This window comes from Crassostrea angulata, chromosome 9 (genome assembly GCF_025612915.1).
Source record: "Crassostrea angulata isolate pt1a10 chromosome 9, ASM2561291v2, whole genome shotgun sequence".
Taxonomy (NCBI): domain Eukaryota; kingdom Metazoa; phylum Mollusca; class Bivalvia; order Ostreida; family Ostreidae; genus Magallana; species Magallana angulata.
In genome coordinates, this window is record NC_069119.1 from 6,032,242 (window position 1) to 6,093,304 (window position 61,063).

Consider the following 61,063-nt stretch of genomic DNA (forward strand, 5'->3'; position numbering starts at 1 on the left):
AGAGAGAGAGAATTTATAGTCATATGTCATTTCCAACTCAATGAGTTGTTATACCTTTTATCATGGTAATGTTTTGACCCATGTCTGAAATACTGCATTTGCCCATAAAAAAGTGTAATCTGAGACACACCCTGTTGTTTTGATAATGACAGCATTTAACTTAATAATAGTCGTGTATCTTTTTTCTTCTAATCTACAGGTTTACATGGGGCCTACTGGCACTGTACCAGTTATTGGCTATAATTTTACGTTTTCTTTTCGTGTTTCCTTATTTCTTGATATATTTGAATAAAATTTGACATATTTTAAATAGTAAACTCCTAATTTATCAGTCTGTTAGATTATATCATCATTTAGAACTCAAACATTTTGTTTTTGTGCTATTTAGCAATCTCCGAATTTGCCGATTTTTTACGATTTACTGTACCAGTTATCGGCTTTGTGATAATAACACAGTAAAATCCCTTTACATGTTGATTCTATATTCTGCAAAGTTTAAATTGAATTATGTCCCTTGCGGGGTCAGCCTATAGGTCATAGGGGTTACTATACATAAACAAAACTCATAAAATTATCCGTTTATCATCACAAGGTAATACATAAAAACGTATGCTGTTCAATACATAATTGTGCAATCAGGCGTTCAACTGCACCATGTATCTCTCAGAATTTAGTGAATTTCTTTTGTTTAGAAATTTTATATGTATTGATATTATATGTCAAATCAAAGAAGGGATATAATAACGTATCACAAACAGGTTATATTCTATTTTTAACTTAATACGTCACTTTCCCCATAGCTGAAAGTGCAAAGATGTAAATCAGCGGTAAACAATGATCGTTAAAGCTCATGTTTAAAACATATTCAAGAAAGTTTTCAAGCAAACTTACTTTTCTTTATTCGAAACAGACGCCTGAATACACCGTTCCATAGCCGAAGCATAAGCTCCGCCCACCGTAGATACGTCATAGCAACGAGGCAGCCTCGGACAAAAGAGTAAACAATGGCGGCTACTACAAACGCTCTGAATATTATTTCACCCGATATTCCGATTGAATTCTTCAAAAATGTTACATTGTCGTCTCGTGCGAAGGAAAGGGGGTACAATTTTTTCATCAACGGTTATGTTCATGCTGTAAAAATATACAGCACCACTGACAAAACCGTAGAAATTACGGCAAAATGTTACCGATCTATGAAAAAGAGCGAAGACCCACACAAAGTAAACATAACCATAGATTGTAATAAATGTGCTATTGACGATAGCCATTGCTCTTGTCAAGCAGGGTGAGTTAAAATTGTTTTATTGGTGACAAATAATTGATTTTTGTACAGTTGATTGATTAAAATGCGATCAGTATCACTACCATCATTTCCGTAAATTGTGGCGAACTCGAACAAAGATGTCAACTTTGTTATTCAATTAAAATGGATTAAATGTGCATAATTAAAGTGATCTATGTTAATAAATGATCATTATTCGTATCTTTAGCTACATGCTACTGTATATTAATCATGCTGGCATGAGAAATGGGTAGTTATTACTACATGTAGTTAAACAATATCTTTGTTCACGAGTAGACTTTCTGGGACTTGTGCTCATGCCACAGCGCTGGTGTACACTGTACAGCATTATAAACGCCTTGGATTGAATGAGGTCCCTGCTGAACTTCCATGTACAAGTTTGCCTCAACAGTGGCATAAACCAAGAGGCTCAAAAATTCAGCCTGAGCCAGTTTCAACCATGGTTTTTTCAAAGCCTAAACCTACACCAAGAAAGAAGAAACCAGTTATTGTTCACAAACCAAATCAAATGTATACAACAATTTCTTTAATTATCAATTTGATTTATTAGATTCAAAATCACAAATTTACATTCACAACAATATACAACATTTGAAAAGAAAAAATCTGGTAACAAAATTGCTCTTTAATTTACATAGAATTCCTGATGTGTACCCTGAGGATGTTAAAAGGCTTAAAGCTGATCCACAACTGCCTTTATCATATTTGCTGCAGGAGGATATTAGTTTACAACAGTCTATTTGTGGAAATATTCAAGAGGGATCCATGCTTAAATACCATGTATGTCCTAAATACATATTGGATTCTTAAAAATTACTTATTCTGAAAATATACATGTATATAAATGTGCATACAAACACAATTGAACATTTAAACAGAATGCTACACATTAAACAATTTAACTTCATTCATCCATTACTAACATAACAAAAAAAAATCTATTTTATTTCCCAATATTGTGTCACCAAGATGACTAATCAAAAGTTGCTATGATCAAATTAGTACACCTAAGACATTGTTCAACTTGTATAAATGACTTAATTAATCATGATAATTCTTAATGGAAAGATTTGAGCTATAAAACATTCTTCAGTATATAAACAGTCACGCTCAATTATGAAAATAATACTTCTACCAGTATAATTCAGTCATGCTTACATCAAATTTAGTTTCATGCATTCATGCCCAAAAGTTTTGATAATAATTAATAACAAATCAGAATTGTTTGACCCAGTTATTAAGGTCTTCCGTTTCCAACGGAAGACCTTGTACTGATTCTGATGGTTCTTCTTCATTATTATTTTTCTTCTTCTAGACGTTTTTAAATCCTCAATAACTTATTTGTTTGTCATCCGATTTCGTTCAAATTTTTACGGTATATTGTAAATTAAATAAGGTTGCTAGAGCACAAAAAGAATTGGAATTGCAACTTCCGGTTTTGAGTTATTTCCCTTTTTCTAAAATTTTAGGGGCATTAGTTTCCAGACAAAGGCTCCGAAATGGTCCGTAGCAAATAATTTACAGTTAAAAATCTTTATTATTGACACTTTGAATATTGTCCTCTGATTTTTGTATTTTAGTTTTTTCCAATTATTCCACTCGAATTAATCAATCGAAATCTATGTTTTAAAAATAGCAAAAATTTTCTCATGTTTTAGCTTCGTATTTTTTTAGTTTGAAATATTTCCCAAATACATATAGAACAAAAATGGTGCAAAATGTTAAGGGCTTTTATTTGACACCAATGAAAAAGGGCTGGACCCTGAAATTAAGGGCCAGTAGCCCTTAAAAGATTTGGCTGAATAACTCAAAAACGGTTAGGATTTCGATATGGCTGTCGCTGGAAAAGTTATTTGTTGGGATCTTATAAAGGTCGTTACAATGTTATTTTGTAAGTGATTTGTGTAGTATGAGTGTAAAAAGCTTTACAAGTTAACATGTACCTGTTTTCATTTGGCAACTTAACGAAAGTCTTTGTGCTTAAAACTTGCATGAAGTGACCACAGAAAGTACTGGTTTATACAGGAGGCTTTAATTCATGCACAGGACGAAAAACCACCTTTAAGCATGTCCTTAAAGGTGGCTTAAAGGTGACTTAAAGGAGCTTAAAGGCTATACGACCTTTAAGCCGCCTTTAAGTCACCTTTAAGCAAGTGCTTATAGGTCCTTAATGTCCAAACTTCTTTAAGCCACCTTTAAGCCACCTTTAAGCATCTTTAAGTGGCATTTACGCTCTCTTTACACTGCCTTTACACTGTCTTTAAGTGGCCTTTAAGTCAATATTGATCAAGCTGAACAATAAACACATATATTAAATGCAAAAGCTCTTTTATAGAGATGGAAGGGGGTCATCTGAGTGATAATATAATTTCCAAGGAAGGGGGGGGGGTGTTCCAGGCGGTTTTAATCGTCGCTCCATTAAACACAGATCGCTATCATCAGCACCGCTCCGATGGACACAGATTGCCGTTATAAAATTCTTTATAATTTTTTGGGGGTTTCAAAATTATTGTAGGGATGAGCACAGTCTCTGTATCTTAATATGTGCATAAAACTAATTAAAGTATGTTTGTTTCCTATTATAAATTAATCGGTGAAAAAAATATCTCTCTCTCTCTCTCTCTCTCTCTCTCTCTCTCTCTCTCTCTCTCTCTCTCAGTTCATCCGGTTATTAAAAAAAATAAAGATAATGAACCAAAAATGCATGATTTAATTTGTTAATCGGTTTAAGGTTTGTATTTTTTTTTTCAATTTTCATTATTTCTAACTCTAGATCTGCTAGATACATGTTAAAGATGAAAAGACTCTCAACTGCCTTTGTTATATCGGGCAGGATAATACTGCTTTGTTTGTCTAGACATAGTTTTGTTCGTTTGTGTATATCTAATTAGAGTCTATTGTTTGTACAACTTAAGAAAACCCCTGGAACTAACACAGAATATACAAGATATACACAACAGTTGTGTCGTGTGCCCAGGTGCATGTTTGTGTATACCTAATTAAAGTCTATTGTTTGTCCAACTTAAGAAAACCCCTGGAACTAACACAGAATATACAAGATATACACAACAGGTGTGTCGTGTGCCCAGGTGCACGCCAGGGTGTCTAAAGGCGTTGAATTTTAGTATGTACGAGTATACGATTCGTCTAGTGAATAAAAGTTAATTTACATTTGTAATTCATTTTCAAAGTATTATTTCCTAGCTCTGGGTTTCAAAGATGTTACGTCTACAAATTAACGATACATGTATGTAAGAGTAAAATCTTGAGGCTAATTAATTAATGTACCGGTGATCATAAATAGGGGTTGATTATTTAAATATATGTATAAGGGTAAATATGTCAAATATACCCGGCCTGGCACATCATACAATTGTATGTACAAGTCATTTGCAATTGCCACATGCAGTAAATACGTCACCGGTAATTGGTAATTTTGTTTGTTATAAAATTGATAGTTTATAAATCATGTACATACAATTACATGTAAATATTTAAACATATTGGAACGGCGCCGCGATCATGAAAACCTGGAAATTGCGGGAAATTGAACAAATACCCTAATAGTATCAATGCATTTAATAAAAGAAATGATTTCATTTTCTTTCTTACATTTTTATAGCTATAAATAAGATGAACGTATATCTACTCGGTTTAAATTTATTAACTACATGTCAGAAAGCCTACTTTAGTGAACCTAACGGTTTCCATTTAGGTATAATATATTTTTGTTCACTGAAGACCAAGTTCCGTATTTCATTCTAAATACATGCATGCATGTAATTTATAAATTAGATATAATTGATTGTTACAAACTGAATGGTTTGTCAAAATCTTTTCAAGTAAACACATTCAATACAGTGATTCAATATCCACTGATATATAGGATATAAAAACGCTTATGTATATGTAAGTTGCCGTGGCGCAGAGGATGTGTGGTGATGCTAGTAAACTTAAGGTCCCGGGTTCAATTCTCGCCGTGGCCGGTTTTTTTTTGTGTTTTTTTTTTCATTTTTCTTTCTAGAACAAAAACCGTTTTAATACCTTTTCTTCCATGAAGTTAATACATTTTGTTGGAAATTAAGCACAACATTGAATTAATTTTTTTTTAATGGCTTAAAGGTGGCTTAAAGGTAGCTTAAAGGTGGCTTAAAGGTGGCTTAAAGAAGTTTGGACATTAAGGACCTATAAGTTGTCCTTAAAGGTGGCTTAAAGGTGACTTAAAGATAGTCTTTAAGCTTCCTTTAAGCCATCTTTACGCTTTCTTTAAGCTACCTTTAAGCAATGCATATAGCTTAAAGGTAGCTTAAAGGTGGCTTAAAGATCGTCTTTAAGCTACCTTTAAACACCTTTAAGCTATCTTTAAGGAGGACTTAAAGATGGTCATTCATCCTGTGATGAGAAAAAAAATTAGAACACGTGCTGTTTTTTATTTTCTTTTTAAAGAATTCCAAAGTTTAAGTCCTTGTTGCTTATTTCTTATGGTGCACAGTCCTTAAAGAAAGACGAGAATCGGAAAACAAAACATTCTTTTTCTTTTCTAGTAAAATACAAAATACGTATTGAAAAAAATACTATGCATTACATTTTAGTTATCATACTACATGCATTTAAAATCCACCTGGAATCAGAGCTGTGTGCGTATTATTACGTAAGCTATCCCTCGCCCGCGGCCGAGAAAATCGGTCACCATGGTCGCGGCTGGACTACCTAGCGGTCAGCCGTTATCCAATACACGAGCGTTGCGTCTCTCATATATGAGTTAATTTAGCTTCGAACTGAAGAATTGTTTCAGTTTTGATTACGTACACATAAAGGTTTATTCTTCAATTGAATTAAACGATAGGGTGTCAATTAAAAAATCGTTCAGTTAATTATTAAAAGCAATGCCATTCTCAATCTAATGCAATATCAGACATATAGATCAATTGTGGGTTTAAAGTAAAACAAAAGTTTCTATTTGATAGATTTTAGTCATTAAATTGCAAACTTTTCAAATCTTCCTAGGTTCTGAGCTGTGCGTGTGTATGCGTTCAATCGATCTTTACGTAATCAATCGTTCGCCCGCGGCCGAGGAAATCATCCGCGGCTACACTACCTAGCGGTAAACAGTTATCTAATTAAATACACAAGATTCGCACCCGCACACTTAAATGAATATGAACTTGTTTGAGTTTATATAGCCGTAAATACACTGTACACTGTTTTAATTATATGTTATAAAAGTTTGTTCATTTTGTATCTGTTTAAATTAAACATTGGAGAGTAAATTAAAAAGTCGTTCTGAAAATTAATAAAAGCGATATTACTCCGAATCGGAAATACTCGTCAGACATATTTGAATGGTTCGTTTGAAAGTCTTAAATGTTTTAAAAACTGTACAAATAATGTTTTCAATCAAAAAAAAAAAAAAAAAAAAAAAAAAAAAACCACACACAAATATTAAAACCTTTAAATAATGATCATCCCTCGCACATGGCCGAGGAGATCCCGCGCAAGTGACATCTTCTACATTTACAACTCCATCACGCGTGCATGTTTGGTATTTTGTATGAACGCAACTATTTTTATTATGTTTTCAACTATTATATTGGTTTAAGGTAAACAGATGAATTTATGTTACTCGTACAGTTGATATAGCATTGATTTATACGACAGCGTACAAGGTAATTTAAAAATCAAATCAAATTATGATCAAAGTTCCATGTTACATGTTTGCAGTAGGTGCTGGCACGATAAAAGAATGCCCTAAATTGAGGCATTCGGTGATTATTTTAAAGAATATTCACTTAATTGAGTTTTGAAACAAGTTTTGTTTAGATTCTATCGGTCACATATCAATAACTTCTGTAGTGTTCCTACATGGTCGTTCAAACATTTCATTGTGAAAACGAACTTATTTCTGTGTTGCCCTCCCACCGCCCCGCTGCCAAGTGCTCTTTTTTTTAAAAATCCAGATCTGTCGAAAATCATTTGATAGTGACTTCTTATGTTTAACATTTTCTCCTGAACGTGTTTCTCTTTCCCACCCGTTTTTTTATTCGGTCAGTCTTTGTAAATTTCAACTTTCTTTATTGCGTAAATTCAATCGCCACGTGCTACCGAAAATCTTGTGTCGCTTCAGCGCACACAGCTCAGAACATATATAACCCCAGGTTATTTATGGCTGCAAATCATCAATTGTTATCTAATTAATCAACAGTTCGCAGGGTGCTTTCTTCAAAGTGGTCAATTATCAAACAATAAGACTTTCATTTTCACATTAAAGGTGCGAGTTCATAATCTGAGAATGTGGCTATAATAAATTGACCTGTTGAACACGCTAAACTTCTATTATATATAGTTATGAACAGAATTATATACATTATAATAAAACGTTTTAAGTCAAAGGTAATTTGTTCTTTGGATTAGATGTTATGAAATACGACTACATTATGCTATGCAGGCGGTCGCCATAGAAATCATCAAAGTATTGCAAGTGTGGACAGATTAGTTCACTTGACTTACAGACTATAATATAGTGACATACATGCATCTGCATCCAAAAAATATATGCGCTTCTCAAAGTTACACATCAGTGAGATGGACATGTGTTCTTGGGGATTTTCTTTATTGCTAATTATATGAAAATTGATTAAAAAAAAGTTTTATTGAAGTTGTGTGGTATGAGGTTGTCATGCAACTTAATTTACTTACAAGGTTAGCTACAGCCAGTGGAATACTATAATTTTAGGTCAACAATGAATACACAATCTATTAAAATACCAGAGAAATAGAGAAAGCAAATATTGCTTGTGACGTACGAAATTTTTTATATATATCTTTATGATAAAACAGAGAAAAGCAAAAAACAAAAACAAACAAAAAAAACCACAAAAAACAAACAGGGAACTTGCATAAAAATTTACTTCATGTACATGTTGCCCCCAAATTCCGACCGAATATGCCCCTTTGTCACATTTAATTTACGTGACTGAAAATAAAAACCGTAACAACTAAATTTTTCGCTTATTTTTATTGAAGTTTACCGGGTTTTTTTCAAAATACATACGTAACTTTCTCCGAGAGAATTACTTATGATCCGATAAAGGAGAAAAAACTGACTTAAAAATAGGTATTTTGCATATTATTGCATCGTCGAGAGAAGTAATATTCATTTCTGTAAATAATGTCATTTAATTTTAAGTTACATTTCAATTCGGTGTCTCTATCATCTTCGCTAGCCAAGGGTTTTCGGTCCACTTTGCTCCCCATAAACCCTTGGCGGATTTCATTACGAAAACTCGGTGACAAGCTCCGTTTTATGATTGGCTGCAGCTGCGAGTAGCTGATCCAATCGCAGTGCTTGATAATATAAACTTTAAAAGAAAACACATGTGTGATCTTTGGTAAAACATTCGGTGCTTTTAACAAGTTGAGACTCAAGTATTCGAGTACAGTGCCTCCCCAACGATGGTCTAACCAGATCGCTTTAAAAACCTATATATTTTACTGGGATTGACCATAGTTCTACAAACTTGTCAAGGCTCGCGTGATAGCATGGGAAGTAAACATGGCGAATGTAGAAGTTGCCTATCCCGTTAGTATATACGTTCCTGCTTATGGTTATTGCTTTTAAAGGTTCAGTTAGCTCTGTTTTATTTAATTTCTTTGGTCCGCAATATTCACGACAACGATACCTGATTTTATGGCATGAAAGCTTTCATATTAATAAATCGGCGACTTTTTCACTCCCGGTACAGGTCCTTACAAAACACTATGAATAAAACATTCCGTGCTTTCCCTAGGTTATACATGTAACTTAAGTCGTATTTAATAGCATCGTTAATTATTGTCCGATATTCGGTAGTGAACATGTTTTCAAGTTGTATTAATCCCGTAGTGTGTATATAACCTGTTGTTAAATTCGATTAAAATGAAAATATGCAAGCGGCGCAACTCAAGTTGCTCGCTAGATAGCGCCATCACATCACCGAGTTTTCGTAATGAAATCCGCCAAGGGTTTATGGGGAACAAAGTGGACCGAAAACCCTTGGCTAGCGAAGATGTGTCTCTATATCAGATGTAAAATTTAGACGTTCACTTATGCATAAACTCTCCCGATGATCTTTCATAGCTGATTATTATTTTAAATGTTCAAGTCTACTCGTATTATCAAATAATATCAGCCCTGAACAAATTTTCAGAGATGCCATCAATTTTGGCTGTTTACCAAATTTTGACAGCACGCAACAATTTCAATCTTGCACATAATCTTCAAAAAATAAGAAAGATTTAATTACAGAAGTTACGTGTTTTGTATGCACGTTTTTGCGTGCATTTCCTTACACGAATCATTAATACATGTATATATAACAATCCTTGCTACCCTTAAAGATTTAACTTGCCATTAAACTTCTCATTGTTTAAACCCCTGTCACACTGGAGCTGCGTCCTCACGGCGATCCCGCTGCGTCATTGAATAATATAAAACGCAATGGTAAACGAACTAGAGTCTCCTACAGCGCCGTGACAATGCAACGGCATCTTCGTTCGCCGCGGTGGGATATCCTAGAACATTTTAGAACGCCGTGACAGCGCATGTGCACGCAGGGCACGCTGTGGACGTGTGGTAAAAACTCCTAGCACGTCATGAGCACTCGGCGGATACCCAGCGAGAGCGCAGTCAATCGCTAAGTAGAACTCTGTGAAAACGTAGTTGGGAGCTCTGTAAGGACGCCTCAGTCGCCATCAGGATGCCGTGACATTTTCAATTGTAAATGTTACGTTATCTACGAATTCCATGAATTTTACAATGCCGTGAACACGCCCTGGGAACGCAACTTGGTGTGACAGGGCTTTAAAGAGTTTTCAAAACAATTACACAAACTGTGTTCGACAAATAGTTTTCCTAAAACATTTTCTTCCTGTCTTTATACAGGCTTTCAATCACAGCACGTTTTTATAACAAAAGCAGAAGTGAAATTTTAGTCATTAGTCATTATAATCGTTTGACACCAAATCATATAAATTTTCAACTCGCAGCAACAACGGAAGACCTACTCGTGGCTTTGCCACGAGCTCTGCTCTAGTTTCCTATGTTTTTCAATTTAGATAAAAAGCACAGTACACTGATACCCTTACAAAGCCTGATATACATCAGCCAGTTTCAAAAGCACAACTTTCAAATTAACAATACATACAGATACTTGCTATGGCTGTTTCACAAGAGGATCTTGAAAGTTTGTAAGAAGAGAAGCACAAACCCAATATTCATTAATAGTGTGCAATAGACTGACAGGGATTTTTCTACTGAAAAGTTTGAAACATTTAATTTGGTTAATTGCCCTCTCCACATGTATCCTGTGAGCTGCAATCTTCCTTGTTAGAGTCACATTAGCTGCACTCATCGAATGGGCACTAGTCGCAAATGGAGGAATATTTAGCTTAAGTCCCATTTCAGCTAGTTTGTCCTCGATTCGGAAACCTTTGTCTGCCATTATAGAGTCTCCTGGATGTAAATATCCTCGCTGCTTCAGAGATTCTAGATACTCATAAAATCCACTTTTGACACAAATATCGTTGTCTGAAATAGATCCACAGTATAAATCTGACACAAATAAGATTGACCCTCTTGGATCACACACTACAAGAGATTTTAAAGTGTTTGCTGATTTATATTCACTGTAACATTGACTTTGGCATAACAATGATGATGGCTTTTGAATCTTAATTTCAGTACAATCAATAATAGCAACACAATTAGGAAACTCTTCCTTATATACAGAAGGCATGTTTTGAATAAATACACTTCTATGTGGCCAGTAACTAAGTGATCCAAGACGTAAATACATATACTTGGAGATACCTTTAAGAATTGTTGATACTCTTTGAATCTTTATATTAAATCTACAAGCCAGATCTTTTACTTGAAGTCCATTTCTTATTCTACATAAAAACAAAAACACTTGCTGATCAACAGGCAGTCTCTTAACCTCTTCTCTATTAGAGTCATAAGTAACAGGGTTCACATTTGAGAGAGTTCCATTTGGGAACAAAAATGAAATCAACATCAAAAATCGCAAATATGTTATTCCTGTGTAGTACTGGAACAGGTTTTTGATTTTAGAATTAGACACAGATTCAACATTGAAATGTTCAACATATACATCAGTTTGAGTACAAGTGCTACAATGCTTTTTGTTATTTGACTGCAAGGCTGTTAAAGTTTCATGGAGTTCCCGATTCTCCTGTTCTAACTGGTGTATCCTTGCATCCATTGACGAAAATGCTGTAAAATAAAATATTAGCATAAACAACCTACATTGTCATTTGTTCTAAAAAATCTTAAAATATTTAGTGTTACACTTCTGAGATCTCTGACATTATTTACATTCCTTATGATATTAAAGCTATAAATTCATAGAAATTAACCAGTGAGATTATGATTTAGTTTCAGCATTTCAAGGATCATCCTAGTAAGGTCGATGCAGGGAAATGTGGGGACACAGTATTTCCAAAAATAGTGAAAAACATAGCGGTAATTGAAAAGTATGGCAGCATAGTAGAGATGTTTACAACATCTCTGCAAGATGCAGAGAAAATTGAAAAGGAGACTGTAGATCAAGCTAATTGTGAATTGTGGTTCAAAGAAAGGAGAGATCGTCTAACAGCATCACAGTTCGGGAAAATTTGCAAACGAAAAAAAAGTAAATGAAATCTTTTTAAGGAACATTTTCCCATCTTCTAACAATACTTTCTCTACTAGTGCAACTTCTTATGGTAAAGGGAATGAAAATTCTGCCAAAAGAAAATATCTTGAATCATTCCAGGAGAGGCATATTCATGACTGTGGATTAGTTATAAACCCCGATTTCCCATTTTTAGCTGCAACACCTGATGGCAAGGTATGTTTTGAGGGCAAGACAGGTGTACTTGAAATTAAATGTCCCTTCTCTGCTAGAGATTTGACAATTCCAGAGGCCGTTCAACAAGTTTCACAGTTTTGCCTTACACAAAATGCTGATGGAAATATTGAATTAAAGAGGACACATGAATATTTTTTTCAAATACAGGGACAAATGATGGTCTCCGGTGCTTCTTTTTGTGAATTTGTTGTCTATACAAAAAAGGATATTTTTGTTCAGAACATTAAAGAGGATCTGATGTTCCAAAATGAAATGTTTCATAAGCTAGCCAATTTCTATTAGCAACATGGTGCTAACTATGTTAAATCGCTGAGAAAATAAGAAATTAATTACCGTAGAGAGGACATTGATGATAACTTCAAAATGAATCAATCAAATTAAAACGTAGAAATATATTGTCTTTTGTCTGACTATTTTGAAGTACATGCGATTTCTGTCCATCACAAGAAACAATTAAATATATATATTTACATTTGCAAATATGTTTCCTTATATGAACTTATAGAATAACGAAAACGTTCAATTCTGTATGAACTTTTTGACATCACAACGGTCATAGTACGTGCTTATCGCTCATCGCTTGGATTATTATAAACTTAAAATCTCGGTATTATTAACACTTCTGGACAATTTGTCTTTTTCAAACTTAAATATAAGTTATAAACAGCAATGTTCAAAAGTTCACCAGGCTATGAAGTTGGTTGGTACGTGATCAAATCTACCTAGAAGCCCTTAGGGCTTCGCAGGATTTGATCATGTGACCAACCAACTTCATATCCTGGTGAACTTTTTAAATTGCTGTTTATTTCTTTAATCTAAAGTAAACAATTATAATGATTGTAATGGTCAAACTTACACTGTTCACTTGTTTGACAGGCAATTTCACACTGATGAGCATCACTCTCTGTTGGACCAGTATCCATATCTTCATTGATATTGCTACAACATTAACAATTAATTATAACAACCTTTTTATTAATATTATGAGAATGTTACATTAATTGCATCCAGTCTTCATTGATTGATATTTAAATGCGGACTTAAATGTTGTGGCTACATTATTTTTCTTTTAAATACACAAACATGTATATCAATTGTCTAAATTGCCACGATACATATGTACCTGCATATTGGAGCATTGTAAACAAGGTATATGGCAGGAGGGGGATATACACTTCGTGTATACCTGGTTTGACTTTATAATCACACATGGGGAGTGTTGTATTAAATGGTCTATATATCTTAGCCATCATTTACAAATTATTGTAACTATAAACAGACAGCATATCTTTTTTTAATGGTTTAAAGCTTAATCACTTGTAATGCACTTGAAATATTAATTTATAATATTAATATAATAATATATAATATAATTAATATAATATAATAATAATTAATAATATAAAGTAGCGATGCATTTTCGTAAATTTCTCTTAATTTTCTGGCAAGTATGTTTCTTCGTGTATTCAAGCACAATAAACCAACTTACCCTTGTACATATATACGTATCTTTTGTTATTTTGTTGATATTTAGCTGGTCTTGAGGTCTGTGACACAAGGCAATCCATCGCATGCACTTCTGTTAATTTGTCTTTGATTTGGGAAATGGTATGAATTTGGCTCCATTCAGTTTGTCAGGATACCGACTATCTGACTTGCAGGTTCCAAACGAACAATGTTTTACCATGTTTCTGTCATATGGACAGACACACTTATATTATTTACGCTTACTTGCTAGACACGTCCTTGTTTCCGTCTTAAAAACAATGACCGATGTCCGAGGTTTGTCCGAGGCGCGAACTTGTGGGCGGAGCTTATTTTTCAATTTATTTCATTGGTCAAAATATGAGGTCACGAACTTTTATGGATCGGTGTATTAAAAAAATCTCGGATATAAACCCGAACCCTCAGTTTAGCCGATAATTGGTCTTAGCCGATAACTGGTACAGTACCAGTACAGATTATCTGAAGATCAGGAATATAGAAAATATTGTCAATTTGATATTGCTTTTTTGTATTTGATAATGACTCAGTCAAGTCTGTTGAGGCCCAGAAGGTATTTCTTTGTCATTTGATAAATTTACAACTTGTCATCCTTATGGAGATATATTTGGTTTTAGCTGATTAAAAGCCAAGCAATGTCATCTAAATAGCTATAATGTCTTGTGCAAAAGGGAAAGGTTTGTATGGGCATCTTGTTGCAACACTGCATGATTATCGGTATTTGAAGTAGTGGGAACCTCTGAAAGGAATACTAGATATTAAAATACTTTGAACACTTTTCTGAATTTATTTATCTTAATAAGATATGCACGTTTTCAAGAGTTTTCTCTCTTGAGGACAACAATGAATGCTCCCCAGGATTCATGACCCTGTATATTGAGTAGGTTGTGAGTTGTGTGTGGGAGTGGGTCGTCCGCATGGTGTTTGAAACTTTCAAAATAAACAAAATAAAAACGTAGTGAGGTTTTAATCAATTTCCGGAAAATCGCAAGGTTAACGCCGGGGTAAAAACACGGACAAGACTACCACTTAGGCTAATATGTTTTACCAAAAACTTGTGAGTTTATACTAGCCTTAGCAATACCTTTGTCCATCTACAGTAAGTGAAGTTAAGAAATATACGTTATCGACAATTCCATGTCAAATGATTCAACGGTGAAGACCAGCGTGTATTGATACGACTTTATAAGAAAGCTGAGTGGTCAACAAATTTACCATCAAATATTCCTTAAGTATATCGATATGATTTCGTAGCTATAAATTATTAGTGAATCAAGAAAACATCCATTAATTTTAGATTTCAAATTTGAATATTTGTTCTATATATTAAAACGGAAATCTTTTCAATAAGATTAGTATAGTGTAAAAATGACCTCAACCATCTAACCCTCTAAATAAGTGATGACAGTAATAGTACACAGGAGCTACCCAGATAGCAAGCTTACGTTGGCCCAACGTTGGGCCTCTATCAAATTGATTTCGGTGGGTGCGAATACACTGCACCGATGTCGGGCCGACGGACTAAAATGTGTGTTTTGAATTTTTATATAAATGATTATTTTACAGATGAACAAAGTATATAATTTTAAAACTGGCGTGTCTTTGAAAAAACTATTGACTTAAAGTCTTTTATAATTAAAAAACTTTAGATTAATTTAGATTGATATTTTATTGAATACATTATGAATATATAATGGTTACTATAAATATAAATTATGTATTTAAATTATTTTCAGATTTAGAATTTTAGTTGTTTATTTTTTTTTAAATGTACATGACTATTTTATGTGTGTCCATCATGAAGCATTTTACTTGTCTACACTTTGAATGAAATGCAGTATCAATGCATAGTAACTTTTCTGCACTCGTGAATGAAACATTACCGCCAAAAGAACTGTGATGTCATTTTTGACAAATCCATCAGAGTAACTTGATCTTATGCTATCATCATGGCTGCCTGCAGGAGTAATGTAAGTATGTAGATGTTCTTTTACAGATTCTTGTTATATATGGGTGATTATTATACAATAATGTTCTCAAAACTTTGAAATGAAAATTTGAAAGCAAATTTAAGGCAATTCCCTTGTACTACAGACATCCTCCTGCTGATGTTCAAACTCTGTGACATGGCTGTCTCCTATATAATTTGTGAAGATGAATAGAACCATGCAGTTTATCGGCTTAAGTTAAGGAACATCTAAGGTAACTGAATTTAATATTATGATAATATTCAATATTTAGGGTAGGAATTAAAGACACAATTTTTTATCATTGATGTGAGATGATCAGAATATGTTAGGGCAAACTGATATAATTGTCCTCAATGTAGCTTTAATAAATACATCTGTCGTTTGTTTGTATGATAAATCATCGGCATGATATATGCTGATAATATTAGATCAAAAGCTGTGGGTCTTGCACGGATCTAACGAAGGTCAGATATAAACAGACCCCCCCCCCCCCTGGCCTCCTCCCCGGAAAATTCAAATTGACACTTATTCACAATAAAAAAGCAGTTATATTGCAAAGAAATTCTGATACACATATTAAAACTGTGCACAGTAAAATAGGCCCCCTTCCCGCAAACAAATTTATTGTTGGATTGAAAACTAAATTTAATAAGACACAATAATAATGTATTACATTTTTTAAAATCATTATATATTGAGGATTTTTTCTGCATTATTATTTTTATAATGTAAATGCAATTCTATTAAGTACTTATACGATTATTAATTATCAATTCATTTTTTACATTTTATATGATTATTTTTTTTAATTTACAGCAGCATTTTGCGAAAACGGGCTTTTAAAGTTATCAACGACGTCAGAACTAGATCTAGAGAACTAAACTGGAACTGAACTAAAGATAGTGACCAAACGCATTTATTGTGATTCGTTCTTCATCTGAGTGGGAAAGGGGATGAATATAGGAGTAAAGAAAACAAATGAAGAAGATTGAAGGGATGTGGAAGTATATAGATCGACTCTAAAAAAAAAAAAATTGAAAATTTGAATATTGATTATATTTCTGTGAGAAAACAATAAAGATTAGAGTTACTGTTAATCTTTGTGAGATTGTTTTATAAGGACAAAGTTTGGGGAATATTGGTTGGATTAAATCGTTGCCCCAACATTGGGCCAACGTTAAAACTGTCAGTCTACTAATACTGACAATGGGCCAACGTCACACCAGCGTGTTGGTGCAATGTTGCGCCGATGAGCAAAATTACATTGGGCCGATGTTATTTTCCAACATTGGGCCCACATAAATGATAACATCGGGCCAACGCTGGGCCAATATAAGCTTGCTATCTGGGTAGACGCATCCACAGCAACAAAAAGTTTAAAAGGGTGATTCTTTAGGACGGGGGAAATTTTGTAGCTTAGTCTAAACAATACAACATATTTGGTGCCCTCAAGGGGCAACAAGATAGTTGTACAGTTATGTAAATAAACGATTTCCACAATAAACACATACACAAGAGGGAAAGAGTTGTGTGTTTGAAAGAAGATAGACAATAACATTTGTATATGCATACATGTTCATTCAGTATTAATGATTCATATCATCGGAATCAGGGGGTCCGGAACCTCCTGGAAAGACGACATGTTTATATGACAATCATATCTATATATGTCAACATACAAATTTTTAATGATTTAACACAATAAAGAAACACTGTAATATTTGAAATATAAATTGGTTAATAAGCATTGGCTTTGTCAAAAATTTTCAGGTGAAATTTGTTATTCTTTTAAACAGTATTAAGTCCAGAACTAATTTTTGTTTATCTTGCAAATTAGTAAACTGTATAACTTTAGAGATCAAATTATGTAACAAGCTTAGCTATAGAGGATGCAGAAGAAGAAGATGTGAGTCGTAAAATTAAAATCTAATTATTATTTTATACAGAAGTCATCTCTAATCAGAGAGACATTTTAATTAAAGGTCGATATTAAATCCTTATGGAACTATTCAAACACCAAAAACTTTCTTTGGTGAGTCACGTGGGATATGAAGATGGTGGGTTATGCATTTTTTCTGCAATGATCGTTAACTTCATGATATATATGTATTTGTTGTTGGTAAATCCCCTCTTCCCGTACTTGTTTTTTTTTTTTAAATTTCTTTGTCATGCCGTAAAACTCATTGTGTCACACCATGTCAGTTAACAAAATGAACAAAATGCTTACAGTTTCGTATACATCATTTTAATTGTAATATGAGATTGCAAATTTAAACCGGTTTACCAGGCACTAAATGATAACAGCATCATAGTGTTGTTATCCCTTGAAATAAATATGTTCCTGGAAATAAAATTGTACAATATAACTGAGACATAAATGAATAAAATGACAACACTTCATTTTATTAATTTAGTTTATGTCGTGCTAAACTCTTATAATACCACCTTTTTGTATTTTAGATGGACCTATGCCCTTGAATGTCCTTTCCCCAAAAAATAAATGGATGATTTTTTCAACAGAAGACACACTACTTTTAAGTATTTCAAGTTTGTTTTTGTTTTGCATAAAGTTAAACTATGATAGAAGAAAACATTTGATACTACATGTACACGTCACAACTGACCAATATCTATGGTAAAAGGTAAAAATACTCTTTTTTAACTGGATAAGGTGACAATTTGCTTACTCTACATTTTCTGAAAAAACTATGCAAACTCAATTTAATTTTTTTTAAACAAAAGAGTGATTAGTTTGCTTTTCTTATTGTATAAATGAAAGACTCTTTTTCGTGCGTGGTGTTAGTTTTATTGCATGTATATTTTCGGTGATCCTAACAAGAAAAATCTACAAATAACATTTTTGTAGAAAAAAATATAAATATACACTATTTTGTTTCTGATTATCAGTCAGAACAAGTCATTTTTTGTAATGTCTTTGAAATTTCACTTAATATTTCTGTTTTGTGTTCCATAGACGAGGTAGTTCTTACATGGACAGTAAAAAACCCTACGATTGTAGATAGGTACTAAATTTTGTGGTTTCATATCGAAATTTAAATAATCATCAAACATTGACTTCATCTGGGATTTGAGTAACAATTATTGCTGACAATCTTGATTGTGACTTCAGTAAATTCGTTTACAATCACTTTAACTTATAGACACGGTGAAAAAAGAAGTGTGTACTGTTATTTTTTCTTATATATAAATAAATGATATAATGAACACTTTTAATAGTTGATTTAATCAATAATAATTGAAAAAGATCTTAAACGTCATTATTATTTTTCGGATAAGCCACAAAGTAGATCAGGTGAAAAATGCAAAAGAAATGCATATAATGATATATAATTACACATCATTTCAATATGTTTTCACACTATTCCAAAGCATCCTAACATGGAAAATATACTATTATATGATTTTAAAATAAGAGTAATGTATTTATCTATAATGAAATATAATATTATATAAATAGTGCCTGTTTGGGAGGGTAACAGTTGAAATTGACACCCCTCAAAAACCATTGTCAACCGACGCGAATATTATATTGAATGTCTTAATTTTTAAGAAAACTTTACTGCTTTTATAAAGGAATAACGTGAAATCTACAGCGAACCGTACGCGCATAATTTTCGCGCATGTAACAATTTGTAATGTTACCCGTTGCTTAGTGCGTTGCTAACGCTGAGGGTAATAGAACGGATTATGAACCACGTCTTAACCAATCAGATTTCAGCATTTAACATGAAAGTATAACAAAACATATTATTCAGTGTCATAATATCGAAGCAAGATCTTTAACCATTTATTCATTTTTGGCTTTTTCTATTGACCTGATAGATCAATTAACAATTATGTTAATAATAGTTTTTATTAAAAAATACAAATCTCGGTTTTAGTGATTCACTTCATATCCATCATGCTAAGAAATTTCAATAGTTAAAATTCTACTTTTGATTATCTTTTTAAAGTTATATAATTTCATTAATTTAAAGTTATTAGAAACATCAGATGCAGTCCCTCACTTAAGTAGTCTCCTTGGAGTTCTATAAATGACCTGTTTTGGTCAGTTGATTTATATAATCATCTGGAAGGTCTGTCAACGACGTGAAAAGAAAGGTATTTAGTTCCATTTCAATTCATATTATAAAATTCTCACACCGAAAATCTATACAACTGTGATTTGTTTTCCTACTTGTTATACATTTTTATTGTTTTCAGAAAACTGTATACCGGGGGACTCTGGGTATTTAAAAGAAACATTCATAATCGTAAAAAAAAATCTATAACAAACCAAGAATCCCAAAATTTTAAAGTTTTACAAACTTCAAGGTCTTGCAAAATATCAACAAGATAAAAGATCCTCAGTATTAATTAATGCATAGCACTAGACCAGAAAACTATAGCTAATCTTCAAAATAGTTTTTTTCAGTGTTTCTTTCTGAGTATTTATTGCAGATATATTCAAGCGCATGGATGATTGTAACTGAAAGACATATTCAAGAGAACTTACTACCAAATTAAAATACCTTATATATTACATTCTAAAAGTATCGACTATTTCAAGTTTTGCTTAAAAATTTGCATAAAAAAACCAACAACAATCACAACAAATACGAAACAAATGATGCCAATACTGTAGTTTCTTATATTATGTTATATTATATAAATTATTATATTATATAAAAAACGATAGAAAAACACAAGTACTGGTTTTCTTAATATCAAGGAAATTAATCACCTTTCATGTGCACACTGCACAGAATATCCACTAGAATTTAAATGATCAAAACACGCAAAAGAAAACTCTGTCAAAATGACAATTACCTACTGCACCAATTATCCACTCATTTGGAAGTGATTGATCAGCGTCGTTCTTTTGTATAAAATTGGACCGGAAACAAAGCTCTTAAAATCAAAAATCCAGTTTCACATCAGTTTAATCCAGTTTCACATCAGTTTAATCCCGTTTCAAATCATCATTTACCGTTGTTTGTTAAAAAAAGAAAAAATGATGAATATATCAGGATTTTGAAATAAACTCATCTTTGAGCGTACTTTTTCATAACGCAATTTTGACTAAAAGAACCTATACTTAAAACTTTTTTTCTGTCAAGATTTATAGTCTAGAACGAGGCTCTGAGGTGGAATATCACAATCGCCCACGAGTATAAGATTAATTACCATTTTGTTGCCATTATTTTACATTATAAAAAATGTCTGATAACTTTTATTATAAGACGATTTTTGCAAGAAATTTATTATAAACTGTAATCAATTAAGCAAAACAATTATAATTGGATTAGCTTATCATTTATCATGTCTGTACAGCAGAAGACGTTAACGTTTTACGGCGGCGTAGTAATACACACTGTATGACAGAAATATCTCTCTGGTGTCTAACACTGGACATACCAATCTCACACCAATTGTAATGCAAGAAAGGCCTATCAACTATATATGGAAAGGTTATTAATATCTTACATAGAGTTATATAAAACTTTCTGTATACTAAATGAGACGAAAGTTGAAGCGCGGCAAATCGGCTTCCTGACTATCCTTGTTATTCTGTTCTGAATGTCTGTACCAGGTTTTGTTGCGTTGAATCGATGGGATGCTGGTTTTATCTATGTTTTATAGATCTGAAAGACCTTTACTTTAGCATAGGTTTGAACCTCACCATAATTTGTATTTCTCTCCACTACCCAAACTTTGTTTTCAGAATCAAAACAAATGCCCCAAGGTTGAGATATTGGGCTAATTGACGACAAGACGTGAGTCACAAACATTCCATCACTTTTTAACAAGTGAATAACATCATTATCAAGATTTGCTACTAAAATGTTTCCTTGTTCACCACACGCAATTCCCCGTGGATTAAAAGGTGATCTGCATACACTGTACAGTGGGCTGAACGCCTTTGTAATTGAAACGAACATCACCAGAAAAAGTTAAGTCGATGACTTTATAGTCTATGTCTGATACACATATATTCTGATTTAATCTGTTTTCACAAACATTAACTGGTCTAGAGAATAGTGATTCACCTTTTTCGTTGTTCGTATACTCGTGTTCAAGTATCCCATCTTTGCTTATTCTTATAACTGAGGCATTTTGGTGCTCTCGATTATCTGGAATTGTGCAAACCAAATACTTTCCAGATGATGTGTAATGTATACCCCAGATATCATAACCCTTTTTTTTGAAAAGGATTCGAGCATTTTTTCCAAGTTTAATTGGCATTTCATTTCCTTTCTTGTTGGTGATATGTTGTCCTTTCTCAATCACGCCGTTGTGACTCTCAGAATACACAAGTCTGTTTTTATAAGCTATTGCAAGCTATTGCAAGCCCTTGTTCATTCTCTACAATAAATGTTTTATATTTAGAGTCTATACTGCAAATTCCAAAATCATTGTGGTATGTATATATTTTAGGGCCGTGTCCACTGATGAACAAAGGTGATAATTGTCTTTCATATGTAATGTGAAATAGAAAATTATTAGAGCTTTTGAACTCTTTAAAAAGCAAGGGAATTTCAAGTTTCCCATTTCATGACGTATCGTGTTCTCTGTGCTTTGAAAAGTTGCAGAGTTATGCCGGTTACGAATTTTCCTCTCTGTTTATGATACTTCTTGGTGATTAGTTGGGGAGTTTGCCTTAAGCCAAGGCTCCGAAACACGCAATTTTGGCACAGCTGTTTTGGGTCGTCTTTATTTTCCCAAGATAAGTTCCTTCTAAGGAAAGTCTCCAAAATAAACACTCAATTTCAGAAGAATCAAAAACCTTTGGCTCAAAGTGTACAAATTTAGGTCCCTGGATTTCATGTGGTTGAAGTAGATAGTTCGAATCAGGATTTCCATTAAAAGAAAATTTTAAATCGATTAGATCAAGGTTCCTGAGATCGCTGTTAATTGTTTTTCTTGTTCCTTTAATGATTTTTGCAAGTTCACCCATATAGCTTTCAACACATCTTTGGTAGTTATTTTCATGTTTTTCGATTTTTTTAATTGTTATTATTAAGAAGTAATCAATAAAGGTTTTCATCTCCTTCGCTCTGTCTTGGAGACATTTATTGACCTGTTTGAAATCTTGAGAGCGACGAAACGCTTCACTATTAGTCATACAGTTTTTTACTTCTCTCTCCTTGGTTTGCATAGCTGTAAGACCTTTCTGAAGTTTTGCTTTTGCTTTCTTATAAACTATAGAGATATCTGTCGATATATGTTTGAAATAATCCTTTAATTTGCACTCTGGACAGATTGGAATACCGCAAGTTTCACATCCTTGACTATAAATGTGAGTAGGATGAAATCTACAGCGTATTCCAGCCGTTTCCCATTCAAGGTATGGAACAATAATATGATTTGAATAGTGCTGATATCCTTTACGTGAATGTGAGCATGTTTGACATAGCTCATCCCTGCAATTCCTACAATGAAACTCAGCAGGGTAATGTTGACAGTATTAGCACCATACCACATCCTGTGCTTGATTTGATGTTGCCATTGTGTATATACAATTCTTTATTTAAAATTGTCTAAACTGTTGTCGAAATCTTTAAAAAAAAGTACGAATTAAAAAAAGTATACCAAAATAGTATTACATGGTTACAAACATATAAAAAAACATTATATGTAAAAACGTGTCGATTAAAAAGAAAAAAAAAGATTATATACTTAATATATACAACACATTCTAGATTTCTTCCTAGGTTTGCAATAAAATAAATGTGAAGTGACTGCGAACTAACCCTCTACAGGAGACCTGGTTTGAGAACAATTATTTTTAGTTTGTGCTTCATTTGATGTTTCCATTGTGACTTACACGCTTCTCGAAATACTTAAGTCACATTTATGTACACTGCTTGTGAGACCTGAAAATGATAGTTTGAAATTTATAAAACAATATCATATTTATATAGCAAAATTAAGAGCAAATAAAAAGTTTAGAATGTAAAAGAAGATATTTGATAATTAATAAAAAAAAAAAAGCAAATCAGATAGCTTGCATACTTACCACATGTTCTTATGGCTTTTCTCTAAAAAAGTATTAGCGTTATCAATGCAGACTTTCATATGATCTCTTAAAGATGACTAAAATGAAGAACACCTTATTCAATAGCTTGTTCTTCAGTGAATGATATTTATTTAAAGATATCTGTCAACATACGTTTACAAGAAAGTAGTAAAAAAACTGGTTTTGCCAGGCTACATGGTTTATAGATGAACACCGAATACATACTTTATAATGCCAATGATTCATAAATCCAAATTTATTGTACATTAAAAAACACCCATCGAAATAAAGGTAGATGCATTAACTTTTAACGGCAAGCCAATATAAACACGAACTTAAGTTTTTCTATGTAGAATATTAGTCGATTTCAAATGGTTTTCTTTATCAGACCTTTATTAGTATTTGAATTGTAATATTATAGAATGTAAAGAATTAAGATGATTTGCATCTGCAATGGTTCAGGTTTTTTGCTGACCGTCAGTTTGCGGTACCTGGGGGTGTTAAGGAAGCATGTTGGGCAATTTAGCGTCCTATTCTAACTGTTATATTTAAAATCGTGAGATTGAATGACTGAGTTGAAACATATCAAAAACTAAATAATAAAATTGAAATAGATATCAATGCAATAAAATCGGTAGTACATCACTGCCACGTTGGTGCATTATCACGTGACAGTTATAAATAGCTGACGCATATTTCTTAACATAAAATGAAATAGAACAAAACTACCCTGCGGTTTCCATAAAACAATAATCTTGTCAAATTAAGGCAAAACATCTCAGTTTTATCAAAACCGCCCCTGGAATCCTTTTTTCTCCTTAACTGAATTGTTATTCATTCGGTTCTCAAAAAACTTCCCAAAGTTTATTCAGTTTGCAAGGAAAACGGTATGTTGCATCAAAATAACACATAACATGGGATTCTAGCAGCACTTTTCAATTCAAGCATTGATCAAACGAACGATACGTATAAAATTTCAAGTTCAATCAACGGGGTAGTGTTGTTCTAGTCGGATTTTTATATCGTAAACAACAACAGAGGAAAGCGTGGCAGAGAAATAAAAACAAATTTACATACTTGTTAGGAAATAATTGATAAAATTAACATGTCCCCAAGTATTCTTGTTTTCAATTCTCAATAATCACACGATAATACTTTATTAGAGTTCTTAGATAACCTACATTTTGAATTTGTTTATGATGCTTTCCGATCAAATTTACACGATATTCAACTTTCAGTCATGACGTCATCAGTGTGTAAATCTACTTAATACAATCTAATTTGTAGAATAAATTGTCTTCAGTATTTTAAATTTGTTTTTGGTCTACGTTTCGTTGCTTAAACATTTGAACATGTACATAACAACCAAGATTTGTGATTTCACGACATTTAGCTCAGATTCCATATGCTTCCTTAACACCCCGGCTTATTCCAGGTCTTTCATTGGCTATTTGAGGATTCAGGTATTTAACTTTCAACAGCAAGGCAATACAAATACGAACTTTAGTATATGAAAACACAAGAACGAATTGTAAATAAGAGCTTTCATTTTGTTTAGATATTTTACAACACTAATGCAGTGAAGTATCTGAATGACGTTATATTTTCCCGTTTTATGGCAATCGATATGAAATGGTTTTCTTTATCAGACTTTGATAGTATTTGAATAGTAATATAATGAGATTTTTAAAAATTGAATTATTTGCATCTGCAATGGTTCAGGTTTCTCGCTGACTGTCAGTTTGCGGTATTCCAGTTCTTTCGTAGGCTGTTTGAGGATTCGGGTATTGCACGGTGTTTTCCGTTGCCATAATATGTAGTTTTTCGCAATCTCAAAATCTAAATTGTTTTCCGCCTTATTGAACTGGTGCTCTTGTCTTGACAAGTGCAGCATCTCAAATCTTTTTGTTTTGGGGATTTTTTTTTTAAATAAGGATTTGCTGAGAACTCATGGATCATATTATAGCTTTTATTTATTTTTCTTTTCTTAAAAATTCATGTCTACAAAAATATTTCGTCATTTTTACCAGTTCTCAAGACGTCGTTGAGGTGACACACAATTGCTTCGTTATCATTTAACGGCAAAAGAAAGTATTTGTCAATCATTATCTTTTTTAATCCCATTATTGTTGGCCTTCATCAAAGTGACGTTCATTAACATTGCGATTTAAATAGCAAACATATATTTTTTTATTTAAGGAATGGATTCAATATTTATTAGTTTTATAAGATATAAAATGGGCAGTTTACGCTTTATAAACTGCAAAGCAGTATATGAAGAAGCGAAAATTGTTCCAAGCCATTTTATATCGTATAAAAGTAATCAATATTGAATTCATTTCTTAGAATTTAAGTTTTTTTTTTGGCTATCAATTGTTTATAAAAACAGTCATTTGATCTAAAAAATGACATCAAATTGTACAAAATTCAAATGTAACGTCAGGCGGATTGATACGTTTTTGACGTTAGTCTAACTAACGAAGACAAAATTCTTTATACGATATAATTTTTTTAACCAATCAGAAAGCCTGTTACAACCAGAATTTAATTATTCTATCTTAAAGTCTTGTAGGGAAGAGATTACAATACACAATAATGAACTGGTCCAGCATAATGTAGATTTTATTTAATGCGAGTACATAATTACCCAATTTCAACGTTTTGCATTAAAATGCAAGAGCATGAAGTTGCAAACGCCGAATTAAGCATTGATTCATTATTTCCTTTAAAGATACAGTCTCATAAATTCTGCAGTTTGTGTATACAAAATGAGTAACATGCGTTAGCGCGTTATGAAAATTTGTATGCACACATCGCTGAAGATATGAATATGTGTCTTTCAAAAAATAATGAATTAATGCTTATATCTAAATTTCAAAAAGTTTTACCTTGTCTGCAAATGCGATTAATACCTTAAAATTCCTTTTTCATCCTAAGGGTAATTCATATTTATGAAAGAGCCACTGAAACAGCCACAAGCATGAACTTTGATTTTGATTGTGACGTTGCAGTTTACAGTCCATCAAGGATTTTTAATCCTAATTAAGGTGTGATGATTAAAACAAATACATACTGTTATTTATGAAAAAAATATTATTCAGGTAAAAAATAACAATTCAGAATGGTCCACATTTGGATTTATTATTCCTTTTAAAAGTTTCATATGTGAAAGAATAACGTGATGCATGCAATTTTAACTCGGTCCAGCAAAGTTTATCATATTCAAGACGTGTAGAATCAAAAGAAATATGCCTGTCTTGCTGTGATCAAAATGGCGATTCAAGAATGCAAAAAGCCAAATTTCATTAAAAAAAATTGATTACGACACAAACAATCACATTTCGGTCTAGCAAAATTTTTATTCATCATAAAGGCATGCTCTATCTGAAAAACTATGCTGACCTTTAGAAATAGCATTATTTGGTTACAAAGGCGATTCAAAATATCCAAAAGCCAGATTTCACAGTTTCTGTAAAAAAAAAAAATGTGTTAGTGAACAACTACAATAACAAACTGTCAACCATCTCAAATATACATAAAACGAAATACAAAATCAAGGCAGAGCAACACGGGCCTCTAAAAAGATAGAGGTAGGATTAGGTGCCTTGGAGGAGTGAGTATCGGGAAAAACAGAATAGTCCGTTGACAATTACATGATTAACTATAATGTAACAATTGGTGTAACAATTGGTAGGAAATATAATATAATATACAAATATGCATCTGACAAATCTAAATTGGAATATATCAACAAAAAAGAAATGTATAGTTCGGCCTCTTTACTTAAAATGTAAAGTATTTGTTCTAATTCCGTTTGTTTCGATGTGTCGTAGATATTGATATGAAGTCGTAACACAATATGTCTGTTCGGGAAATGCAATCAAAAGCTTACAATATTCAAAATCGAGGAACATTTTCTCTACAACAATATTCAAATTGTTTTTAGAAGATTTAAAAGCCTATGTTAATATTAAAGTAGAATGTTAAAATTTCCAGTGAAAAAGCTAATAAGCTAATAAGCTAATTTAAGCAAATATGATAGAAAAAGTAAAATCAAATACTTAGGGACAGTTTACGACATTAAGAACCGTTCAAGTGTGTGTTTCAAGCCATTAGAGGAAATTAATTTTACAAATCTATCACCATATGCCTCGTAAAAGCATATGCTTCAAAATGTGTTTTAATAATATTAAATTTGCGCAAGATGTTTGTGAAGTCCTTATTGAAATAAATGAAAAAGAGTGGCATGAACAGTTATATATTCATAAAAATAGTCTAGGCATATATCATTATGCTGAAAAAGTGTATTGTAGAAACAAGTTTGTAGAAACAAGAGAACTATGCTATCAAACTTTCGCAATGGTTTATTACCTATAGATCGTCTGACCTATCGATAAAGTTGGGACTTCGTTAAAGAGGCATATTGAAAAAAGAAGAATAGAAATAAACACGTAGCCAACATACAAATATTTAGCTTTTCTTTCCGTTTCATAGTCACGCAAGTGCACGGGAATACAAATACTGCAGCGTGGCATATATATCATGATGCAGCTGCCTTTTAGTGAAACATAAGGTCTTCGAAAACTATATAGTCATTAAGGTGACCTTCCTGTAAATGCATAATTATAACAACAGACATCGAATAACTTCAAATTCTAATTCTGTTCTCAGTGTGTTAATTCCAGTATTACTATATTTAGACAGCAATCGCAATCATATGACTATCAAATCAATGTTCAAAACAAATCACTTTGTGTACATTTGGAATTTTAAGTTGAGTATTAACGACTTCTTAACTGATGCATTGTAAGAAATGGCTTACAATGAGTGAAAAATTTACACAATTGAATTTGCTTTATTCATAAAATGAAAGAGTCCGAGAATATGCCCAAATTCTGATATGTGTTATCTTACCTTACCTACCAATTCCAAACTAATGACATAACCTTATACAAAAAAAAATCCAAAATCTGATTCCAACAGTTTCACTACATGTACCGCATGACTGTGACAGAACTTTCGCAGAAAGTGGTCTTTTGGGTAGAAATAACAGTATGGAGATTAAATGTAAACATTGGGATCTTATTGTGAAACAAACGATGAGTCATGACGAATAATTCATGTTTTCAATTTGTTTGTAATTAAAGCGTTTAAAACATAGGGGCAAGGAAACGCATTACAATGATGTTGCGATGAATTAGGATAACATTTCACATTATCACATTATTTAACGTTATCCTGGATTAGCTTTCGATGAATTTTGTTTTCCCAAAGGAGCAAGAGTAAATGGGTCAATTATTTCTGAACAGCCATCTTAAACCTATTTTTTACCTACCCATGTGTAATAAACTCTAGAGTGTGTAATAAAATTTATTTCACACTCATTACCGGCAATCTTTGGTTGTTATTACACATTTCATTTCGGTAAAAATCGGCTAATATGAAGTTCAAATCTGTATGCGTCGGTCAATTCCGATACCGAGTATTACACATGTACGTCAAATAATAACTGCAGCTTGGCGCAAACTAACAGTTAATATTAACAAGAATTAGCGTTCAAACAAGCGTGACTTAACAAAACTATTTAGAGGAAGCATGCATGCATCAATTAGGCTATCTTATTAGAAAGGGGTTTTAATTCTTGCTGCTGTACATGTTGATCACTTAATATTGTTTTTTTTATTAATTCAAATTGTTTAACAAATATACATATAATATATATATATATATATATATAGGTAAATCCAGAAAAAATTCACAGTGGTCGGATAAGATATAGAAAACTTAAATGAATAAAAACACAAAGTCCGAGTAAAACATAAGTGCTTTCATTTTCATCTTCAGATGCTGTAAAACATCTGAAGATGAAAATGAAAGCTTACAACATCTGAAGATGAAAATGAAAGCGCTTATCAAATAGTTGCATGTAAGCTTAAAAACGGAAGATAAAACAGTAAAAAATTTAATTTGTATTTGTTATATCAAGATTCAAAATCAAGTGAAATGACATTTTTTACAAAACAAAGAAATACCTTCACAAACATCTGACATTACGTCAAGACGTCCTTTAAAAATCGTTAAATAAATAACGCGTCGTTTTTATCACGCATAAATGTTAAGCTCTTTTTTATAATTAAATTTTAACATTATTTTTAATAAACTATTTTCATACTCTAAATGTATTTGGAAACAAATTTGTTTGAATTTTTCTATGTTTTTCCGGATTTTAACTTGTTCCAAATTGGCTTTAATTTGGACAAGTTTTATCAAAATATTTGCCTTTATTTTTAGGTGTCTTTTACACCTTTTGTTTTACAACATATAGATGATAACAAATTTACAGTAAAAATAAAAAAATAAAAACCATTAAATCATTTTTCAGACCACATCATCGTTACACTACTGGCTCTAAAAAGTACTGAAAGTGCCATTTTTTACTGATAGTTTCTGATATTTACTGATATTGTACTGTTAGTGCTGAGAATTGCTGATATTTACTGATAATTTTACTGCTGTTACTGATAATTGCTGTTGGTTCTGATATTTACTGATATGTACTGATGCTTTTGCTGTGAGCTCTGATAATTACTGATATTTACTGAGATTTACTGTTGGTACTGAGAATTGCTGATAATTACTGAGAATTACAGGCAGGGGATTTATAAGAGATTAATTTTGATTACTGTAACATGCAAATCATATTTATTTAAAATTATCGGTAAACAAATACCGGGCATTTTTTAAAAAGAAATATGTAAGATCTAACTAAAGTTTTATCAACAGTAACTTCTTTTTTTACAACCACAAAAATTAGATTTGATTCTTCTTCTTATAATCTGCTTATTTATTTCAATGCATATTTTTTCTGTTTGTTCTTGTTTTCTAAGTTTTATTTTAGCTGATTAACACAATTCAGCACATAAATAAATGAATGTAGAAATTGCAGAATTGCTATATATCCCATTCCCGTGCGCCAATCCACTCGATACTACAGTGTTACATTGTATATATAGAACAATCCATAGTAAAAAAAACATTATAAAGATTTTAACCACTTTATGTAATTGATAAACATCTATTTAATGATTCTAAATTTTGAGCGGTCAACTCTTTAATTGAACCGTGTTAAATATTTATAATTATAAACTTAAGATGTTTTTATCCCGGCCATAATCACTAATTTTGTTTTCAAAATAAAATCAAACACTTTTGTTTCACATTGTATTTCCCGGCCATTTATATTTGTTTATTCTGAGGCTGCAAGACATATACACAGGTGGTCAATTTTCACACCTTGCCAAGGTCACTCTGTCGTGTATATATTCTGAGCGCTGTCTGTTAGTTCTGAGGGTTTTTTTGATCCCAGACATACAAAAGAATCTTTTCAGCGACTGCCAGACATATACACAGGTAATCAATTTTCACACCTTGCCGTGGTCACCCTGTCGTGTGTATAGTCTGAGTGCTCTCTGTTAGTTCTGAGGTTATTCTTAATCCCAGACATACAAAATATTTTTTTCTGCTTGCTTTTAGGCGTGGAAATTAAATATCTAAGCGTTCATAGATTAAGAAAATCAGTTAAATTGTGTGTCTTATTTTCAAAATTATATAGCCGCTGGTCATATAACCGCACACAAGTGAATAAAGTATTAATGAGAGAGAGAGAGAGAGAGAGAGAGAGAGAGAGAGAGGGGGGTTTCAATCAAATCGCTGTTGCAATCGGTGTATGATACTGTAATGGGACATAATCATGCTTATGCCTTTCTGCATTGACGCCTCAAAATACGTTATAATAGATTATCTGAGAGAGAGAGAGAGAGAGAGAGAGAGAGAGAGAGAGAGAGAGAATTTAAGCATGATAAGCCGTAACACTTTTTCACTATATTAAGCTCTTCTTTGTACAATGTTCTTTGTAGTCTTAGAAAAGTTTACACTCGAAATCTGTGTTTGAAATGGCGGTTGTGATGCTGAAATAGAACTTTATCGTGCTAATGCCGTTATGCCATTTTGACTCGGAAACTCAAATTTTAGGACTAGATAATATATGCGAGCAAGAGAGAGAGAGAGACAGAGAGAGAGAGAGAGCAGGTTGGGCAGATTTACAATAATAGAACTAGATCATGACAACATTACTTAGCCGTGCAACAGAAGATATATTACATATGTATTAAAAGAGAAAGAGTGAAAGGTCGGACAATAAAAATTATTCTTCGCCGATTGTTACCTATTTTGATTTCAGCAAATGGTAGGAGAGAGAGAGAGAGAGAGAGAGAGAGAGAGAGAGAGAGAGAGAGAGAGAGAGAGAGAGATTATATTGTTGTCAATAAAAATAATACTTTTCTCTTTGAATAAATATTCTCAAGATCATGGATTCCTGTATACGGATATTACGTAATGTCATACACAAGGTGCCAGACTGACAATTTACAAAGTTGAATTGCGACATTCAAACCTCTTGATCTGCTGAAAGTATGTATACTATACACAGATACTGCCTCGCTAATCTTTCTGTGAAGTAAAACCTCAAAGACATTATAAAGTCCTGACCGGGTATCTCTCTATTTTGAAAAGAAAAATAATCATGTTTAAAATTATGGGGTTTTTCATTGTTGAAAAAAAATGTCCACCGCATTTAGAAATTAAAATTTTTGTGGAGTCTGCCTTAAGTTTAAGTACCAATTTTTGACCGGCTTTCTAATATTGTCTAAAATGTGATCTGTGAGTTTCCGAAGTTCAAAAGAAGCTAAATATCAAATAAATAAAACTTAAGAATATATAATTAAATAAATTGTGTTAAATCTGAAATATGTGTTATTTAATAATTAAAAGACAATGTTTTGGGCCTTAAAATTTCTCAGTAATTATTAGCAATTCTCAGTACCAACAGTAAATCTCAGTAAATATCAGTAATTATCAAAGCTCACAGCAAAAGCATCAGTAAATATCAGTAAATATCAGAACCAACAGCAATTATCAGTAACAGCAGTAAAATTATCAGTAAATATCAGCAATTCTCAGCACTAACAGTACAATATCAGTAAATATCAGAAATTATCAGTAAAAAATGGCACTTTCAGTACTTTTTAGAACCAGTAGTGTTAGTGGATTAAAACAAACAAAACTTTGACCAAAAAAAAACAACAACACGTGTATCATGTTTATTTAGCAAAGACCATTGCCATTATTGTTCTAACGATAAAGATAAAGACGTACATGTAAAGTATGCTGCATGAACATGAATAATAGACTTATTTTCCTAAATCATTTTCTGATAGTTTACTAAAAATGCAGTGACTAAAACATATTTTATTTAAAAAAAAGCTGAAAAGAACACAGTAATTATAAACTCTCATATTTACTATACTTCAAAATAAGAGAGACGAAAGTCTGCATTTCTGCAGACATTTCACCGATCCGTGAAATATATTCCCTATGTTTCATTTGTCCTAAATTATATATATATATATATATATATATATATATATATATATATATATATATATATATATATATATATATATATATATATATAATATTTATATATCAGGATAAACTATCTTTTTTACGCAAATTACATTCTTTAGTGATTAATGTGGTATATGGAAGTGGCTACACTGCAACAACAACAAAATACATAACTTTTGTAAGCGGGTTATTTATTTTTTTCTACAATGTTCGTTACCTTTATAAACCACATTAATAAAAAAAATCATTCTATTGTTAATATTTCTTTCTTTTAAAAATATTAAGGATTGATCGTTAAGAGTAAGTAAAATTATAAATTCATTTTTAATGTATATTAGTATCTTAAATAAAAGCAAAAGCTAATCGCCTGAAATGGGAAGTTGAGTCTGACATCATTATGACTAATTCGTGCAGTCCATGATTTTTGAAAGGTCGATGAATTGTTCGACCAATAGATTAAAAATAAACGGGGCGTGTTGATTCATGTCCAAAAAAAATTGACAATATTTGCAATGAAAATATTATAAATTGTAATCAATTACTTTAAAAAACTATAATTGGATACGCGGATTCTATCATTTATTATGTCTGCACAGCAGAAGACGTTGTTTACGTCTTCCGTCTTACGGCGGCGTAGAATTGCATAATGTATGTCAGAAAATTACCCCTGTTATGTCTTACACTGGACATACCGATCTAACACCAATTATAATGCGGGATTTATCTATTATTTAAGGAAAGGTTATTTCTATCTTTTATAGAGTTTTAAAAACATTTTTGTACACTAGATAAGGCGAAAGTGAAAGAGAAGCACATCTGCTGCGAGGATATCCTTGTTATTCTTTTCTGAACGTTTGTACCAGTATTTATTTCTTTGAATCGATGAGATTTTGGTTTTGATCTGTTTCATAGATGAGAAAGACCTTTACTTTAGCACGGGTTTGAACATCACCACTATTTCTATTTCTCTCTACTACCCATACTTTGTTCTGAGAATCAACACAAATGCCCCACGGTTGAGATATTGGGCTAATTGACGACAAGACGTGAGTCACAAACATTCCATCACTTTTTAACAAGTGAATAACATCATTATCAACATCTGCTACTAAAATGTTTCCTTGTTCATCACACGCAATTCCCCGTGGATTAAAAGGTGATCTGCATACAGTGGGCTGAACGCCTTCGTAATTGAAACGAACATCACCAGAAAAAGTTAAGACGATGACTTTACAGTCTATGTCTGATACACAAATATTCTGATTTAATCTGTTTTCACAAACATTAACTGGTCTAGAGAATAGTGATTCACCTTTTTCGTTGTTCGTATACTCGTGTTCAAGTATCCCATCTTTGCTTATTCTTATAACTGAGGCATTTTGGTGCTCTCCATTATATGGAATTGTGCAAACCAAATACTCTCCGGATGATGTGTAATGTATACCCCAGAAATTATAACCATCTTTATTGAAAAGGATTCGAGCATTTCTTCCAATCCTGGTCGTCATTTCATTTTGGTTTTCGTTGATGATGTTTTGTCCTATTTCAACAACGCCGTTCTGACTGTCAGAATAAATAAGTCTTTTATTAAAACCTATTGCAAGTCCTTGTGGTTCATTTTCAACATTAAGTGTTTCATATTTAGATTCTATATTGCCAATTCCAAAAACATTGTGGTATGTATATATTTTAAGGTTGTACCCACTAATGAACAAACGTGATAATTGTCTGTCATATGCAATGTGATACAGAAAATTAACAGGGCTTTTAAACTCTTTTAGAGGAAATGGAATTTCACGTATTCCAATTGCATGACGATAATTGTTATCACTGCTTTGGAAACTTTGTCGTCTATAAATTTCCCTTTCTGTTCTTGATACTTCTTGGTGACGAGTTAGTGAATTTGCCCTTAAACGTAATCTAGGCACAGCTGTTTTGGGTCGTTTTGTATGAGTATTCTGAAATATGCTTCCAACAGTAGTGTCTTCGAAAGATAGGGTTCCAAATAATTTTTCAATTTCCGACTTATTAAAAGCTTTTGACTCCAACCGCACAATTTGTAATCCTTTGATGTCATGTCGTTGATTAACATAGTTCCAATCAGGATTTTCCTTCACGTAAAATGGTAAGTCGATGGCTTCAAGTTTCTCTAAATTGTTTTCACATGTTTTTCTTTTGTTTGTCAAAGTGGTCGAAAGTTCAGTAATAAAGTTTTCAACACTTCTCTGGTAATAATGTTCTTTTTGTTCGACCTGTTCTATTGATCTAGATAAAAAATTGTCAATGCAAATTTTCATTTCTTTCGCTCTGTCTTGGAGAGTTTTCTTGACTTGTATGAAATTTTGACAACGGCTATACCCTAGTCCCTTAGTTAAATAGCTATCCACATCCCTCTGCTTGTTTTGCATATCTGTTAGACCATTTTGAATTTTCGTTCTTGCTTTCTTACAAACAGTTGGGATATTAGTATCTTTATGATTTAAATGAGACTGTATTTTACATTCGGGACATATTGGAATACCGCAATTTTTACACCCCTGGATGTAAAACTGAGTAGGATGATCTTTGCAGTGCGTTCCAGCCATTTCTCGTTCAAGGTATGGAACAATAACATGGTTTAAGAAGTGCGGGTGTCCTTTATGTGAATCTTGGCATGTTTGACATAACTCATCTCTGCATTGTTTACAATAGTATTCAGCAACATAGTGTTGACAGTATTTACACCTTACCACATCCTGCGCTTGATTTGATGTTGCCATGGTAATATACACAGTACTCATCTAATTCATAATTATTTATACTGTAGAAAACTGAAAATTAAGGATTGGATTTAAAAACAAAAAGTGTCAAACTTTTGTTATATAACGTGATCGATTGGAAAGAAATAATCAAGATTATTAAATTGGTATACATACCACCCACTCTTGATGCGTCGTAGGTTTGCATTGAAAAGAAAATTTGAAGTCACTGCGAAATAACCTCACGGAGACGACCTGATTTAGAAACACTTTATTCAACTTTTGTTCTTCTATTGAATGTTTTGCCTTTTAAACTTATTTCGTGAATGAATGCAATTGTGAAAGGATTTTAAAACTGGTTTCGTTGCTGCACGGGAGTTGGTATGTTTGCAAGTTACCCGAGCAATGAATAAAGACCTTGTAATGGAAAGGAACTCATATTGCATTGCTTCATTTAGAACGTAAAAATAGATGCGTTACCTTTGAATACAAGTATACGGTAAATGGATAAATACCAGGAACAAAGTTTAGTTCTTGCAAATATTTCAATTAAGAGAATTACAATTCTTGACATATCAATATAACTAAAAAAACTGGGAGAGAACAAAAATATCCTCTCTCACGGAAAACAGTGACTGAAGGGGATGTTAGCAAAGCTTCAATACACAGGGTTTTTGGCTAATATTACAAACGTCTCGCGGGATTGTTGTAACGCAAGGAAACAAACAGAATGATTATTTTTTTCAATGTAAAATTTGATTCCAGTGTTCCTTTTTAAAGAAACGATTGCGATAAAGTAAACACTCTAGTAAAAAATATGGGTCAACCAAGTTAATACCATATTAAGTAAGGTCTGGAAAATAACAAGCAAAGTACCAGTTCCAATTTTTAGAAAAAAAGGTGGACACAAAAGAGGCGAAAAATGGGACGCATTTTAAAATTTGAAGAGAGCCAAAATAATTTAGGAAAATCAAAAACTATGAATATTTCACAAAATTAATTTACTTCGATGATGATTAAATCAGTTTTTTTCACTCTGATATAAAATTCACCTTATCATAATGGTCAGACAAAGTAGAATTTTAAAAAGATACGAAGGAATTTTGCCAAAACTAAGTGTGTAATAATTTTAAATCACCGAGAGGACCAGCTTTACTTTTTAATGGAATAGGACCTGGTTTTAAACCACGATTTAACGACCAAAGGCGCAAAGAAGTATCTAACTAATATCTTTTCGATTCACTGAATTTAAAATCAAATATACGATATCAAACAGACCATTTATTAACAAAAGCAATTTAAGTGAAGGAGATAAATTTTCAACATGTTTTTAAAGTACATCTTTTTAAATGAAATAATCGATAAAAACGCTTACAAATCAAAAGTCGTGGTAATAATTGTCAGATCTATCTTGGTAGGCCAGTCTGATATGTGAGATCGGGTGTGTTGATACATGTACCAATAGTCTACAAACATATGCATCATTTTCATAAAATATTTGAACATGATATTAAAAAACAAAATTGTCTTAATTTGCAATCTGAGAAAATATAATAAAAATGTATTTTATACATTTTGATACAAAAATAAGCGGTGATTTCACTTTAAGTGCCTAGAACAATGGAAACCCGACAAAAATGGTCTTTATAAAAGCTACATTACCAGCTACAGTCTATTTTCATTTTTACATTTCTGAATTGACTCAAACAATACCGACAATGCGTTAATTTGTTATATAATATAGGTATTAGAATATTTAAAAGATTATTTTATATTATCAAGACAAATTTTGTCAATTCAATATGACTGCTTTTGAACTGAGAAATGATGATGGTAATATTTTACTGTTGCCAATAACATAAAACACACACACACACACACATACACACACAAAGTATTACATCATTTTACCCGCGGTTAGTGCTAACATAAATAATAGTTTAAAGGTTACGGAATTGAAACTTCAATTTCCAAGCGATTACTGTGCATTATTATCAAAATTCACTGATATAACTCGTTTACGTTTCATGATTCTAGATTGGTACGTATATTTCCACGTGGATCTGTAACGATATACATAAATATTTGAAACTCATTTTAAGTGATTTTATTATTATCTTCTTTTAAATATTTTTCTCAATTTCGACATACAAATGCATAAAGTAAAAACGTTTATAATCTTTTCCGAAATGTTTTAGCGAATAAATGGTTTACGTATATATTATTGTGTTAAATCTGATTATCTTTTCAAGCAATTGTAGCTTTTTTTCTTAGAATTTTTAAAATAAATTTAGGCTTAAATTTAATTGATTTTTGGACTATACCTCACCCATAAACTTGAACAAACATAGATTCCTTTTACAACAATATTTGTTTTTTAAGTTTTGTGCCATGACCGGTAAATATAAGACCATCTATGAACTTTTGCCGCCCTTCTTAACCCTGTCATATAAAATGAAAGTTCAGTTTTTAGTTTAAGATTCTTAAAAAATCATTAAAAGCTAAAGTAAACAAATAATGATACAAGAGAATATAGCCTGTTAAACCTAATAATATATAACTCTTGTAATCTTTTATCAGATATTTAACATCATATCACATGAGAATTTTGCAAATTTAATTAAGAATATATCCTAGAATTATTAAAACTACATGTATCAGATTATTTTTTCAACAAAATACAGTATGTTTATTGTTAACACAGTAAATATTGATTACATTAAATGTTCTCATAATATATAAAATTATAAAGATTTTCTACATAATGTAAGACAAATCACAGCTAAGATTACTTTCTTTTTAAATTGAAGAAAACCTTTTATTCAGTCATAACTCCCCTCCCCGTGTACGACCTCCCCCTTTTTGATGATATATGTAAATATTTATGCTTTGCCTGATAATTATATGTGTTGCATATATGTGTATTTGTGTGTTTTGAAATAATTCTTATATGAGGGAAATAAAGCAGAATGTATAAAATAATGGATGAATGAATGAACTGTTAACGTTATGCAGTGTCATTGCCTGTGATAACACTACGTATTTATTTTGTACAATACAGTTCAATAAATTCAAAAGACGTATCATTGGAAAAGAAGCGGGGTTTGCTTATTTATATTAAAAAAAATTATTTGTACAAGTGCCGACAACTATATAAATATATTAAATATAAGTAATTAGAAATCATTCTTTGAATTTTATGAGTTAATAGTTTCGGTCGGGACGTGAGCAAATCTATCATAACTCCATTCGAGCTTCATTGGGTCTGATCGCGACCCGACCAAAATTATGTAATGGATAAATAACGAGATAGTATGAATAGTTTAGAGAAAACATTCCCTCCGAGGGCTGAAGGCCCGAGGAGGGGATGTTTTCTCTAAACTATACAACATTATCTCGTTATTTATCTTACTTAAAAAAAATCCCCCATTGAACCTCAAAGAAGCATTGACCCATTCATATATCCAACTGTGCTGTAATACAAAAGAATCTAGCTCATTTATGATTCCAATAGTACCATACACAATAGCCTAACCAAACACACCTTTTATTCATAGACGAGTGAACAGGTGTGCATGTTATAGTAAACCATCCCACTGTACTGAGCAGACTTAAATTTAAATGATGATTTTTTTTAAACACAAAGTACATTAAATGTATATAGAGGTCTACACTACCGGGAAAGACACGAATGCCATTTGAATGATATTTTAGACTTGCAAGGAGAAAGGACAAATCGAAAATTTGACGAAAATTAACAGACGATGATTTGTTAAAAATTTTGATAGGAGTTTATGAAGTCGTAGTGCGACTTTATTCCCTATATTGTTAAAACTAAGGAAAGGGGTTGATATGGTTCAAGGTTCAAAGAGGAAGTCTGAAAGTGTTTATGGAAGTGATTTATATGTGATCCCAAATCTATCAAAATTAAGAAAAGGAGATATATCTGCCGAAATTTCATTCGTAGCTTATCGGATATATACATTTATGGATTTTAATATTTTATATGTTATAAATTTGGATTTATGTTGGAAATACACGTTTCAACAATTTGTCATTTTTATTTGTTTTATGCACTGTTGGATATTTGAATATCTAACTGATGGGCGGTTGGATATTAAAAATATCGAACTGCCCATCAGTTGGATATTTATAAATCCAACAACTGTTGATTGAATAGTGAAAATAAACATTGGCTTAATACAATTGGTGACGTCAAAGAATGATTCCTTATTTCTAAAGTAAAATATGCCCTTTAAACTGTATCAGCTAGATGTAGCCATGAAAAAAACCCACATAAACCATATCCTTATGACGATGACCTGTATATGATTGATAATTTAATTCGAATTTCTTCTGAGAGAGTTTCATTCCTATACCATAAATAAATCATAAAGGATATGTTGACGAAAGTTATATTTTGTTAAGCCAAATTATGATGAGTCTGGAGAGAGGGGCCTTTGTCCGCTACCTAGAGTTTTCATGTTAGGAAATGCATAACTTTTTGGTGTTGTATAATCAAAAATAACTTTTCTTAAAAAGCGAAATTACGATTGCTAAAAGGACGCTGAATTTGTTTTTGTAAGACAACATTTCATTACCAACGCATTCACAAAGCAAGCATTATGAATACAAGGAAATTAGTTCTCATTTTATCCTCAGATTGTCTCAGAGATAATCAGATTTATCCCTTACAGATAAATACAGTTAATGAGAATAAATTAGGTAATTTAAATTTAACAAGATTAAAAATAGGTAATTTTTCAGGAATTTTTTTTTCTATACATCATGACTGTTACTTTATTTATTCCTGAGCATGCGCTCTTGGCCTTTTCATTTCAATCCTCGGCCGAGTGAACACGAAAATTGAGCAGCGGAAAAAAATCAAATTCTATCATTGAGGTAAAGTACCCATCTGATTTAATTTAAGAGTCGAAATTGAAAAAAGGACACATCAATTACATTTCTTCAATGTATTTTCATTTTATTGGCTAAAAATTGTAGACGTGCACGCAGATTAATATTCAGTTATAGATTAACAAATCGAGATATTCGTAAGTTAAGTCTTGACAGTTTTCTTGTTTATTTGCAAGAGAATGAGCACTGGAATGTTGAGAGTGGGATCGTCTCGCCGATTGAAAACAAAGTCCCCTTACGCGAGACCTGCACGATCAACACGATCCATGCCGGCCACGGACCAAGCACGTGGCCCCGCACTGGCCACAGACCAAGCACGTGCTACAGACCCCACCCTGCCCACAGACCAAGCTACGACGTCAAGTCTCCAAAACATCCCCCAAATTCCAAGCAGTGTCCCTTATGCCTGTGGAATGTATAGCTCACCGCCTGCGCAGATGTCAACTATGCCTGTGTTAGAGCCTCAACACAGTCAACCGCAAGGAACCAGTATGTCTACTGTAGCAACACCTCTGATGGCTCAACACGGTACGCATATTAATCCGCTTGTTAGCATTACATCTGATCTTGGTGCTAATGTTTTACTGTCAACACAGGAAAAAATTTGGAATAATGAATACATTGATCTAGCAAAGTTATTGCATTCAGACCCTGCAGCTGAAAATCAACAGCTTCTTGTATTAGAAGATGGGCAAATTAAGATTACAAACAAATCAAAAGATAAGAAAATAGCTTCCATTTCTGAATGGACAGATGCAATTTTAATTTATGCTGCTATATATCTGAAAAGGTTTCCCCAGCATGTCCAGGGTATAATCAAGTATATACGTTCAATAAGACTAGGGGCATCACGCTCCACAACAATGGGGTGGAGGGACTATGACATACAGTTTCGGTTGAGAAGGGCAAAGAACCATTTGATTAATTGGGAAAACATTGATGCAGAATTGTGGTTGTTATATATGGGTCAGGGATCTGTGCCTGAACGGAAGCCTGCTTATAGCTAGCACCAGCACAAGTACTAGTGCTGTTATGATTTCAATTTGAAGGGTTCCTGTCTCAAAAGAGATTGTAGATTTTCACATAAATGTCTTAAATGTGGTCAAAACCACCCCTCCATTACCTGTTCCAATATTCAAACCACCCATAATACTAGTATGTCCAAAAAGGTTTCCCACAGTGTAGGTCAACAAGGCAATGCCAATTTTCATGCGACTAGATTTCCGAGGCCATTTCGTCAATAAGGATTCAAGTCTTTGGGATTTAGGTTACACCCCAGTCAATGTTTCTGCATTAACCACTTTGGTACAAAACTATCCAAACAAAACTGTGCATGTAGCAGATCAGCTGTTACATGGGTTTACATTTGAATTATACGGGTCCAAGGGGTCCTGTATCTTGTAAAAATATGGTGTCTGCTTCAGAAAATAAAGACCAATTGTTAGGTAAATTGAACAAAGAAATACAATTAGTTCGCATTGTTGGCCCATTTGATGTCCCACCATATAAAAACTTTCATTGCAGCCCAATGGGAGTTTTACCAAAAAAACAAGGTGGCATTAGGTTAATTACCAATTTATCTGCTCCTCGTGGAAATAGTATTAATGAATTCATTGATCCTGAAATCTGCAGTGTCAACTATTCATCATTTGATCAAGCTGTTAACATGGTACAAAACCTTGGTGCAAATGCACAGTTAGGAAAAATGGATATTTCTAATGCATTTAGATTGTTACCAATAAGACCAGAGGATTTTAGTCTTCTCGGTTTTAAGTTTCTTGACAAATACTATGTAGATAAATGCTTACCAATGGGTTGTGCCATATCATGTGCATTGTTTGAGAAATTTTCTACTTTCTTACATTGGTCAGTAGAACAGCATAGTAACTTGAATTCCATTGTTCATTATTTAGATGACTTTTTGTTTGCTGGAGCTCAAGGGACAGGCAATTGTTCAATATTAATGGATAGTTTTCAGCAAATTTGTTACAGGTTAGGTCTTCCTTTATCAGATGAAAAGACTGAGGGTCCAACAACTTATATTGTATTTTTAGGTTTAGGTTTAGATTCAGTTAGTACATCAATTTTCATTCCAAAAGAGAAAGTTGAAGCATTAAAGAGAGATATACTTCAAATTCAAGGAAAATCCAAAGTACATTAAAACAGCTTCAATCATTAGCAGGTTCATTAGCTTTTGTAACGAGGGCCTTACCGGCCGGTAGGACATTTACATGTCGCATTTATGGGCTTATGTCTGGTGTTTCTAAACCATATCATTTTGTACGCCTGTCGAGAGAAATACATAGTGATCTTCAGATGTGGTTAACAGTTCTTAATGAATTCAATGGAACTACACAATTTCCAGATTTACATTGGGAATCTGATAAAAACTTGCATTTTTATTCAGATAGTTCAGGGTCAGTAGGATGTGGGGTGATTTTTGGAAGTTCTTGGTCTTATTTATGTTGGCCAGAGGAGTGGAACACGGATATGAGAAATTACATAACTTTCTTAGAGTTTGTCCCTATAGTTTTAGGATTTTATTTGTGGTCTGACAAGTTGCAAAATAAGATTTAATACTCCACGTTGACAATCTAGCCTTGGTAGAAATTTTGAATAAAAAACTTCCAAAAATAAGAGGGTAATGACATTCATGAGAGAATTTGTCTTATTGTCATTGAAGTTCAACATTCAGATTAAGGCAGTTCACATAAGTGGTTATAGAAATGAGATTGCAGATTCAATTTCTCGATTGCAGTGGCGCAGATTCAGGCAGTTGGCACCATGGGCAGACTGCCATCCTTATCCAGTACCTAATCAATTTTGGAGCCTTTTGAAGGGCATGTCAATCGTTTAATTGACGCGAGTCTCTCAAGCAACACAAAGATTGCTTATGACAAAGCTATTAATGTTTTTCATGACTTCAGGTTACAGTATTGTTTACCACCACTTTGGCCACCCCCAGTAGATCACATAGTCAATTTTTTAGCATTTTTAGCTTCAAAAGACCTTGCATATTCGACAGCTAAAGTTTATTTGTCAGCTTTGAGCCACAATTTGCAAATGCTTGGCCTAGACAATCCTAGAACTTTTTTTCGGGCCTTTCGTGCGTTACCGTTAAGTCAATGACATTCGGAACACGGGAAGAGTTATCGTTCTTAGCATAGATGTCGCTGTGCAGCTAACTTCCGTAGCTTCTACTTGGAACGTTTCAAAATATCGTGGTCGCGAGTGACAAATGTTTATTAATTGGATAGATTACGGTTCAGCGTGCTAATTTATATAAGTTTTCAGATAGAAGGATATGTGTGGAAGTGAGAAAAATAGATGACACCAAAGGTATAGCGATTTTTGATATAGTAATCGTTTGAATTTCCCAGGTGGTACCTCAATGTAAACAAACGGGAGTTGCTTACCTTCTCTCTTTATATATATAGGGGAAACGAGTTTGATTATAAAATGCTACCAAGTCGTGATATTTCTTTTATTTTTCGGCTGGAGACATATATAAGGGGTTGTTAATAATAATTAATAAAAGAAATAAAAAAAAAAATTGAAAAAAAAAATATAGAAAAGGGGGGGGGGGGGGTAGTGCACGGTCCAGTCCACAAGCACCTGTGAGGATTATTAGTTCTGTGGCCACTCTTGTTTTGAAGATAGGTGATGCTTCATTAAACCCAATCAAAGTAATCTCTTTCTGAATGACGGGGTTCACTTGTCGCCTTCGGGCAATCATGAATTTGTGTCAACAATGCAGTCAGCTCTAAGGCAAATTATTGAGGGTAAAAGTTTATGTTATCCAAAGATATGATCAAGAGTTAGTCTGGAACTGTTGTGGCTTTTATTATGAATGTGTTGAAAAATGATTTTAATATGTACATGTATATACACATTGATAGGTCGATATATGTGAATGATGCTATGTAAGCTTAAAATGGTCAAAATTAAACCGCTGTAATGGCGGTTGGATTTCATTCTGCATGAAATCCAATTGGCATTGGCGCAATTTTGACATATAACCATTTGCTGAGGGATACTGTTGTCTCCAGGTCCCCCAGCTCTGATATGGTTTGTTGAATGAATAATTTCTGAATGCTAAGCTGCCAAAAGCTTACAAGTGGTAAGATCGGCGCATAGAGTATGAACATGCAAGTGGCATGTTAACTGTGAATGTTGATATGAATAAAAAGCCATGACAGTTCCGCCATGTATGTTTTTGAGTAACACGAATATTTGTACACGTATATATATATATATATATATATATATATATATATATATATATATATATATATATATATATATATATATATATATATATATATATATATAATTGTGCAAGAGTGGTTCAATATTTATGCATTTCGAAATAACGAATACATGCATCTAGCCAAAGAAATTAATATATTCCGTCACCACAAACGTGTCTTTTCTTAAGCATTTGGACGAAATTGCGAGAAAACTCAGATTCAGATTCCTCTTTAATCCCGGAGAAAGTAATAAACTCCATCCCTTCAGATTATTTACTGTTTATAGACCTGAACAGGCGTGTGGCTCACTTGAAAATTATATTGATACAACTAAATTAGAGATATCATCAATGCAAATATTATAAACAATATCAGGATAATCTAAATAGATAGGAATTGGCAGTATTGACATAATTAAAGCACAACTGTCATATTGTTGTTTAAAAAGCTGACAAAAGTAACAATGTAGTCAATGTGGAAAGAGAATAATATACCATTGAAGCTCTTTGTTAATTTTAAACAAAACACTTTACTGAAGTATAGTGAATCATATGTGGAAATTGAAAACCTCTCAAGAATTACTAGAAACTTTGAGATCACAAAATCTTACCAAAACAAAAGCATCAAAACTTACGATTTCTCACCGCTTTATACAACTATTCCCCATGACAAATTAAAATCTAGACCTTTTGATATCATCGAAAGTTTCTTCAATAAAAATGGAAGTCGCTAAAATGCTTACCTTGTCATTGGAAAATTAAAAAGGTCATTTTGTTAAAAATCATTCTGATTGCACACACAAGTACTCTGAAGTTGACATTTAAAAGATGCTTGAGTTTCTGATAGACAATATCGACATGTATGTACTTTTTGGAAACCAAGTATCTGTTGGAAATCCCATGGTTACCAATTGTGCCCTATTGTTAGCAGATCTATTTTTGTATTCTTATGAAACAGAATTTATTCAAAAACTTGCTCATAAAAAAATAAATTACTTGCTGTGGCCTTCAACTCAACATTCAGGTTTATGGACAACGTACATGTACATGTATGATCAATTAACAATTATTATTTCTATACTTACGTCGACTCGATATATCCCAGTGAACTTGAAATAAAAGATAACACAGAGTCTGCGTTATCTGTTTCATATTTGGATATTTTACTGGAAACGGACATTGATGGTAACTTAACAACAAAAATTTATGATAAACGCAAGGACTTCAATTTTTTATAATCAAATTTCCTTACTTATGTAGCAATATACCTTCATCACCTGCGTATGGTGTTTTTGTCCCTCAGTTAATTCGATACGCAAGGGCATGCTCTTTGTATGACCAATTTCTAAGGCGAGACAAGCTACTGACAAACAAGTTGATAAAACAGGACTATCAACAGTCTCGTATGAAGTCATCTTTTCGTAAGTTCTATGGTCGATACAACGACCTTGTCAGCAAATACAATCTTCCACTGGTTCGCATGCTGACTGAATTTTTTTTATACTAATTGTTAGACCATAATTAATCACTCAATTGTCTACGGACTTTTTTGCCCCCCCCCCCCCCCCGATTACGCTAAAGCACACGGCGGGTGTGACCGGTCAGCAGAGGATGCTCACTCCTCCTAGGCACCTGATCCTACCTCCAATGTAATGGCTCAAGGTTTGTATTTTGACCATCACAGACAGACCAAATCATTTACATTTCGTTTTCTACCTATTATGACATTTTTCAGATTTTGACATTTACCACAATTATTACATGCCCAATTGTGACACGGAGTGCGCGGCGGTTGCGACCGGTCGGCAGAGGAAGCTCATTTGCTTTTATTTCTTGGCCAAGTTCTCCTCTGTCGTTGTTTACGATATAAAAATCCAACTAGAACAACACTACCCCGTATATATTGAACTTGAAATTTTATACGTATCGTTTGTTTGATCAATGCTCAAATTGAAAAGTGCTGCTAGAATTGCACGGTGTGTGTTGTTTTGATGCAACATACCGTTTCCCGTGCAAACTTTATAAACGTTGGGAAGGTTTTACGAGAGCCGAATGAATAACTATTTAATTAAGAAGAACATAAAATTCGAACACCGGTTTTGATTAAACTGAGATGTTTTGCCTTCACTTGGTATGTTTATATTATTTTGGAAACTGCAGGGTAGTTTGTTCTATTTCATTTTATGTTAAGGAATATACGTGAGCTATTTATAGTTGTCACGTGATAATGCACCAATGTGACAGTAATGTACTACCCGATTTTATTGCACTGAATCTATTTAAAAGGATAACACCCCGGTACTAAGTTTTAATCTTATTCAAAATAGTTATTTAATTTAAAGATTTTGAATGTAACAGTCAAAATAAGACGCTAAATTTCCTAAATACTTCCTTAACACCCCCGCGTCCTCCTAGGCACCTGATCCTACCTCTATCTATTTGGAGGTCTGTGTTGCTCTGCTTTGAGTTCGTATTTCGTTTTATGGATTTTTAAGATGGTTGACGGTATGTTATTACTTTTTAACCAAAATAGTTAACAAACATTTGACCTGCAGAAAGGATACTATTGACTTTATTAATGATATCGAAACGTAATGCCTACCGTCACAGATCATACTGATTACTTACGATAATACAAGTAGAGGTGACTCTCGGTGGCTCGAAGTCCATGGGAACAAGAAAAAACTAAAGAGTTCGAGTTTTCCGAGTTGACCGACAGATTTTACAATAAGTCTTACTGGTTGTTAAGATAAAGCCATTAATTTATTGCAAATTTTACAATATGCTCAAACAACGTTTTCTTTTCAGTTAAATATACAGATCTTGATGTATTAGAAACTGAATATTAAATAAAAACAAATATTGAATAAAGTCATGATATTTATTTATTTTGTGCATCATTTTACGACCAGATTGCAAAGTACTAGTTCTGAAGTAAATGAAAGTACTGAATAAATTATACAAAGTATCTGCTGATTTTTTTTTTATTTAAATTCTGTTGACCTTACACAATTGACATATTTTGATAAGAGGGCGTATCCAATTTAAGACTTTAATAACCAACTATAGACAATGCTCTTTGTATAAAAATATAGGTATTTATCAAATGTTATGCAAAAGTATAAGATTTTTCTTCATTTAATTGTTATTTACTTTTTTGTAACCTGCCTTCTGATTAGCTGAAAAGCGTGTACATATTATTAAAAGTGTTGCCTCCGTCACAGTAAAACTAACATCGAAAACGTTTCCAACATAATGAATTTATGTTTGGTTCGTATAGGTAAAATTAAAAATCATTTTAAAAGTCAAACCCAACTTATTTTAAATTTGTTTAGATGTGGTTCTATTGAATTCATTTCTCAAAATTTTATGGCTGAAATTTCATTTCCTAACTATCAATATATATCTGAAGAGTAATTCGTGCACTCTTCAGTATTCCTGTGTATCCATACAACAGTGAGCAGATAAAGAATAAAAACCACGAAGATTAAAAAAAATACCAGACCTACATGTCAGAGATAGAGAAAAATCACTAAAAGACTAGTCAAATATATCGATATATTAAGGTCATCATCTGATAAGGATGCTTTAAAGTTTCAAAAAATTTTGAAGTGATGATGCTTAACAAAAAACTAAATCAAATTAGGTTTACCAAAAACTGATTAAAATAAGTCGTACAGAATTATTATATTAACGTACACTTGATTAGAGAATATATTTTATACAATCACATGGAAACAAAGTTACAAACTTGACAGTGACAGTTAATCTTTATCCAGGCTGCATTCATGTTCACAGGAAATGTAATTAATAGCGGTGCGCAGCGCCGACGCGAAGCGAGCTCTACCGGCAAGGCGTGTGTGAATACAAAAGTCGGACTATTTGCACATTCATTCAACGGATTTTATTGGCGTCAGTAAATCGGACCAGTAATGACTTGTTTTAATCGTCCCAGCAGTTCCCTGTACTTATGGTTTCCCATTTCACACTCTCACGATAAGAAGACAAAAGACCATATGTACATGCATTGTAAATATACTGCTGACACAACGCAAATTCTATTACATAAGACTAACGGAGTTATCGTCCTTTCGAGTGACGTCACAATGGATTTCTTACACATTGATCCGAGAAAATTTTTGGGCGTCAGTAAATTTCGACCCACAATGCAATTCCTCAATGTCGGTCGATCTCACTAGACTAGATACAATCTCGCGAGAATCAAAGTAAAACTTTTGATAAACAGATAAATTGTGTAATTTTAAGAACATCGTGCTTTTTAAGTAAACAAAACAGTATATTTCGAGTAGTTTTTTTTTTCAGGGTGTTCTTCTTAAACTCTTGCAGAGCTAATGAATGGGGACATTTCTTCAGAGATAGGAAACAGCTGTAACTTGCTCTCATTTGGATGAATGCTCACATTTATTTTATTCATTATATTTACGGTAATTTCCAGGAAAGTTTTTTAAAAAGGGCGTGGCAACATCATTTAAAAAATCTTCACGGCAAAAAGAAAAAAAAATCTAAAAATCAGGAAAACTTTAATCCGGGTGAGAAATGGGGAGTGCGTAGTATGCCTTTAGCTCTTTAGCTGCCCAATAGTGTCTTTATTTTCACTTCCATTTATTACATGCTCCTAGGGGATCCATTTTCATTATATGATCAGCAAATTTTTTTTATACGTAAATTTTATTTTTTTTAACGGGGGAGGGGGACTCTGTAATAAGTCAATTTTTAATATGTCACTTTAAGAAAAATGTCTGCTGCAAGAAAAGAGAAAATAAACTGCAATCGACATTATGTTAAAATCTTTATTATTCAACAACATTTTATTTGAGATAAATTCTTTATATAAACGAATAAAAAATCTTAAAATAATGAATAATGAAAATTTACGGGAAAAAATAGGTATGTTTATTTTATTTTGCATTTAACGAGAACCGGTCTAATTTTTTCTGCCCTAGATTTTTTAATGAAATTGTTTACCTGAATTTCTACTGATATAAGTATTATTTTAAGATTAAAAAATAGGACATTTACCTCACCGTTTGTTAAGGGGGTCATCTCAAAGTTTGTTAATCTTTAACATAGGACCCTATAGGATTTCACTTGAAATGTATAAATTTTGCACATTTTTTAAAACTTCTGCCCTAGGGATTTCTTTTTCTGTTCTACATATTAAAGTTATTGCTTAAGGGCATCAAATGGTCAAATAAAAAAAACCTTTTACCTCCTGGTTTGTTCCAGGGGTCTTATCAAAGTTGATTTTTGTATGCCCAATTTCCCAGATTTGTCAGATAATGGCTATTTTTTATTTGACAAAGGCGGAAAAGATTATCTTTATAGTATTATAAAAGCATTCAGACATATTTAAGTAATAAAACAATATATAACATCGCATATTAAGGGTCATTGTTGTAAAATACATGGTTACTGTCTTGAAATATATGAATTAAGCTATATTTAGGCGGGTTAAGAAAACGTGACGGAGGGTTAGGCCTGCTGAACCCTCTTCACGTTTTCGACCCGAGCCCAAATATAGCTTATACTTCGAGACATTTATGTTTATTCCACAATATAACATAAATTTTACGCATTTAACGAGCCATTTTCAACAAATTTCGCTGAATATCTGCAGTTGACACTATCACGCCATGGCGTCAACAAAGCAAAAAGATGACGTCATATCATATGTTTGACATATTTTTGTTATTTTTAATAATGGGAAATTTGCTAGATTATCCTAATTTCAAATGCAAATGCAAAGAGAAGCTTCAGTTCTACTTGCAGAATGCACTTATAAAAAACAGAAAAAGTACAACGTCATAAGAGATCATGTACGTCATCGAAAAATACCCTAATCATCATTAATCATCATCATTAATTTTTTTCAATGACATTTAATACCATTTTATCTTCTTCTCTTTTCTTACGTTTCACTCGACAGATGTTGTTTGTAATAAATATATCAAATATATCAATGCATAGTTTGTAATAACACATGTTTTCATGAATATATAAAAATTGTAACTATCGTATAAAAACAATGATTTAATGTGCATTTATCATTCTTTATTTAGTTGTTTATTTTATCTTATTAATGAACCTTTTGTAAATATGACACATTTGAAACATGTTATCGATTGATATTTCAAGTTTAAGTTGATAAGTTTCAACAGTTTAAACCCTGGATGTCAAGACATCTATATCTTGAATTTGTATTTAGAAATATATCACAATTTGAAAACAGTGGTTGACAATTTTGACAAATTGAACTAGCTTAAAAACAAACATTCGAACTTCATATTTTTAAACATATCGGAGACATTTGCTGGCCTATTCACAAACATATATACCCCGATTTATATCGGGGTATTTTTCTTAGCAGCTGGTCATAAAGACGTATGATCAAGATGGTTCGATGGTCTATTCATGTTTTGGAATCAATTATTCTTTTTTAAATAAAACAAATACAATTCTAAAGGTTAAACATTTTGATTTTGTCTTTACTAACTGATAATTTATGGCTAAAAGGATCCTATCTGAAATCTGAGGTCAGGTGCAATAGGTAATTTGTTGACCATGCAGTGTCGTTAAGTATCAATAAAAAATGTTCTAGTGTATTTTCTAGATGATGAAATGTTTACATGTATACAACTGATGTCAATTTAGCCTTTTTCCTTAGTTCTGACTGGTTCAATTCTAAGATTTACACTTTCTTAATAATAGATGGACATCCAGGCTTTCTCTTTGGTAAACCTCTCTCTGAAAAAGACAACTTTAACATATTTTATTTTTTTCTTCAACGTAGAAGCATTAAAATAGTGTGCATGAAAACAGCATTCAACTGTAAAATGATTTGGTGTATTCCATACTTAAATCATTTGCGTATCGTCTAATGCGATTATGTGCTACTTTAAGCTGGGATTTTCTTTTTTTGAAACAATTCCTATTTTAGGTAAGAGTGTAAGTTTATAAAGAATCTTGACATGTTTATTCACAACCCTTGTGAAATGACACAATAAATCTTGAAATAGGCAACATGTGTCATGATAATTAAGTCTAAAAAAATATCTTATTTGAAACCATATGGTAATGTTTAGAACAATTATATACGCTATGTAAACTATTTTTAGTTTTATCATTAATTTTCATATAGAAGAACATAATTGATGAAAACCATTTCATGTAAAATGTTTTCTTGCAAGCCGGTATAGATTATTTAATAGTGTGGTTTTTATGAAAGTTAAGAACAAAATTAATTTTTGCAACAATTTTAAGGTTGTACTTAAAAACAAATACACAGACCAATTCAGAAATGCTTCAAATATAAGCACTTGATCTAGTTTAAATTTTCTGGTGAACATCGCAACAGTTCTCAATTTAAAACTTAGTTGTGTATAACCATTATAACCGGTTTAGCAATTCCAATGATTTAAACTATGTGATGAAATCTATATTCAGAAATCCCGTTTAGTTACCATTGTAACACTTTCAATATTTACCTTTCTACATGCTTGTGTGTAGTCGGCAATCTCGCATTGTTCTTACCCTTGGGTGTCCAAACGGCTTTCATTACTTTTTATACATTTTCATAACAACTTTTCTCATCGTGATACTCTGTTGTCGTGCATACTTAGCACCTGTTAAACTTTCATTTTACGTCATTTAATGGCAAAGAATAGTAAACTTTGATATTAATCATTTCTTTCTATTAACGCACTGCAAGAAAATCTATATTTGATTACTGGTAAAGTCTCTTTTAATGACATTTGCATTTTTAACTGTTTTGTTTTGCATTTCAGTGCATTGTGGTGGTTTATGTGTGTCTTGTCTGACTAACTATCACTTCCTTGATCAATCATCACAAAATGATAGAATGCACTAGGGCAACGCATCTGTCTTATAGTTCTAAAATAAAATTTAACACTTATTTACTTCAGGACACACTAGAAAAAGTTTTGTTAAAGGTAAAACTTAATTATCTTGCACGTTGAACACTTAGTAAAACTGAATCTTCTTTTGTGTTAGCAAATGATACAAAACGTATCTGATTGTTCTTTGGTGTTGGTTGCTTAAATACATGTATGTTAACAGAGTTAGCGTGTTTAAGATAAGGTTTCTTACTGTTAATAATAATGCCATTTAATTTTTTTTGGCAAATGAGTTTATATATATATATATATATATATATATATATATATATATATATATATATATATATATATATATATATACAAAAAATGCTAACAAAAATCTTTATTTTCCTTAAAATTAACATTGGTTCATGAGCAGTATATATTATGGAGTTACTGATTGCATGTTGTTGATAGTCTTTAAAATATATAACTTTTCTACATTTCATGAAACAAATTCCATTGTCTAGTCGAATGCAACAAATGCATGTCGATTTCTCTTGTCTGTTCTTGTCTCCTGGAATTCCGTACATTTAATGACCCGATTGATTTCAATCACCTACAAACGCAACAGTGAAATATAAAATATGTTTAACAACACCCACCATATCACGATATCATGCATATAACATGCATTTAGTATACAAATTTAGCGATACTAATAAAGCGATTAAAAAACATGTCTTAACATTAGGTATGTCAATTTTACTCGGTTGGCTTAGTCGATTAATCGGAGTCTGTAGTCGAGTATTCGTTGACTTATTTGAAACTAGATTCCTTTTAAAATAAGATAATGCTTCTTTCACATACAATGTATCTTGAACTCAAAACATTTAAAAATAAAATAAGACGCACCTGATGAGCTTGATTTCAAATAAATTGAAATTTAAAGAATTTTATCTAAATGCCCGTTAGAGAATGTCTTAGCTTTTCCTTTTTCTTGTGACGCCTTCACATAATTGAGCTCCCCGTCATCCTAGTATAAGGAAAATGTGATTTGCTTAATGTTAAGTCATTGTCCCATGCTAAGTCAACAAATGACTTTAAAAACCAACGCCTTAAAAAGATAACTGATATGATTAAAGATTTGATAATACAAACATTAAATCCAGTAAATGATTAAAGAACCAAAAATTTATCTCTTTAAGTACATGTTTGACCTAGCACATGTGCATCTATTCAAAACAATGATTTGATGTATAAACCAAAAAATGAAAAAGAAATTGGAATAAAATCACTGATAAGCAACTAATTTTCATTTTCATTAAAGTATTAACAATGATTAAAAAAAGGTTAGGAGAAAAGGTTTTCATTTGAACATTCGTTATGCATTATAAGCACATTCTGTTGGCAAAGTTTTTTTTAATAATGTTTTAAAATGTTTAACAATTTTTTGAAAAATATTCTAACACAATATTTGAATAGCAAATTAGTGTTAATAGTAACTTTTTGATTTTTTTTTTAACAAAAAGGTTAGAAACCTTCTGTACACAGATGTACGCAAGCAATGACAAGGCTATCAATACGGTGCAATATTTACTTGATGACCGAACAACACTTGAATTTTTTTGCGCACAAAATTTCAGCTTAAAAGAAAATGAAGCATGAATAGCTTGTCAGTTGGGCAGTGTAAGTTTACATATATCTTTTATATTTAAACATCACGTGGTATCTTGCTCTTTGTAAAAGTGTGAATATCCAGAACATTTAGAATGCAAGATACAAATTTACATTGATTTTAACGAATATTTACATCTGAAAATATGGGTAAAGTAGTAAATAGAACTGTAAACCATTACCAAACAAAACGTTAATCTTATCGTCGAGACGAAAACGTTTGATTGCGTTTCTATATAAAAAGCTTACCAAAACTATGCATTCCAGGACTTTTGTTTGACCGTCAGTAAGTGCCCCTTATCAATATTTATAACTTCAATTCAATAGAATTTGTTTTTAGAGAAATCTAACAATTGTTTTTCGATCGAGTCGGTTCAAACTAACGGACTTCCTTAACTTTAAGCATGTAGACTATTCCAGTCTTTTATTATTCCATTCAAGTGATTAATTTCTAAGAAAATATATTGATTTTTTTAAAAGAAAAACATTATTTAGAGTTATATTATATGTACATCATTTATAAGGATAACACATCAATTTGTGTTATTTAATTTTTATATGAGATAAAAAAAAAATGCGAGAATTTTGCAAATATATTCACCATCTCAACTCGTTGAATGAATGCAAACATAAAATCACAGATATCCTTTTGTTGTTCTTGAGAAGAAGACTTATTACCATCCTTAATCTCAGCAATTTAAAATCTATAAGGATGATATGTACCAAGATTAGTCTAAATTGGCAGAACAAATACAAAATGTGAAAAATGAGCAGACTGATAGACAACAGACGGACGGACGAACGGACAGACAGAATGATGGACAGACAGACGGACGATGAACAGCAGATGTTAAGAAATGTGAACTTGAACCATTGGTTCGGGTTAGCTAAAAGGAAGAAAAGATGAACTGATGGATGCCACCAAATTTATTTATAAAAACAAACTGACTTACCTGATCATTGTTCCAATCCTTTGTGATTTTGAAATATAAATTATCTGGAACTGGAACTTCATCTTCTTTTTGAGGTTCTCTGTTTTTACTACATGTCAAAGTGAAATTAAAAATATTCGAATATTGAAAGATAATCATATCAAATTTTGGTGTTTTTTTCCCTCGAGTTCATAAGAAAACCTTAATACTACGGAAGCGCAACCATTACTGCTTTTATAAAGTTCGCAACTTTAGAAAAAAGAGATATAGAATTTTACTTTAGGATTTTATATTTTGTATCCGTCTATAGTAATTCATACATCTTACTCAAACGTTAACAAGTTTAATAGATTTGAATTATTTAATGCAAACTGCTTTGTCATGATTTATGCACTAAAGTCAATTTATTCCTTATAAAACATTCAAATAATTCGAGATGTAAGACGCCAATTGGCAATATTATACGTATTAAAACACCATTTAAGGAGTTCAAATAATCGTTAAAGTTAGCATGGCGCATAATTCATGCTAATTCCATTACTTAGGTTTTACGTAACATTGATATATTACAGGTTTTTTTTTTAATAATCTAAAACATTTATTCCAGCCAGTTTTAAAATTAGACTAGAGAATACCTATTTACAAACAATTGCAATATTTGCACGGTTATATCTCTGACTGTGCAGACAACGCTGTCAATTTTGCGCGATGAATTTCATTAAACTACACAATATTGTGCATGTGTAAGGAACAAATGAATCTAAAAAGTTCAAATACCATTGATTTTACATCTTCACACACTTTGTTGGTTAGCGAACATGCTAAACTCATCATGTCAACCGACTTGAAAGATGAATTTAAATGTTGTCATTATAATGTTAGTTCAAACTTGAAATACTGGACTTTTTTAATTGAAAATCGCAAAAAAATTAAATAACAGGATGACGCAATCCCTATAAATTCAATGTTATCCGATCGATTCAATTAATTCAAAATGTGGTTCTACACGACGCGATCTGGTTTCAAACTGAAAACTTTTGTTTTTATAAAGTATAAATGCAAGTCCTAATAATGGATAGTCACAAGAAAAGTAATGTTTCAATTTGTTGATTTCATTTTGTTTTAATCATTTTCAAGATGAAACACAGTGGTATTCGAGAAAAGGGAGGGTATAGTCTTGCCTTTCACTAAAACGTAGAATGTTAAGGAAATCGACAGTACTTTAATATAAAATATTGAGTATAAAGCTCCGAACAACATGACAACAAGCTTGCTAATCTGCTTTCCCTTATTTTTAATATTTTGAGTTTTAAACTCCTAGAATTTATGATAAATATGCCATTGACAAGGTGCTATGCTTGCAAACGCTTAAACTGCAGTTTCATAAAATTACACTTATATCAAATGATACACTGTATATCAGGTAACCACTTTTGATTTTAATGTATCTCACCTGACAGGTGAGATATTTAGAAATATTTCCTACAACCAATATTTATAATCTTATAGGATTTATTTAAGATTTCAGTATATTTATCATAGGAAATTTTTTGTTAAAATTTGATTGAGACATATAATTTTTATATAGACAATTAAATCTTTCATAGGATTTTAATATCATATCATATTGTGCAAGTTTTCTGGAAATTAAATTTCTGTGTGAAGTTTCTCTATTCCGGTAGAATGGGGCAATTTAAATGAACAAGTAAATGTGAAATTTCAAAAGACAAAGGTTTGTAAGTAAGTTACAAAATTAAAGAACGGTGTACATATGTACTTACTAGTCAAAACATAAATTTAACTATTTATTGCAAAACAATAACTATATATTCTTACATTTTCATATTTTCTTACTAACTCGTGGTTCACTTGGAAAGTTCACGTCTTGCACGTCCACAAACGAGTGTTTTTATCTCATATTCGCATCGAAATAAACTACTTATTCGGGGACACTCGAGTAAGACTCGAGAAACAATCGTAGTAACTCGTAACATACTTTGGGTAGGTTGTATGATATTCTTAGTATTGCACGTACTTCAAAGTTTCGCCAGATTTAATGGAAAATTGTGCTCGAGAGCAGTGCGAGTGTTTTCCGAAATTATACAATACTTTAAAAAAAACTTGTACTGTTGACACGATTTTTTAAACAAACTTAAACTAATCGCTGCGTTTAGCGATTGATGTGATGAATGAAGACCAGGTCCATCTCTACGATAAGGCCAAACTAAGAGCTATTTTCAAACTCGTTCGCTATCGTAGCTCAAAATTGTTATAGTGTGACAGGGGCTTAAATACAATCATCTTTCAGGCGTTCCAAAAATTCTATTTTTATGTTTTTATTATTTACAATGCTTTAGAAATGCATTTCTAATGATCAAATAAGATTTGAGAGTCATTCGTAGAGTTATTAGCAAGATACAGGGCTCGCAATTATTTGTGATGTAAACAAGGCCCGTGCCCTGTTTTTGTTTACATAGGATCAATATACCAGTAAAAAATCTTTTTCCGGCTTATTTATCTTTCTTTTTATTTATTTTCAGCATTGATACACAGTTCCTAAAATTCAACACATTCGTTTAGATTTAAAAATTGAAATTTTCTACTTCAACGTTCAAAATGTAAACAAATGCTTTAGAGAGAGAGAGAGAGAGAGAGAGAGAGAGAGAGAGAGAGAGAGAGAGAGAGAGAGAGAGAGAGAGAGAGAATTTATAGTCATATGTCATTTCCCACTCAATGAGTTGTTATGACTATTATCATGTTAATGTTTTGACCCATGTCTGAATTACTGCATTTGTCCATAAGAAAGTGTAATCTGGGACACACCCTTTGTTTTGATAATGACAGCATTTAACTTTATAATAGTCGTGTATCTTTTTTCTTCTAATCTACAGGTTAACATGGGGCCTACTGGCACTGTACCAGTTATCGGCTATAATTTTATCTTTTCTTTTCGTGTTTCCTTATTTCTTGATATTTTTGAATTACATTTGACATGTTTTAAATAGTGAACTCCTAATTTTTCAGTCTGTTAGATTATATCATCAATTAGAACTCAAACATTTTGTTTTGTGCTATTTAGCACGCTCCGAATTTGCCGAGTTTTTACGATTTACTGTACCAGTAATCGGCTTCGTGATAATAACACAGTAAAATCCCTTTACATGTTGATTCTATATTTTGCAAAGTTTAAATTGAATTATGTCCCTTGCGGGGTCAGCCTATAGGTCGTAAGGGTTACTATACATAAACAAAACTCATAAAATTATCCGTTTATCATCATACAGTAATAAATAAAACGTATGCTGTTCAATACATAATTGTGCAATCAGGCGTTCAACTGCACCATGAATCTCTCAGAATTTAGTGAATTTCTTTTGTTTAGAAATTTTATATGTATTGATTTTATATGTCAAATCAAAGAAGGATATAATAACGTATCACAAAGAGGTCATATTCTATTTTTAACTTAATACGCCACTTTCCCCATAGCTGAAAGTGCAAAGATGTAAATCAGCGGTAAACAATGATCGTTAAAGCTCATGTTTAAAACATATTCAAGAAAGTTTTCAAGCAAACTTACTTTTCTTTATTCGAAACAGATGCCTGAATTAAAAAAATCTCGGATACTCGCATGCTATAAGCCTGAACCCTCAGTTTAGCCGATACCTGGTCTTAGCCGATAACAGGTACAGTACCAGTACAAATTATCTTAAGATTAGGAATATATAGAAAATATTGTCAATTTGATATTGCTTTTTTTTAATTTGATAATGACTCAGTCAAGTCTGTTGAGGCCCAGAAGGTATTTCTTTGTCATTTAATAAATTTACAACTTGTCCTCCTTATGTAGATATATTTGGTTTTAGCTGATTAAAAGCCAAGCAATGTCATCTAAATAGCTACAATGTCTTGTGTAAAAGGGAAAGGTTTGTATGGGCATCTTGTTGCAACACTGCATGATTATCGGTATTTGAAGTAGTGGGAACCTCTGAAAGGAATACTAGATATTAAAATACTTTGAACACTTTTCTGAATTTATTTATCTTAATAAGATATGCACGTTTTCAAGAGTTGTCTCTCTTGAGGACAACAATGAATGCTCCCCAGGATTCATGACCCTGTATATTGAGTAGGTTGTGAGTTGCGTGTGGGAGTGGGTCGTCCGCATGGTGTTTGAAACTTTCAAAATAAACAAAATAAAAACGTAGTGAGGTTTTAATCAATTTTCGGAAAATCGCAAGGTTAACGCCAGAGTAAAAAACACGGACAAGACTACCACTTAGGCTAATATGTTTTACCAAAAACTTGTGAGTTTATACTAGCCTTAGCAATACCCTTGTCCCTCTACAGTAAGTGAAGTTTAGAAATATACGTTATCGACAATTCCATGTCAAATGATTCAACGGTGAGTGAAGACCAACGTGTATTGATACGACTTTATAAGAAAGCTGGGTGGTCAACAAATTAACCATCAAATATTCCTTAAATATATCGATATGAACTATTAGTGAATCAAGAAAACATCCATTAATTTTAGATTTCAAATTTGAATATTTGTTCTATATATTAAAACGGAAATCTTTTCAATAAGATTAGTATAGTGTAAAAATGACCTCAACTATCTAACCCTCTAAATAAGTGATGACAGTAATAGTACACAGGAGCTACCCAGATAGCAAGCTTACGTTGGCCCAACGTTGGCTTATGGTTGTAAGGTTGGCTACATATCGCTGTTGGTAGAACGACGTTGGACCAACTTTGTATTTATCACTGTTGGTGCATTGACATCGTTCCAATATTGGATCAACGTAGTTCATCCAACGTTGGTACATAAACATTGTACCAACGTTGGGCCTCTATCAAATTGATTTCGGTGGGCGCGAATATACTGCACCGATGTCGGGCCGACGGACTAAAATGTGTGTTTTGAATTTTTATATAAATGATTATTTTACAGATGAACAAAGTATTTAATTTTAAAACTGGCGTGTCTTTGAAAAAACTATTGACTCAAAGTCTTTTATAATTAAAAAACTTTAGATTAATTTAGATTTATATTAAATTAAATATACATTATAAATATATAATGGTTACTATAAATATAAATTATGTATTTAAATTAATTTCAGATTTAGAATTTTAGTTGTTTATTTTTTTTTTAAATGTACATGACTATTTTATGTGTGTACATCATGAAGCATTTTACTTGTCTACACTTTGAATGAAATGCAGTATCAATGCATAGTAACTTTTCTGCACTCGTGAATGAAACATTACCGCCAAAAGAACTGTGATGTCATTTTTGACAAATCCATCAGAGTAACTTGATCTTATGCTATCATCATGGCTGCCTGCAGGAATAATGTAAGTATGTAGATGTTCTTTTACAGATTCTTGTTATATATGGGTGATTATTATACAATAATGTTCTCAAAACTTTGAAATGAAAATTTGAAAGCAAATTTAAGGCAATTCCCTTGTACTACAGACATCCTCCTGCTGATGTTCAAACTCTGTGACATG

At 32.2% G+C, this 61,063-nt stretch overlaps 1 protein-coding gene and 1 pseudogene across 1 annotated transcript; one reads left to right on the plus strand and one right to left on the minus strand.

Annotated features, from left to right (window-relative positions):
• Positions 1-10,407: 10,407 nt before the first annotated feature.
• On the minus strand, positions 10,408-11,565 carry LOC128163274 (uncharacterized). The gene has a single exon (XM_052826820.1). It carries the CDS (start codon positions 11,563-11,565, stop codon positions 10,498-10,500), a length of 1,068 nt encoding a protein of 355 aa, XP_052682780.1. The 3' UTR covers positions 10,408-10,497.
• Positions 11,566-11,774: 209 nt separating this feature from the next.
• Positions 11,775-12,534, plus strand: LOC128163276 (uncharacterized; annotated as a pseudogene).
• The last annotated feature ends 48,529 nt before the right edge of the window (positions 12,535-61,063 follow it).

Coding starts and splice junctions, on each gene's coding strand:
- LOC128163274 (XM_052826820.1), bottom strand. CDS start 11,565: ATGGATGCAAGGATACACCAGTTAGAACAGGAGAATCGGGAACTCCAT.